Source organism: Primulina tabacum, chromosome 1 (genome assembly GCF_025594145.1).
Source record: "Primulina tabacum isolate GXHZ01 chromosome 1, ASM2559414v2, whole genome shotgun sequence".
In the NCBI taxonomy this organism is placed as follows: Eukaryota; Viridiplantae; Streptophyta; class Magnoliopsida; order Lamiales; family Gesneriaceae; genus Primulina; species Primulina tabacum.
The window spans coordinates 8,416,582-8,477,529 of NC_134550.1; the positions used below are offsets into that span (position 1 = coordinate 8,416,582).

At 34.4% G+C, this 60,948-nt stretch overlaps 7 protein-coding genes and 1 non-coding gene across 14 annotated transcripts; all 8 read right to left on the reverse strand.

Annotated features, from left to right (window-relative positions):
- Positions 1 to 10,339: 10,339 nt before the first annotated feature.
- LOC142539495 (UMP-CMP kinase-like) lies at positions 10,340 to 14,654 on the reverse strand. Of its 2 annotated transcripts, none has more exons than XM_075645016.1 (9): positions 14,407 to 14,654; positions 14,253 to 14,312; positions 13,469 to 13,523; positions 12,848 to 12,965; positions 12,611 to 12,767; positions 12,211 to 12,291; positions 12,077 to 12,121; positions 11,658 to 11,722; positions 10,340 to 10,639 (listed from the first exon to the last, which is right to left on the reverse strand). In XM_075645016.1, exons 1-9 carry the CDS (start codon positions 14,470 to 14,472, stop codon positions 10,636 to 10,638), a joined length of 651 nt encoding a protein of 216 aa, XP_075501131.1. In that variant the 5' UTR covers positions 14,473 to 14,654; the 3' UTR covers positions 10,340 to 10,635. The 2 variants fall into 2 exon arrangements, with proteins under 2 accessions (XP_075501131.1, XP_075501123.1); XM_075645008.1 differs by having other exon boundaries at positions 12,014 to 12,121.
- Positions 14,655 to 22,112: 7,458 nt separating this feature from the next.
- LOC142539508 (small ribosomal subunit protein uS10y) lies at positions 22,113 to 24,910 on the reverse strand. The gene is made up of 4 exons (XM_075645029.1): positions 24,784 to 24,910; positions 24,531 to 24,660; positions 22,798 to 22,911; positions 22,113 to 22,419 (listed from the first exon to the last, which is right to left on the reverse strand). Exons 2-4 carry the CDS (start codon positions 24,640 to 24,642, stop codon positions 22,277 to 22,279), a joined length of 369 nt encoding a protein of 122 aa, XP_075501144.1. The 5' UTR covers positions 24,643 to 24,660; positions 24,784 to 24,910; the 3' UTR covers positions 22,113 to 22,276.
- A 6,834-nt stretch (positions 24,911 to 31,744) lies between these two features.
- Positions 31,745 to 34,958, reverse strand: LOC142539515 (chloride conductance regulatory protein ICln-like). Of its 4 annotated transcripts, XR_012818935.1 has the most exons (8): positions 34,534 to 34,947; positions 34,315 to 34,438; positions 33,008 to 33,122; positions 32,833 to 32,892; positions 32,694 to 32,756; positions 32,527 to 32,618; positions 32,033 to 32,197; positions 31,745 to 31,839 (listed from the first exon to the last, which is right to left on the reverse strand). XR_012818935.1 is itself a non-coding variant. In XM_075645042.1 (7 exons), exons 1-7 carry the CDS (start codon positions 34,698 to 34,700, stop codon positions 32,126 to 32,128), a joined length of 693 nt encoding a protein of 230 aa, XP_075501157.1. In that variant the 5' UTR covers positions 34,701 to 34,947; the 3' UTR covers positions 31,926 to 32,125. The 4 variants fall into 4 exon arrangements, 3 of the variants coding, with proteins under 3 accessions (XP_075501157.1, XP_075501176.1, XP_075501168.1); XM_075645042.1 differs by lacking the exon at positions 31,745 to 31,839 and having other exon boundaries at positions 31,926 to 32,197; XM_075645053.1 differs by lacking the exon at positions 31,745 to 31,839 and having other exon boundaries at positions 32,132 to 32,269; positions 34,534 to 34,953.
- Positions 34,959 to 35,213: 255 nt separating this feature from the next.
- Positions 35,214 to 37,107, reverse strand: LOC142539532 (small ribosomal subunit protein uS15). Its single transcript, XM_075645071.1, has 5 exons — positions 36,941 to 37,107; positions 36,786 to 36,858; positions 36,543 to 36,681; positions 36,256 to 36,442; positions 35,214 to 35,419 (listed from the first exon to the last, which is right to left on the reverse strand). Exons 1-5 carry the CDS (start codon positions 36,961 to 36,963, stop codon positions 35,386 to 35,388), a joined length of 456 nt encoding a protein of 151 aa, XP_075501186.1. The 5' UTR covers positions 36,964 to 37,107; the 3' UTR covers positions 35,214 to 35,385.
- A 742-nt stretch (positions 37,108 to 37,849) lies between these two features.
- Positions 37,850 to 38,064, reverse strand: LOC142521685 (small nucleolar RNA U3). The gene has a single exon (XR_012814361.1). It is a non-coding gene; the product is annotated as a small nucleolar RNA U3 (small nucleolar RNA).
- Positions 38,065 to 44,939: 6,875 nt separating this feature from the next.
- LOC142504290 (uncharacterized) lies at positions 44,940 to 47,144 on the reverse strand. Its single transcript, XM_075617177.1, has one exon. The coding sequence runs from the start codon at positions 47,142 to 47,144 to the stop codon at positions 44,940 to 44,942; it is 2,205 nt and encodes a 734-aa protein (XP_075473292.1).
- A 3,232-nt stretch (positions 47,145 to 50,376) lies between these two features.
- LOC142539539 (AT-hook motif nuclear-localized protein 1-like) lies at positions 50,377 to 54,117 on the reverse strand. The gene is made up of 5 exons (XM_075645082.1): positions 53,282 to 54,117; positions 52,211 to 52,278; positions 51,608 to 51,739; positions 51,249 to 51,410; positions 50,377 to 50,919 (listed from the first exon to the last, which is right to left on the reverse strand). Exons 1-5 carry the CDS (start codon positions 53,637 to 53,639, stop codon positions 50,638 to 50,640), a joined length of 1,002 nt encoding a protein of 333 aa, XP_075501197.1. The 5' UTR covers positions 53,640 to 54,117; the 3' UTR covers positions 50,377 to 50,637.
- Positions 54,118 to 55,863: 1,746 nt separating this feature from the next.
- LOC142539549 (protein YLS7-like) lies at positions 55,864 to 59,187 on the reverse strand. Of its 3 annotated transcripts, none has more exons than XM_075645108.1 (4): positions 58,644 to 59,184; positions 57,768 to 58,424; positions 56,700 to 56,974; positions 55,864 to 56,199 (listed from the first exon to the last, which is right to left on the reverse strand). In XM_075645108.1, the coding sequence occupies exons 2-4, from the start codon at positions 58,252 to 58,254 to the stop codon at positions 56,191 to 56,193; spliced, it is 771 nt and encodes a 256-aa protein (XP_075501223.1). In that variant the 5' UTR covers positions 58,255 to 58,424; positions 58,644 to 59,184; the 3' UTR covers positions 55,864 to 56,190. The 3 variants fall into 3 exon arrangements, with proteins under 3 accessions (XP_075501223.1, XP_075501215.1, XP_075501207.1); XM_075645092.1 differs by having other exon boundaries at positions 55,865 to 56,187; positions 58,644 to 59,187; XM_075645100.1 differs by lacking the exon at positions 58,644 to 59,184 and having other exon boundaries at positions 55,864 to 56,187; positions 57,768 to 58,628.
- Between the last annotated feature and the right edge of the window lie 1,761 nt (positions 59,188 to 60,948).

A 60,948-nucleotide genomic window follows, 5' to 3' on the forward strand; every position in this document is an offset into this window, starting at 1 on the left:
AGCTTGGAGACTGGCAGTTGTCTCCTCGTGAAGCTTCTGAGCCCGGGCCATCTCTCCTTGGAGATGGTCATGAATATCCTGAGCCGCCCGGGCTTGCTTACCCTTCTTGGTTGCCACCGCTGCCACCTCTTCAAAGGCCGAAACTAGCATCTGGGCAGCCTGGACAAGAAGGAATCTTAAAAAAGAAAAAGGGGGGGGGGGGGGGGGGGGGGGAGGGAGAGAGAAAGGGAAAAGAGATAAAAGAATAAAGCTTACAGACAAAAGACGGTTGGACCCCTCCAAAAACCTCACACTAGAGGGAGTGCTTTTCAGGATAGCTATCTCAGCAGGGCTGAGCACCTTCTTGAAGCGCTTAACACCAACAGCGGAAGCTCCCTCGAAGAAGATGTTGGCTAGAGAAAGCTGGTCGGTTGGAGGGAGCTCTTGGCAAGGTTCTTCATTGGACTGGGGGGGGGGGAGAGGAGGAGGTGGAGCAGATCGGAAGGCGCCTTGGTCACCCTCGGGAGGGTCTTCGAGAATAACCAGCTCGGGTTCTGCAGTAGCTTTTCGTTTTCTCTGACTTATGGGAATGAGATCTTCAGATTCCTCCGAGTTCTCGTCATCACCCAGGAAGCGCCATCCTGGGAGGTTCTTCCCGGGACACCTCAGTTCTCAAGGCTGCCGCTTCTGCATCCCGTTGTTTCTTTTCTTCCGCAGCTGCCCGGCGAGCCGCCATTTCCTTCTCTCGGGCTGCCTTCTCAGCTGCACGCTTTTTAGCAAAAGCTGCTTGCATCTCAAAGTTATCTGCATAGAGGAGTGACAGGGTTATGATACATTAAATAAACAGGACAAAGAAATAAGGAAGCACAGAAGATAAAGTATGTACCGGGTTGAGAGCCCGAGACAGCCACCTCATCAATTACCCGGTCTATGGGGTCCTCAGCCCGGGAACTCAACCCGTAGGCCACTAAGTTCTCTTCTAAGATAAGGATGGAAGAGGAGTACTTGTGTCCCTCCACGAGGGTTTGACTCATGAGGAAAGGCTCCTCAAATTTGTAGGATGGAGGAAGGGAAGGTTGTTGGAGAAGGGAAGGGAGAAACCGGGTTAGACAGGGTAGAGGACCCGGGAGTTGGATGTAAAAAAATCTTCCTTTCCATCCCTTTTGAGAGGAAGTGATGTCATCAAGGAATCAGGTGTTTAGCCGGGATTTAAGGGAAAATGCATTATCCCCGAAATGGCAAGAAAAATAATAGTGAAGGATGAGGGGGGTGATGAGAAGATTATTCATTTTAAAAAGGACATAGGCCGAGGCCATAATCCTGAAAGAATTGGGATGAAGTTGATTGACAGGTACACCAAAAAATTTGGCAACATCGATATAAAAGGGATGAACGGGAAATCGAAGACCATTCCTAACCTGGTCCCGAAAGAAAGTTGTGTACCTGGGATGAGGGTTATCGGCCCTATCAGAAGGCCCAGGTATCAAGATAGAAACGGAAGAAGGAATATTGCCCAGCGCTCGGAGTTCCTCATCTGCCCCCGAGCGTAAGGCGCTTCGCATAGAGGAGAACCGGGGAGTTCCCGAGATCTCGATCGCCCGAGGACTCGAGACCTTGGCTTTACCCTTACCCTTGTTCTTCGCAAGAGCTCGGGCCCGGGAGGGGCCAAAAGATGAAGGTTTAGAAAAGAGAGGTTTGGTTGGAAGTGCCACTGGTTTTTTAGAAGGTTGGGTGATGGAGCGACGTGGGGGAGAGGGGGAAGAATCGGAACGAAGTGCGGAAGACTCAGCGCTAGGAGAGCCTCGCGCATTCGCTCCTGAGGTGGAAGAAGTGGAGTGAGACATTTTAAGAGAAGGAAACTTACGACGATATATGCGGTGGAAGATTGCTGGAAATTATTTCGCACAAATAGAGTCTCGAGAAGAGAATTCGCAAGAGCTTCGCTGCAATTTCGAATTTGAGAGTAATTTTTGGAAAACCTGTTAGTTAGTGTATATAGGCGGTGTGGGAAGATCTCAGCCGTTTATTTAAAAAACACGCGTGGACGACCACGATTTGCCTAGAAAATTGTACCAGGCATACGACGGGACACACGCAATAATTAAAAATGTCAGACTTATCGGCTCCTCGAAATACGAAACGTTCCTGACCGTTGAAAGAAAGGGCACGCGTTATCATGGCACCCCGTGGGTTACCCAAGATCTCATTATAGCCCGGGAGGTTTGAGGCCCCGGCATTTACTCTTAAACCCGGGAGGTTTGAGGCCCCGGCATCTTATCTTAAGCCCGGGAGGTTTGAGGCCCCGGCATCTTACATCATAATCCGGGAGATTTGAGGTCCCGGTTTCTTATTCTAAAAAATTCGGGGGAATATTGAGTCATAGCATTTCGGTTTGTTATCTATCAGTTATTCAGTTTCGACTAATAGCAGTTATTCGCATGTCAGCTATTCAGCTCATGATATGTATACTTATTGATAAAAGGAAATTCTTGCAACAAAGTAGAAGACAGAGAAAAACCCAATATTTTTTATCAAAGGGCGTATTACATTTGTGCCAATCTTGAGGCTACATAATCTTTCCATTCATCTATCCAATCCGTTATTTCTTGAACTTAAAGATTGGAAAATGACTCGGATAGTGATAGCGTGGTCAGTTGATGACATTCCTTCCACAGCATCGCGTGCATCAGAGCTTGGTCAGTGGCCAGGTCGGCAACGTGAGCTACTTCTAGCTCTCGCCTATACTTCCTTGCCACTGCCCTTTGTACGCGGTTGAGGGCCAAGCCATTTTGGTACGCAATACCAATATCTTGGATCTTGTACCAAGTGGACAGAACCTTTACCTCAATGTACTCTTCAATCGTCCTTTTAAGAGTCGCCACATAAGGACGTAGCTCGGCTGGTGTTTGACTATGTGCACCGATGGAGGAAACTGTGTTGCTGCAATCGCTGGACTCACTTGAACTCGACATGTTGAATTAACAATCACTTCTCGTTTTTACTATCTTATTTATAGGCAAGTGGCATTTAATGAGGGAGAAGTCGGAAGGTTTCTAGCAAGTCGGAACGTTTTCCCATTTATCCATGAGGAGAGTTAATCGCGACTATTAGTTTAAGCGCACGTGAACGATCAGGATGCGCTTCGTGAATTGTTCCGGGCAGTCGAAGGGGCGTGCACAAGCACCGAGGGCGCGAAACCATTATTACCTCGGAAGACGAAACGTTTATAAGCGGAAATTTAATGCTGATGTGTGTATTATTATGCTACCGCATCGTAGACCGGGAGGTCTTAGGCCCCGGGGTCGTATATTATGGCCCGGGATAGTCGAAGCCTTACCTTTTTATCCAAATCCCGGGAGGAGTAAGGCCCCGGTACTTCATTTTGAGCATGGCGAATTTTAGGGCCCGGTTTTTCAGTTGGTCACTTATCAGTTCTGGATATTTATTCTGATTCATTTTATGGTACATATATCATGCGGTGACAATGAAATACGGGCAATAAGAGTAACTAGATAAGCATTTTTTTTATTATTATTATTCCGGGAATTCTTTACCCGTTATATTAAAAAATTCCTCTTCTACAGAGGCTATCCACTTAATCACAAAACTCTTTACAGAGCTACCAGTGAACGCCTTCATAAAGCTAGCGGAGTCGGCAATCTTCTGCAGCGTCCTCCTCTCTTTATGAAGCAATAGTTGGAGGATGTAGTCGTCCTCAAAGAGGTTCTCCGTATCAGAAATCTGCAAGCGTTCCCGATACTTTGCAAGCTTGGCCACCAGCTCAGGAGTGATAGCCTCCTCCCACTCGTGAAGAAGCTGAAGTCCTTGCAGCTCCTCCCAGTAATGGAGGATCTTTTGGAAGACTTCATCTTCCAATTCAAATTTCTGTTTCTCAAAAGCTTCTTGCATTAACTCTGCTGCCATGTCGGGAGCTTTCGAACCACTGGAACCCGCCATTGCACTTCTTGAGAACTGAATTGATGGAATGTAGGAGAATAGGTAAGCGGGTTACTGTATATATATAGGAAGGAATCAGTCTCCACCGTCGATCCGAATCCAATCAGACGATCAGAGAGAATCTAGGAAATTGAGCAGGCAGATGAAAAGACGTGTACGGATATCGAGGAAACAGGCTCATTATTACCTCGGAATACGAACAATTTTCGACGGTATCACTGTTAACGCATGCAGCATAATGACATTCATTGGATTTCCCGAGAATAATAAACGATGAATGTTCAAAACCTGAGAGATATGGAAACCTGACACCTCATCACTTATGCAGGATATTTAGAGACCCAATGCTCTTATTCACTCTGGGATATGTTTTGGAGTAAACATGCATGACTGATCGGGATAGCGAGTCAAGCTCTAGCCCGACTATTTTTAGGATGTGTGGTGATACCCCTGTAAAGGTCCGGGTTAATGATGACTCATTTCCGGGTTAATGATGACCCGGGTTATCGGTTGAATAGCCCGGATCAGAAGCCAACTGCCCGGGTACTTTTCCTCCACCCGATCTCTCATACAGGTACCCAGGTAACCAACTACCCAGGCCACCTCGAGAATTGCACCACACTCGAGTGTGATCGATACAGACAGTCTAATCTGTCAGAACCACTTGGGTTTAGAGTGTCCGAGAAGTCATCAGAAGCTAGTATGATAAACCGACTTAGTAGGTGGTGTGATAATCGAGGTAACTACCCATTCTTCCACTATAAATAGTATGTATTAATGTCATTTAATGATTCTGAAATCTTTAAACTAAAAGCACTTACATATTTTCCCTCAAATATTGCTTGTGTTCATCTAAAAGCCTGCTGACTTAAGCATCGGAGTGGCCACGCCGGACATCCCTCCGGCGCCCATTCACGAGTTACTTTCTTGTTTGCAGATGTTGATCTAAGCCATTATCTTCACTCAAATTCCCAAACACTATAAATTATTGATTTGGTCCGTTGGAGCCCCGTACCCGGCTCACCCATTTCAACGAAATCACATCAATTAATAACTATTGTAATGATGCTAATGATAATATTAGTACACGTAGGACCGATTGCTTACCAATTTACCAAAAGTTATAACTGGTGGTAATGGTGCAACTCAAATCTTTTAAACCGCACAACAACTCAAGCAACATGGTTCGATTGCTCTACCAAGCGTGTACAATTATTGCACTCAACAATCTCTCACCCAATAATTGCACTCCTTGCAATCAATGAGAATCGAACACATGACATTGACTCTGATATCAATTGTAGGACTGAGTGCTTACCGCTTAACCAAAAACTATAGCCAGTGGTAATGATGCAACTCAAATCTTTTAAACGCACAACAGCTCAAGCACCATAGTTGGCTCGCTCTACCAAACAGGGACAATTATTGCACCCAACAATACACATAGTAATAATAATATTATTATTATTATTAAGAAACGATACTCCAACGCATAAATGATTGAGATATTCAAATAAGATCTTAAAAAATAAGTTGGGGTATCCATTTTTAAAAACATCTTATTTTGATGGCTTATAAACTGTTTTTAAACAAATTTATCAAACAAATTTCATAGCTCATTAGATATAAAACAATTTATAAGCAGTTTGAAAACGAACGTATAAACTCTGTCAAACACTCTTTGACGATGTGGTTTCAAAAGCTTAACTAAGAAAATTATTAAAAATAATAATTTTATACGTGTTTGGATGAGTTTTTTGTACTTAAAAAAACACTTAATGAAAACTAAAATTAGTGTTTTCAAAAATCCAATGAGCTTTTTAAAGAGCTTTTCAAAAACCAAAAATAAAAAAACCAACAGAGTATTCGATCATTTTTCGCCTCTCTCAACCTATATCTCTATCCTACAAGGTAAATTTTTTAAAATTATTCTCCAGTATTTTACATAATTTTTTCTTTTCACTGCAGGATTCGTTGCATTTGGCGTGGTATTGTCCATTGAATTTGAAGATTCTCTCTCACGTTCCTGTTACTATTTATTTTATTTATTTATTGAACCAATACTTTTACTATTTATATATATATATATATATATATTCAATATTTATGCATAATGTTATGATATGAATTTAATACATTATTATTAATTATTTATATTTATAGATGACACTTGTTTAGAAGTATAATAGACAAATATTTATCAACTAATGAGCTAAAAAGTAATTTAACTGATATACATCCAAACTAGGGGTGAGATTGGGTCGGGATTTGTTCCGCATCTCTCCTATCCAATTTTGGTCTCTAAGAATTTCTTTTCTCCCGATCATGTACCCTAAAATATCGGGACCCGAATATTCGAGATCCTATGATACAGCGAGATAATATCCCTAAATTTCATAATTTCATCGGGTGGGGAAATGATATTCCAATAAATATAGGAATGTGAACAATGAAGTGTTCCATTCACTCTTCTAATTTTAGACTGAAGACGAGAAAATGACTGAAAAACTTTCTTTTTATTTTGTATAATTTTATTTTAATCATATATTTGTTTATATGATTTTTTTAAATTTGTATGAATTAGTTAACTATTTAATTTAAGCCATAAAATCGTCAACCTCTTTTAAATGTGTTAGCCAATTTCTGCATGATCTTCGACCTAATATTATTTTTAAAATTACAATCTTACAATCTAATGTGTTAATAATATTTTAATATATTTTTTAAAAATATTAAAATAATAGGGTCGGGTCGGTTCGGGTCGGGTCGGGTCGAGAATCTTGTAGGGTGGATATTAGTTTTCAGATTAAAAATATTAAAATAATAGGGTCAGGTCGAGAATCATGTCGGGTGGATATTAGTTTTCAGATCCCTCTCACGACATCAATTAGGACGAGAAAAATATCGACAATTTGGCTCGGAAAAAACACGGGTCGGGGTTTTCAATTTTTTTCTAGCCTTAATCCAAACATATTTTGTAATTTATATATTATCATTTTTATCTATTTATCCAAACTTCAAATTAACACAACTTTTATTTTAAAAAACACTTTTAAAGTTTTTTTTTTCCAAAAATTTTTGAAACCACACGCACCCAAGTCTTGGAATGATACACAACCATTTTTTGGGTAAATCATACGTACAAAAAAACAAACCAACCTGATATTATAAACGGAGATGGTCGAGCCAAAGTTATACTAAAAGAATTAAGGGATAAAATCATATTTGTCATCGTAATATTATAAAATAAAATTAAAAAAGTTTATTTCAAAATTCATCCCGACATCTCCTTGTCAAATTTGAAATATTTTTCATTACATCGGTCACGTTTAAGATTTGTTTTTATTTTAATATTTAGATACATAGAAATGCGTACAATTATTTAATATCTAAACCTCTTTTAATATCTAATATTTTTCGAGACCGACATTGACTCGAACCAACCAAGATCCTGTGATTTTTTATATATGATATGATTCCCTCAACAATGTGAAACGTAATGATTTTTTGTGCTTTTATTGCTAAATAAATTAGCCATCCACCTGTTGTCGGGTTGCACATAGGTAATAGAATTAAAGGTTTTGAAGACTTGTGGTTATCTATTTAAATAAAAAAAATTAAAAGGTTTTTTTTTTTAATTATTTATTGATTTTTGAATCGATGTATAGTGTTATTTACGTAACTAATAATTAAAATTATTAATTTTAATTATTTATTTGATATAATTTATATAACAAAATGAATATATTTAAATTTATATATCATTATATAAAAAAATGTGTGTTATTTGTAGAGTTGTTACTAAAAAATGAATAGAAAAAAATATTTAAAAACATATATTGTTTTGTTTTTCAAAATTTTAAATAATAATTAAAGATTTTTCAAAAGTCACAAATTTGTGTAATTCATTAGATGAATAAAATTTGATTAAAAATTGTAATTATTTTTTAAGGCATGTTAAAAAAATATTCATATTAAAGTTTTAATTAAGATACATAAGAAAAGTAATAATAACAATTTATAAATAATCAATATGCTAAAATTTTATGATGACGCTTTTTCAAAAAATTGAAAAAGTAATATTATATTAAAAAAATTATATATTTTTAAATATTATTTTAAATATTTAAAAGTAACACAATACTTGAAATCATTCCAAAAGTTAAATAAATGATATAATTAATGGAAAAAATTAAATATAATATATATTTTCAAAAGACATCAAATTAACATTTTAATTTTTTCAAAAAATTGAAAAGACTTCATATTTAATAAAGTATTTATTTTATATTTTATTTAGAATATTTAATGGGTAGATGAATACATTAATACTGATATATATTTCCTTTTATAACATATTAATTTTGAAAAAAAAATTTCAAATATGATAAAAACTCTCCATATATAATTTTATAACTAAAAAGAGTTTTATTAAATAAAAAAGAAAAAAAATCATTTTTGTATTTACAATACAGGTCAGATCATCATACTCATTTATGTCAATGCTAGACACAAATATTTATACCGTTTGAAAATGTTGAATCCGAAACGAAGATGATCGACAATAGTCGGAAATGTCTGTCTTGACGTACGATACAACCGGTGCAACATAGACGATGACTAATAGGAGGTGTCGGAGAACTCTTCCCTGAACAAAACGAGAGCCATATCAACTTAAAATCGAAATGCAAATTTTGTGAGTGTTTGATTTCCCTAACCAGCGGTTATGGGTTAAATAATTTGCAGGCTATTGTGTTAGTATGTAAGTGTTTAGCCAATGTGTGTTAAGTTAGAACTTGGACCTAACTCAACCTCAAAAATTAGCTAAGAGAGATGATTGCTCAAGTCCATATACGTAACTCTCAAATTATTTATCCAACTGACACACCCCCTCACGCTCTGATACCATGTTAAGATGGAGCAACTTGGACCTAACTCAACCCAAAAATTAGCTCAAGGGGAGGAGGATTGTCTATCTAAGACCATATACAACTCCCATGTATTTTATCCAACCAATGTGCGACATGTCTAAGTTCTCAAAAGCTAGTTCAAGGGAAGGAAGGATTGTCCAAAATCATATATACAACGATCAGATATTTTATTCAATTAACGTGGGATAACTAACAGTGTGTATCCAAGGGTGTCAATTGTGGGTTCATCATTAAAAAAATAAAGCAGGTAATTTCAATTTTGTAGGGAATTATACGTCTCATTCTCGACTACATTAACTTGATATGTTTCGTTAAATATTTTAATTGATATAGGTGTTTGCTTTTGAATTCTCTTTGTTCCTGCACGCGTGGACACAAATACACAATGTGAAAGCGAATCAGGTGGCCTCGAAGCCTTTTGCTTTTCCAAAGTTGCCTTTGGAGGGAGAGGGGGGAATAAACTAATGTGAAAGCCGAAGCTCATTTTCACTAAAAGACAGATGTCTGTTATAATTGTATCCACGGAGTTTCTGCTATCCCGAGGACCAAAAAGAATTTCGCCGTATGGAAAAGCCACATGACCAAAAGAATTTGGGATCATCAACGCTTTACCGGAATAATCAGGCAACACAAGAGTCAAGGATTGACTATCATGATGCAAGAAAAGATGTAAGTAATAGCCGAAGAAAAATATATATTTGTGGCCAGCCAGTGATTCCAGTACATTTCGTGTTTCAAAATTGAGGATTTCTTGAATATAAATGAACGTGATGGTGAGTCGGTCCAGGTCCAACAGACTGGCTTGAACAGCTGGACGGTACGGAATATTGGCCATTTTGGGCCCATTGAGGAACGGATCCTTATCGGGAAATAATAATAATTCTACATTTCAAATATTACTTGGAAAACGACGCATCCCGATTCGACCCAATATATATATATAAATGAAATATGTTCTCGAATTGAAAATTCTGTTTGAACTTAATAGTTTATCTAGTATTGAAAAATTTCAGGAATTTTTATCTGTGAAACGAATTAATCCGACCGATATTCACAATAAAAAATAATCTTTTTAGTATAAAAAGTAATATTTTTTCATGGATGACCCAAATAAAAGCTCCGTCTACCAAAATACGACCCGTGAGACCGTTTTACTTAAGTTTTTGCGATTTAAATTAATGGTCTTCTACAATCCCTTGTTTTTCAAAATCAAAGAAATTTGTTCTGTTAAAGTATCATTAATCTCATATAAGGAGATGTGTTTACTGGGTTTTCACAGGGTGCTAAATGTTATTTGCCCGTTCTTTTCCTTGCAAAAACAGAGCAACCTTTTTCAACATGGTACCTAATAAAAATAAAATCAATAAAAAAAAAAAACACACACACACACACACACTACACAAGCACAATAACTCAACAAAATAGCAACTATTTCTAAGTGGGCATTAAGCTGCAGTCTTGAAGAGATGGCGTCTAGAAGTAGACATCTCTCTTATTGTATGGTCATGCAATCGAACAGTTCACAGAACTTCAGAGAACGTTTAGATATGTTCATACCGTCTCCAGAAGCGGGAAAATGATGCAAAATTTTTGTGTATTATGTACAAGTACTGCTCGAACCCGTATCAGGAAATGAGATAAAAGGGTAAAACATCCAGGGTTGAACAGCTAATCAGTACTTATTTTGAGTTCCCACGAATGTCCATTTGTTGGTCCACTCGATCAACAAAAACCAGGGAATATTTGGTAACATTGTGCATCATCATGGTCACCTGCCAACACAGTTCTCCAATCAGCAAAACTTTAAGATAAATGGGACTCGATCATGAAAATAAGTGCTTTTGAATTGACATATTTGACATGGACTAAAACCAGTGTTCTAAATGGCGGTCGAGGCGGCCGCCTAGGCACCGCAGCCCTCGACCGCACTGCCTATGCATGAGGCAGTGTTTTAAGCGGCCCAAGCTATACGGCGTTTTGGAGACGGGTCGAGGCTGGTGAAAGTGGCGAGCAGGCGGGCTATGCGGACGAGAAGGCGAGCAGGCGGGCGGCGAGCAGGCGGGCGAGACGGGCAGTCAAGATTTTTAAGTTATAGCAACAATTTTAAAAACCTAGTCAACAATTTTAAAAACATAGTCAAAGTCAACAAATTTTAAATATCAAAACCCTAGCACACCTCACTTTCTTTATAATTTTTGGTTTTCACTCTCAAGTCTCAACCACCACACACAGTCTGCCGCCAGCTGCACGCCGCGTAAAAGTAATTATATTACTTTGTTAGCATAATAACATTAATATGATGATGAATCTTTATTAATTGCACATTATCTAGATGATATTATATTATATGAATGTTCTTCGTGCTTAAACATTATTTAATTGCAAATTTTACATAAAAATGATGACTATTTGTTATTATATTGCATGATTATCTATAAAAAATTACTTCAAAAAACTTCAACCGCCTAAGTACCGCCTGGACATCGTCTAGGCGATGTCCAGGCGGCCGAGGCGGTCACTGACCGCCCCGCCACCGCCTCCCGCCATTTACAACCTTGACTAAAAGGCAGGTAAATTGATGCTTTCAAATCAATTGGATTTCTTGTCTATGTAGTTGGTTCCTCAACATTTTAGATTAAACAAGAGAATAAAAGATCCTGAAAATGATTTATGATTTATTTGTTGCATGAATAAAGTCGTGTCCAAGATACCACACATTTTCTTATTAGCAAGAGCAACAGATACTATCTATTGAAGTACAATGATAAAACACCGTATCATGACGCAAACCTCAAGGAAACAAAAATTGGGCGAACTCTTTCAAATATTTCATCCTCTGATCCGATGGCATCAATCTGCAAGAATTTAATCATTGTTATGTTGTATGATTAGATTCATAGTTTGTAGAGTAAATGAAAGAGAGATCAAATTCATGGAACAGAGGGAACACAAAAAATGCATGTCACATGACAGTGAAAAAAATCTACGTCAGATCATTTCTGCTATATAAGCTATTCTAGAATTTTTTTGCTTAACTATGACGAGAAAATCACTTCAGGTAAGAGGTCAGTTTCCTTAACATGCAAAATGAAAACTCACAATAATTTTATAATACATTTACTAGCTACCAATGTAATTTTTGAAACCTTGTAAAGTTTCCCTTTCTCAGAGTAGTACTTGATAACAGGAAGGCTTAGAGCAGTAAAGACCTTCAGCCGTTCCTTGACAGTGTCTATGTTATCATCAATTCGTCCCTACAGAAAAACAGGACATTTAGACTCCATTTCGTAGCACGGGCAATGACTGAATGAGAATAAAAAAAATGTGAGTACACAGGAGGTACTTGGTTACGGTTTAGCACTCGTTTCATCATTTCTTCTTCAGGACAATGAAAGAAAAGTACAATATCTGGCTCAGTGCCAATCTGCAATCATTGTTTGATACGTATTATTTCATGCAAATATCAATCCTATCATTCATAACCAGGGGATGATAAAAGATATCAGAAATGTTATAAAATTAATATCAACTGAATTCAATATAATTTCAAGAACATAACTGATCATCCATTAGAGACGTGACTACATAGGTAACATTTTCAGTCGGGTACATACACCAGTTGTATCATGTAAATCCTGGAAAACCAGCATATGTACGAGATGGGGTATTTTGGCATATTGCTAACAGAACTCCAGCTTTCAGGAAAAAAATCAGTAAATCTTATTAGAAGAAAATAAACTCACAACTCGTTCATATGCGATGCGGTTCTCTTCACTCCTGGGAAATCCATCAATAAGAAATCTATCATTTTTGCTTTCTTCAATGGCCTTTTGTAGCAGCTTTACTGTCATTTCTGAGGGAACAATTTTTCCTTCCCTGATTGTATCGAGGATCATGGAACTGCAACAGGATATAGAGATTTTCAAAATCACGATCTTATGAAGGATATATCCAGGTCAGAATATATCTGATGGCCTTACCCATTTTCACTGTCGGAAGAAATTTCCTTTCTCAATAGATCTCCAGCACTCAAGTGGGTGAACCCAAACGTTTCGACGATCTTCATACATTGAGTCCCTTTTCCGCTCCCAGGACCTCCTGAAAGCCCAACTACCCTATCAGACTCATTTCATTGTAAAATCCAGTGGTGTTAGATACTTCTCTCGAATGTGTGCACCATTCTGAATACAAACGCCCCCTCCCCCCCACCTTCCCAGTATCTATAGCTATTAATATCGCCAATAATCCTAAATGATTCGCTCATGCGAGATGAAGGAAGAGCAACAACTTTGCCCAACGAGAATTTTACAAAGTTTACTACCAACCTTATAACAATTATTGACCTCATAACGGTGTCTAGTTTAAAAAGTATATAACATCAATGAACATATCTTATTTTGCATGAGCATCATCAGGTAAAAAAGTTAATCACACACTGTATGAGTTTTCATAAAAAAGATCAACATAATTCATATCTTATGACCAAAAGTCCAGAATTAAATCTAGACACAACCTCAACTATCAGAAGCAGTAAATGATTCCTCAGCCAGCAACAAAAATAGTGATAATTCAAACAAACAGCTTAATTCAAAATAAATTACCCAAGACAAACGTTATAATGGGGTTTCTTCCTCTATCAGAAGTTCCAGCTTCTGTCTGTGTCCATCAAAGAAAATGCACAACAATATCTCAATCAGCATCTTGCTGGAAAGAAAAACTAACTGAAGACTTAATCTTCCATATGGAAACATAATCGAAACAGGTGCTGGCATTTTATTATGGTAAACATTGAAAACCTTGCGAGATGGTACACGAAAGAGAGCTAGAAGAAACAAAACAATTCATGTTTCATGAAGTAAATTTCATTGCTACACCCAAAAGGGTATTGTCAACTACTCCCAGTGAGGCATGGTAAATACTAATTCAAGAGATGAGCAATAAAAGCTAACAAATGAACATCGAAATCAATGTCCTAGCAGGTAATATTACCATTCACAATAAGAGCAAACAAAATAAACGGCAAAATCATGGTCCTTGCAGGGAAAATATTCCCATTCAAATTTAAGGTAAATCACAATCACCAATTAATAAACATCGTTGCCTCAAGACTTAACAAAAGAATGGAATAAAAAATAAGATTGCACAAGCACAACGTATAAGAAACATGAAGTCAACATTCTATTGTCCCCATTTGGCAATGAATTTAATTTCTTCAAAGCTGTAACTCGTCAAAAATGAAATTCGAAAAGCCGTTTGAAATTACAGAATCTCAATTTCACCTAAACCATTCCAAAGCTATAGAGCTAACTGTTATCGAAATAAAAAACATTCGGTCAAATCCCACTGATCGAAACAATAACAAGAAGAAAGAAACAGGCAAGATACCGTATACAGAATTTGCAAACCGAACGCCTGCCAAGCATTAAATCCATGGGCCACCTGACTCTAAGAATAGAAAAAAAAATCATCAAATCAAGATTTTTACCCCAAAACACCAATCGATAGTGGCAGTTCACGCAAAATGGAAAACGATAGCTACCTGATTGAGTAGGCGTGATTTTGATGAAGAAAGCAGCGGCGACAGAGAAATCGCGCGCCTCCACATATCCACCGGATTCTTCGGCAATGCACAAACTTGCGGCGAGAAAGAAATGAGTCTGATCAAAGAAATGGGTTTTCAAGTTCCAATGGAGAAGACGCACATGTAGGTGACCATGTGTACTTGGTCCGTATGGTGGAAAATGCAATATGGCTTGCTTACCCTTTCCTCTTTCGAAGCTCCAGCTTCTATATATGCATTAGCCAATTATTTATACTTCATATTTAGGGTGTTCAAAATTCGGATAAAATCGAAAAAATCAAAAATCGAACACCGAACTGAAATCTGAATTTTTTAATTCGGATATAAATGTTAAAACTGAAGTTTATTTGGTTCGGTTTCAGATTATATATGTCAAAACCGAAAAAACCGAAATTTCATTAAATTAATAATTTTTTATATTTTTATTTATATTATATATTTTGATATGATATTTAGTGCCATTAATATTAGTTTGAGGAGTAAGTCTCATGTGAGACCGTTTCACGGATTTTAATCTGTGAGACGGGTCAACCCTACTCATATTCACAATAAAAAGTAATACACTTAGCATAAAAAGTAATACTTTTTCATGGAAGACCCAAATAAGAGACCCGTCTCACAAATACGGCCCGTGAGACCGTCTCACATAAGTTTTTGCCTAGTCTGAGATACTTTCAATATATATATATATATATATATATATATATATTAGTTTGAGATAAACACATCAAAATGTAACATAGATACTATTTGTCGATTTCAGAAAAGGCGATGTGACGAGAATTGTGTCTTCGTGGTTCTTATTTTGGAGTATGCACTTTTTTGTCTTATTTTGTATAAACATTTTTTTATTAATTGGAAAGTTCTAAGCTACCATTCAAGAATTGGAACAGGGGACCATCAATCCAATCCAATTGATTGGCGTATAAACTAAAGCAATAATTCAAAAACTTATATGAGATATTTTACAACAATTTGATGAGAGGACTAACAAGAAGTTAGAGACCAAAGATTGCATGAGTTGTATAAACAAGTCAAAAGTCTCAGTAGTAGAGCAGTATAAGATGCTAAAAAAAGATCGAGCTTATAATAATTGTACGATAGACTAGTTAAGAAAGAGATAAAGATATTTTTAAGATAGTGAAAGTCATAGATCGGAATACTAAAAACTTCAGCCATGTCAAGTGCATCAAGCATGAAGACGGTAGAGTTTTAATTCAAGATAAGTTATCCTAGATAGGTGGAAGATTATTTAAAAACCTACTCAATAAAACAAGTACGGAAGAGTTAAATATAGGTAGACATGAGATGTAGGAAATAAGACATCTAGTGTTCCGTTGTAGAGCTAATGCTAAGGAAGTAACAAAGCAACGGAAGAGGATGAAACCGAGGAAGGCAATTGGACCATATGAGATACCAATTGAGGTGTGAGAGTGTCTATACGAAGTTGAGATATTTAATAGGATTCTAGATAATAGGAAAATGTCGAAATCTTGGAAATATAGTATTGTATTACCAATTTATAAGAATAAAATTTATATACAAGACTGCTCAAACTATAGAAAAATTAAGCTTATTAGACATAAGTTGAAGTTATGAGAGCGAATGATAGAGAGGAAACTTAGGAGCATAACTAAAATATCAACCGGCCAATTTGGTTTTATGCCAGGTAGATATACAATGGCAGATATTTTCTTGATTAGAAAAATGATTGAGAAATAAAAAGAACAACAGAAGAGCTTGCATATGATATTTATCAACTTAGAGAAAACTTATTATAGAGTGCCTAGAAAATTAATCTGGTGGATACTTGGAAAGAAACACGTGTCTCAATACTACATCAAGATCATTAAAGATATCTATGGATGTGTTATAACTAGTGTTACGTCTGTTGGAGGGATGTTATGTGAATTTTATGTGGCAGTAGGATTTCATCAAGAATCGGCTTTAAGCTCTCGCCTCTTTGTTTTGGTTATGGATGAGCTGACGAGATATAATCAGGAATATGTACCTTGATGTAAGTTGTTTGCAGATGATATGGTCCTAAATCTCAAAAAATTGGTAGTCCAATTGAGATTGATGGTCGAGAAGTGTCAGAGTGTGAAGCTTTTCTCTATTTATGATCTATATCCAAAAGACTGGGGACATTAGAAATGATATAGACCATATGATTAAAGCAGGATGGATGAAATGAAGGATGATATCAAGAGTTTTATGCGTTAGAAAGATGTCTACGAGATTGAAAGGATAATGTTATATAAGACCATTGTTTGACCAACCATGTTTTATGAATTGGAGTGTTGGGCCACTACAGGACTACATATGCGTAAAATGACGGCAACAAAGATGCGTATGTTAAAATAGATATGTGGCAAAATGCGTAATGATAGAATTAGGAATGAAATGATTATTAGCTATTTAGGTGTAGACCCACATAAAAGATAAGATTATGGAAAGACGTCAAACATCGTTTGGTCATGTGAAGAGGAGACCAAACAATAGTCCAATTGGACAAATCTTATATTAGCCTTTTTTTCATTTGGGAAATTTGTGTAAGCTTTATTTCCATGTTTGTATTTTTTATTTCTCAATATAAATAAATATCATATTCTTGAAGAAGATTGATTTGAGATATAAGATCTATAAATGTAATTGATGAATGTCGATTTACGACATAAGATTCATATTTTGTTTTGAAAAATATCAATTTAAAATAAAAGATATTTCAATAATCTGGGAGCATACTGATGAAATATTAAATATCTAATATATATCAATATTACTGAAAAATATTGATCTTATGAATGGTAATCTAGACAAATATATCTATATTTCTAAAGAATATTATATCTATTATATAAAATATGAATATATGTTTTTATTCCTGAATAATATTAGACTTTTAAATAGAGTGTATTTACACTTCATTTTATTTTAATAAATACACTCCATATAGTTCATGTTATTTTGTGTGTGATTCTAGATTTAAGTTTCTCCAATAAATTGTTTTTTTAGTAAAATCATATACGTTCATACTTTTATCATTTAATATAAATTAATATTTTAATTACATATAAAAATATATTAACATTTTTTTGTTTAGCACTATTTAGAAATAAATTCATTCACATAAATATATGAGGAATATTATTATTTTTAAAAAAATAAGTGAATCATTGATATTAAATAATAAGGAAGCACTTGCTATGAAGTTAAGCAGAAAAATCGAAACCAAAATGAAAATTTAATGAAATTTCATCATTGATGCAGATTTTTTAATGTATTTTATATTTTAAAGAGTTCTCATGTTAAAATTTGAATCTTAACAAGAATTCACATAAATCTCACTCGTTGCGAAGCATAAGGTATTAAAATTAGTAAATAAGTTTAAATACATAAAATTATTGATATAATAAATATATTTAATTATTATATAAAAAAATTTGTACGATTGAGATCATATAAATAAGGATAATAATCATGCCATCAAATTAAATTATTCACTGTTGCATTCAATATATTGATTTTAGTGGAACTGTTACTAATAAAAAGAATAGAAATGATATTAAAAATAATATATTATTTGTCTATCAAAGTTTTAAAAAATAATAAATATTTTTCGAAAACAGTAAAAAAATTATTTATTAGATGAAACTTTTTATTAAAATTTTTGTAAAAATATTTTTATTAAAATTCTAATTAAATTCAAAATCGTAAACAAAATTTTAGAGAGTATGAAAAATAAAATATATTAAAGTAACATAAAACCCAAAATTATAACTTAAATTCAATAAAATAACAACATCAATACAAAAGTTTAAGAGAGCGTTATTTAAACTCTATTTTTAAAACAAATATATTTCATATTTATTTATTTACTCTAAATTACCTAATATTCATCAAATGATTTTTTAATATTGATATAAATATACAATGTTTTTTTATATATTTGTATTTTATTAAATTTAAGAAAATATTAAAGTCAATCCAAAAAAATTTTTATGAAACCATTTCATGAGTCAATTTGTAAGACGAATATTCTACACATCCGACTCATGAAAAAATATTGTTTTATATCAAAATTATTATTTCACTCAAGATATTATTTGAGTCGCCTCACTGCTTCAATATAGATCTGTGAGATCGTCTCACATGAGACTTAGTCAAATTAATTTAGGTAAAAAAAAAAAATCTACCTTTGTGTAATTTTTCATAAATATGATGACAAACAATTTAATTAGATTATTAATTTCTAATAATTTTTAAGTATCATAACAAATTATTATAAAATAATAATGTTGTTAGTATTTTAAAAAAAATATTGTAACAAATTTTAAAATAATTTTTTTCTTTTCAAATAATTATTTTAAAATTTATTTATTTAATTTTGATGAATTAAAAAAATGTATATACTTTTATAGTTCATAATTATTATGCGTATCATTATAAATTTAAATTTCACGATTAAATTTGTTTTTATTGAGATAATAAATATTTGTTAACTATTATTTTAATTACATATATATAGATACATTAATATATTTTTGTTTAATACTATTTAAAAATCAATACATTTAAATAAATAATTATTATATTAACAATTATAATATTATTAAATATTTTTGTTTGGGAACAAAATTATTATTTTCAAAACTATATTATTCAAATGTGTGTCGGCTGAAAAATCTACGAATATGCAAGTTTAAGAAGACGAATAGGGATGAATAATATACGTAATTTAAGCGTGAAACTACAAAAAGAACAATTGCCCCGAAGGTACTTTACTTTCAAGAGTCGCCACCCATTCCTTTTGATGATACATTTCGCTTCATTTGCCTCCTCGTCACTGCGGACAATGCCCCTGATACAACACCACCAAATAGAGACATATGTTAACTAATGGTACCGTATTCGCGTCCAGGGCACGGAGTTAGAATTTTGATTCAGTGTAGGCTATGATATGCTATAAGTAATAAAACAAAAAATATATTTTAATCATAAAACATCGCAAAATAACTACCTTACAATATGTATTCGCGTAATACATATACATAATCCAAATAAAATATTATATCATCGTATTATACAATAACAGTACTAAGCTTTATGAAAATTTTATCTAATTTAATAATAAAATTTTGAAACAAACGAAAACTTTCATTATATACTTAAAAATATATTTCTCTCCCAGATAAGAATTTGTATATTATATTTTCCAATTTGAAGAATATTGAAAACGTGTGGACATGAGAAGTTGCTTTAAAATAAATGAATAAAGTATTTTTGGAAATAAATAAGGTATTTTTGGGCCCACTTACACAGCTCAGTGGGATTATGATTTTTGGGCTCAATTGTAGGCTCAATAATAAACCCAATATAAAAACCATAAGCCCACTTATTGGGCTCATTACAATGGCCCACATGTCTCACGCATTTTGTCACTTTATGTGAGCTGTGGTTGTATCTTTTAGCTGGACATTTGTAGAAGTGCACCACGCGCGCAACAGCACCATCTGGTTTTTTCATGTTTGACACGCGCTGCCAACGAGTTTAATTTTTTTATTATTTTAGCAAAGCCAACAAAGTTTAATTTGTTTTGGGAAACATGTGAAAATTCCAAACTTAGCACGAGAGCAATGAATTCACTTGTGCTAGATCTAATTGTATGTGAGATTCATGTCTGAAAATATTAACCTAATGTCTCGAAATAAATCGGAGTAGAGTGGGTCTCATGTGAGACCGTCTCACACAAGTCTTTGTCATCGGAGTATATAGATCTTGCATTTCTCTTATGTTATGATCGATTTCTCTGGGATCATGTTACCTATGTTCTTAAATTTACAATATTGAGATAGAGGTTGATGCCAATATGAGATTGATATTATTATTATTATTATTATTGAGTCGTGAATTATAATGTACATCTATTTCGTATTTTTTACATATGTCTTGAATATGAGATTGATATGACAAGTATTTAAAAAATAATAAAATATAAAAAATGCATATATCAAGTAAATGGCTATTTCAAAGAAGAAGGATGGAATGGAGAAAATAGCCGGGCATTTTAAATAATTGAAAATTAGAAACGGAAAAAGTGAAGATATGATTAGAATAAATTATAAAGAAAAGGTAAATTGCATTTCTTGTAAGCATATTCTAAAAACATATGTCACGAACTACGTTAGAGGCGGGAACTTGATGAAATTATTCACTTGACGAAAGTTTGAAACCACCGTGAAGTAGTTGCGCGTGGTTACACGCGCCGCCACGTATTTTTTTGGCTGAATGTGGACATCAAAATATACAGGAAGTGGGCTTTTAGTGAACAAAAAAACATGGTCCCAATACAATTATGGGCCAATATTAGGGCCACGATGAGAAAATGGGCTAAGGCCATAATATCAACATTAAGTTTAATAAAAAAAACAATTGACAATAGAACGTGGCGAAATTCTTTAAAATTCATTTCGTTTTGAATTAAAAAAATGTGAAATAACATTTTACAAAAAAAATATTATCTGAATTAAAAATAGTGGACATTCAATTGTTATGGAGCAGAATTTAATGCCACTTTGTTCAGTTAAAAATATTTATTGAATACGTAATCTTAGCTTTGACACATTTATCTTGATTGCTCTCACAATTATAATATCTAATATAGCACATGCATCATCAAGAAGCTAGTTCGAACATCGGAGAGATTGTTGAAGGTTAAGGCAAAGAAGAAGCTTCAGCCATTGCCGGTAAATGGCGACATGTCGTTCACGCATGCTGATATCAGTTATGCCAAGAGGGAGCTTTGAGTATAGACCAAAAACGGATTTGGAGTCGGGGCCGAAGAAGTTTGTTGAATGGTACTTGGAATATTATGAGTGTTGGTAGGGAATGAGCTGCGTTCTCGATGATTTTTTAAAGGATTGTGTTGTAGATAGTACAGATTTTACCTCACTTAGAGTGTTACATGGCTGCATCAGAATGTTATTGTTCGCGTTTTAGTTGAATGCAATTACGGACATCCATAATAACGATTTTGGTTCTACATATCTCATGTTACACCAATCGATTGAACGTTCCGGGTCCAAACGATTCGCGTTATCCGAAATAAAATCTACATAAAAAATTTGAAATTAAAGATGAAAAAAATCCGAAGGATCTTCTCTGGCCATTCTCATGAATTGTTCGTTTTTTTCCCATAAATAGAATTATTCAGATCAATCATCTTAACTAATGATCAGATTTCAGTTGGAAAGTGTTTGTAAAGTAACCAGAAAGAATAAAGGGAAAAAACAGAGATCAACTGCAACTTTAGTATCAATTACCAGTAACACTGCCAAATCGTGCAACATTGCCACAACAATCACGAACACTTGCTCTGTTTTGACGCAAATCTGATGAAATACAGTCACCACAAATTTTTCGCAAATGGTATTCATGTCCACAATTCTTACAATGTAATATGCCATGGAGCATGAATCAAGTTTTGAATTACGCGAACGACACCTAAGCTCCTAAGACGTGTTCAAAGAGAACAATACAGCCGTGTCTTCCACATTAGAGCTAAAGCTTGCACATTCCTCCAAGTTTAGCAAACTTGCAACGCGAGCAATGTGACATCCCGACAATTTATGCATCAACGTTCATCACTCAAAAGTAGAAAACTATTCAACACAATTTGGAAAATAACCACATTCCATGTCATTAATAGTTCGACATCCAAAATTTAAATAGCAAAAAAGAAACAATGCTACATATTTTAAACCACTCCCGAGTCATCTGATAGCACATATTAAAAACAGAAACTGGGAAAATACAACGATTGGGAGGTCTAAGAATCAGCAATGGTAACCTCAACCTCTACACCAGGTTCGATGGTTATTGAGGTGATCTGCTTAACAACATCTGGAGAGCTAAAAAGATCGATTAATCGCTTGTGAACCCGGAGCTCAAATCTATCCCATGTATTAGTACCTAAGCAAAAATATACGAATACACAAAGATGTCAAAACAGTACATCAGTTTCCGGAATAAATGTTGAACTAACTAAATGGCAACGCATTCAAAGAGCAAAATATCAAACAAGTGGTCTACAGCGTACAAATGCTTCAACATTTCTTGGTTGCATAGCCAGTGACGACATTACATTACACAAAAAATGAATAAATCAACTTCTGTTCCTCTGTAAAAACTGCCACACTAAAACCTTCCCACCAACTATTCTAGAAATAACATCTTGGAACTAAGCTTGGCAATATTTTCATAACAAATTATTTCAATATCATCAATACAAAAGGTAAAAACCCGCATAAAAAATTCGAAAACATTAAACTCCTGTGAAATATTTAATACCTTCACCACATGGAGACTTCCTAGTCGTGATATTAAGAACCTTGGTAGGCATTCTAACAGGTCCCTTTACCCGGAGCTTTTTGTCCTTGGCACCACGCACCAAATCAGCACAAACTGTTAACAAGACTCAAGTCAACAACACAGAAAGCAACACACCAAAAGACACGGAATTGCGAGGGTGTAATTGTTTCCAAGTCCTAGAACCGGCTAAAATCAGTAATACCTCATATCATCACATGATAAGATTCCCAGCAAGAAAACAAAATATTTTGCACTTCTGTGACAGAACCAGGTAATTACTAGCAAAAGCATTCTGTAAACAATTATCACATTTTCAGGTTGCTCAGCTGGCGTAAAACTGAATTTTTTTCTTGATTAACAAGAAGCATACACAATAACACAAACATAATAAATCATCATCATTCTAATAACAAGAGGATAGTACAACACCTAACATGAATAGGATCAACCAATGTTCTAAAACTCGGGCTAGCCTAGGCGCTAGTCGCCGCTTGACCGCACACCGAAAAGGTTCTCGGCGGCCAGCCAATGCGGCAAAGGCGCCTAGGCGCTTTTAGTGGGTCTAGGCGGTCCTAGGCGGTTCAAGGCAGGCCTAGACGGGCCTAGGTGTTTAAAGTTTTTTTGGCAAATTTTTTTTGGAAAACCGAATTAAACTAGAACATGATATAAAGAAGAATTATAAGCTCGTGCTTTTAATTTTTTGGGATTGAAAGCTCAATTAAAACCTTGATTTGTTGGCACGCTTGCCCTAACATGCCATTCTCATCTTCTTTGTCTGTTTACTTCTACACATATAAGAAAATCGAACCAGACCGTAAAAGTACTTTTTTCTTTATTTTGATTTTTTTTTTGCATCGCCTATTATTCTGATCCTCCTTAAAAAGAAGAAGTATGAGGAATGGACAAGGTGTCAATTGAATTTTAACAAAATTTGGGCTGAAATTTAGTCTAAGAACCATTACAAGTCTCGTGATACCGTGGAATCCGCCTAGCGGCGCCTAGTCCCCGCCTAGGCTCTAGGCGCTAGACTGGCGCCCGACTAATGCCTAGCGAATTTTAGAACCACGGGATCAACTGCATATATCAATAACAATTTCATTATCCCAAAATAGAACATACATCACAGTACCTCTATCATTAAAAGTTCGAGTGCATTTCTTCTGCCTTAGAATTAGAGATGATAAATCCAAGGTGAAATGCAACATAGGAGTACTTCATTTTACCATGAACTTATAAGCATTTTATTACTATCATTCACTAATTTGAAAGGTAAATATTTAGTTATATGCATTAAATTTTTTAAACTTTTAGATCACATCAAATTATCTTTTAAAACAACCTTTTGCTTTTAATAATTATGATTACAATACATTTCGACAAGGCACAACAAAGCTTAGTAAATATCATGGTACATCATCGACCAAACAAATCTTTACAATTACATGATATCTAATCTAAAGTGAAAAATATATCATTCAGAGAATGCAACTAAAGATAGCTTTCTCCAACACAATCTCCAGAAACACCAAGACGCTCACACACTACCAAACACTAACAAAATTCTTTACCGCTAATAATGAAAAACCATATGAAGTTTAACCACTACACACGTTACACGAAAAAAATAACCAATTAAAACAAATCCGTTCAAAAGAAAAAAAGTCATTACTACAACACGCTAAGTACAAAACGTTTGAGAATACACAGTATACCTTTCTCCAGATTCTTCACGTTTTTGGAAGACAGGGTGATACGGATCCTGTGAATCTGCTCCAGAGGCTCTTCCAGCCCAGGCTTCGTCGGTTTCATAGCTGCGTACGCCATGTTTTCGCCTGTGAATACCTGTGCAGATACAGAGACGAGAAAAAGACGTATCAATTTACATTATTACAAAACGAAACCACAAAATCAACTCGATGACGGAATAAATCAAAAGTACTGCAACAATTGCAGCTCGGACATCACCTGATGAGGAAAATCGAAAATCGAGACGGCGGCTAAGTTGAGAAATTCGTGGAGTTTTAGCAGGTAAAATTTTAGTTCATTTATAAAAGCTAGGGTTTAGGCGAATTTTTAATGGACCAAGCGGTAATGGGCCTAGTCCATTCACCTTGGAGTAGATGTGTGTTAATTGTAGAGGGTTGGGCCAAGCCCAATTTTACTGTCATATTGAAACCGACACATTGGCATTCCAATTATTTGGACATTGTTGTGAAAAAGTAAAAATTTATGGTAAAAAGTAAAAATCTCAAACTCTCAAAATTTACCAAACTACACACTTTATAATATTTTTCTCTCTACTCAATTGTGATTTTCTTCACAAATGAGAGATCTATTTATAGGAAATCTTTACAAATAATCCAAAAATAAAATACATCATTACCTACATCATCACACACTAATTTTCAATATTTACAACTCTTATTTTCAACATTCAAATATTCAATACACACATTTTAAATATATTTTTCAACACTCCCCCTTGTGATGATGATCATAATGATTGTCTTCATTACGTGTTTTTATACTGCCTCGTTAAAAACCTTACTTGGAAAAACCCATTGGGATAAAAACCATAGTAAGGGAAAAAGAGTGCAGTCACGTAAACTCTCCCTGATGTTGACATGAACAATTCTTCACAAATTTCGTAGATTGCGCATCCCAATATTATATATGTGCTTTCTGAATATTGACGTAGGAAGTGCCTTTGTGAAGAGATCTGATGAGTTTTCACTTGATTGAATGTGACGAACATCAATACATCTATTTTTCTCAAGCTCCTTGGTGAATGCGAAGAACTTAGGAGGAATATGTTTAGTTCTGTCGCTTTTTATGTATCCTTCTTTCATTTGAGCAACACATGCAGCATTATCTTCATATAGTATCACAGGCTTCTCATCAGATGATAATCCGCATGAAATTTGGATATGTTGGGTCATTGATTTTAACCACACACATTCACGACTTGCTTCATGTAGTGCAATAATCTCGGCATGATTTGATAAAGTTGTTACGAGCGTTTGTTTCTGAGAACACCAAGATATTGCAGTGCCTCCACGAGTAAATACATATCCAGTTTGGGAACGTGCCTTGTGTGGATCAGATAAGTATCCAGCATCAGCATAACCAATTATACTTGGATTAGCATCTTTTGAATACAAAAGTCCCAAGTCTGTCGTTCCTCGTAGATAACGGAATATATGTTTAATTCCGTTCCAGTGTCTCTTTGTTGGATATGTGCTAAATCTTGCCAACAGATTCACGGCAAAAGATATATCAGGCCTTGTACAATTTGTAAGGTACATAAGGGCACCGATGGCACTTAGATATGGTACTTCTGGACCAAGAATATCTTCATCATCTTCACATGGACGGAATGAATCATTTTCTATGTTTAATGATCTAACAACCATTTGAGTACTTAAAGGATTTGCTTTATCCATATTAAAACGTTTAAGGATCTTTTCTGTATAATTTGTCTGGTGAACAAACATTCCACATTCTTTTTGTTCAATTTGTAAACCCAGACAATACTTGGTTTTTCCAAGATCCTTCATTTCAAATTCTTCCTTCAAGTATGACACAACTTCTTGAATTTCTTTATTCGTTCCAATGATGTTTAAATCATCAACATATACAGCAATAATTACGCATCCGGATGTTGTTTTCTTAATGAAAACACAAGGGCATATTGAATTATTTACATATCCCTTTTTCATCAAGTGATCACTTAGTCGATTATACCACATTCGACCTGATTGCTTTAACCCATATAATGATCTTTGTAATTTCACAGAATAACATTCCCTGGGTTTTGAACTTTGTGCTTCAGGCATCTTAAATCCTTCAGGGATTTTCATATATATATTACTATCAAGTGATCCATATAAGTAAGCTGTAACAACATCCATAAGACGCATTTCTAAATTTTCAGATACCGCCAAGCTAATCAAATACCGAAACGTAATTGCATCCATCACAGGAGAATACGTTTCTTCATAATCAATTCCAGGCCTTTGATAAAAACCTTGTGCAACAAGTCGAGCTTTATATCTTACTATTTCATTTTTCTCATTTCGCTTTCGAATAAAAACCCATTTGTATCCAACAGGTTTTACACCTTCAGGTGTAAGGACTATAGGTCCAAAAACATTACGTTTATTTAGCGAATTTAATTCAACCTGGATGGCATCTTTCCATTTTATCCAATCCTGCCGATTTTTACATTCACCAAAAGATTTTGGTTCATGATCTTCGTTATCATTTATGATGTCGATTGCCACATTATAAGAAAATATATCATCAATTTCATCTATATCTTTTCGGTTCCATATTTTTCCAGTATTAATATAATTGATAGAGATTTCATGATTCTCGTCAGTTTGTGGTTCTGACAGAACATTTTCATCATCATGTGTTTCTTCAGGAACACCATTTTCTATTTTGTGATCATCATGTGTTTCTTCAGAAACGTCATTCTTTATTTTGTGATCATCGTGTTTCTCTATGAATTTTCTTTTTCGAGGATTTTTATCCTTGGAACCGACTGGCCTTCCACGCTTCAGGCGTTTAATGACATCATGAGTATCTTCCATTTGTTTCTTTGGAATTTCAATTCGAGCAGGGGCATTTGCAGCATGTATATATGATTTAGTTACCCCTTTTGTGTCAGCAAATGCATCTGGTATTTGATTTGCTATTCTTTGCAAGTGTACAATTTGTTGTACATCTTTTTCACATTGTTTTGTTCTTGGATCCAGATGTAACAATGATGATACATACCATGTAATTTTCTTTTCGGTATGTTTCTGTTCTCCCCCTAACATTGGGAAGATTTCCTCATTAAAATGACAATCAGCAAAACGTGCTGTGAACACGTCGCCTGTCTGAGGTTCAAGATATCGAATGATTGATGGACTATCATAACCGATATAAATTCCAACCTTTCTTTGAGGTCCCATTTTCTTTCGTTGCGATGGTGCAATAGGCACATACACCATACATCCAAAAATTCTCAGATGAGAAATGTCTGGTTCTTTACCAAATGCAAGCTGCAATGGGGAGTATTTATGATATGCACTTGGTCTGATGCGAATTAATGAAGCAGCGTGTAAAATTGCATGTCCCCATATAGAAATAGGGAGCTTTGTTTTCATAATCATTGGTCTAGCAATCATTTGCAAACGTTTAATCAATGATTCAGCCAATCCATTCTGTGTATGTACATGAGCAACAGGATGCTCAACAATGATTCCCATAGACATACAATAATCATTGAAAGTTTGGGAAGTAAATTCACCAGCATTATCAAGTCTAATTTTCTTGATTGTATAATCGGGAAATTGATTCCTCAATTTTATTATTTGAGCAAGTAATCTTGCAAATGCAACATTTCGAGTTGATAATAAACATACATGTGACCATCTGCTGGAGGCATCAATCAATACCATAAAGTATCTGAATGGTCCACATGGTGGATGGATTGGTCCACAAATATCACCCTGAATACGTTCAAGAAACATTGGTGATTCAGTTTGGATTTTGACTGGTGATGGTCTTATAATAAGTTTTTCAAGAGAACATGCTTTACATTGAAACTTATTATTCTGAAAGATCTTCTGGTCTTTCAGTGGATGACCATGTGTATTTTTTATAATTCTTCGCATCATTGTTGAACCAGGATGTCCCAATCGATCATGCCAATTGGTTAATATCGAAGAATTATCAACTACCATGTTTGATTCAATGAGACTTATATGTGTATAATGCAATCCAGTAGGGAGCATTGGTAGTTTTTCAATCACATATTTCTTTCCTGATTTATATGTGATAAGACACATATATTTCTCATTCCTTTCATTCATTGTTTGAGTATCATACCCATGGGAATATATATCATTAAAACTCAACAAATTTCTTTTCGATTGTGGTGAATATAAAGCATCATTGATCAAAAATTTTGTACCATTAGGTAACAAAAATTGTGCTTTACCACATCCTTTAATCAAGTCTACAGGACCTGATATTGTATTCACCGTTGTTTTTGTTGGTTTTAGTTCCAAGAAATATCTTTTATCTCGGAGGATAGTGTGCGTTGTACCACTATCGGGTATGCAAACTTCAGCTTTGCTCATAGCATTTTCCATATTTGAACTTCAAAAAAATATGCAATGAAATAAATTACTTGCAATATATATTTAAATATAACACAAAGCATAATTATACAATAAAACATTATTCTATGAATACATGAAAAATAGATTATTGTAGATTTATATTCAACCATTATATTGTTCATTTTCAGAGAAATCGTTGAGAAAATCTGCAGCATCAATATTGTTTATTTCTATCCCACCAACATATTGATCATTTCCAGAGAAATCATTCATAAAATCACCAGCATCAAAATGAGTTGAATCACTCAAACGGTCACTGCGTTCAGTGAAGTTGGTCTCCTTTTCTTTCCCCTTTAATGATTCTTTATAAAGTTTACAAAGGTGCTCAGGGGCTCGACAAACTTTGGACCAATGTCCTGGAGTACCACATCTGTAACAAGAACTTTCATATCTTTTTGAGTGCTTCTCATTAACACTTGTATTCTCATGATGCCTTTTCTGTGGATGGTTTGGGACGTTCTTTTGAGATGAGTTATAAAAATAACTATCTCGATTATTTTCAAAACCACGGCCTTGACCACGACCACAGCCAATTCAACGTCCACGTCCACGTCCACGTCCACGTCCACGACCTCGACCTCGACCTCGACCTCGACCAAAACCTTGTCTTTGAATTTGATTTTGGTTTTCATGTTTAAATTCATTTTTACTTACAGCATTTACTTCTGGAAATGCTGTTGATCCAGTGGGTCGGGACTGATGATTTCTCATTAATAGCTCGTTGTTTTTTTCCGCCACAAGAAGACAGGCGATGAGTTCAGAATATCTCGCGAATCCACGTACTCTATATTGTTGCTGTAGAGTAATATTTGATGCATGAAACGTGGAAAATGTTTTTTCAAGCATCTCAGATTCTGTGACCTCATGTCCACAAAATTTTAATTGCGAGATTATTCTATACATCGTCGAATTGTAATCACTGACTTTTTTAAAGTCTTGGAATCTCAATGTATTCCATTCATCCCGGGCGGTCGGAAGTATAACTTCTCTTATATGTTCGAATCTTTCTTTTAATCCCTTCCACAAAGCCATGGGATTTTTTTCAGTCAGATATTCACATTTCAATCCATCGTCGAGATGTCGACGCAAAAATATCATGGCTCTTGCCTTTTCTTGTGACGTGCATATGCCATTTTCTTTAATGGTCTCGCTTAGACCCAATGACTCAAGATGCATTTCTACATCTAGAGTCCATGGCATATAATTCTTTCCCGTGATGTCGAGCGCAACAAATTCGAGCTTTGTTAAATTTGACATGGTGGTACTAAAAAAATTACGATGCATTTTATTAGTTAATAATTATTGCAATACAAAGTAACGGATAAACAACAAGTACAAGTATTTGTAAAAATAAAGAAAACGCACGAGGAGGATATTCTCCGATAAATACAAGACTCGTGAGTATGATAACCAAAATAATTAAAAATAACTTTGAGAAAGTCATCTTCTTTTTTCTTCGAAAAATTTGATGAAGAATAATTTTTAGAGAAGAAGAGAAAGTTGGAGTGATTGAATGTGTTTGTGAGATGATATTTATAGGGTAAAAACTAGCCGTTTTGTTACCGTTTATGACCGTTGGTGTACAAAAAAATAAATGTATGTATTTGTATAATTTTATGGTAATAATATGGTGAATATAATATTAATCATGTTTAAATAATTATGTATATCATATCACATTATTATAATGAGGTGTCGTTAGTTATTTTGTTTAAAAACCTTATAGACTTTTATACTTGTCGTATCCCTTACCGGGAGTGTGGGATGTCGTCTTAACATCCTCCCAGGATTTATAACAAGTTTTTGAAAAATTTATTTTTATTATTTCTAATAATAACATTATATTATATATTAAATATATACACAATAAATAAATAACAGTAAAATAAATATTATTACTTTTGTTACCTTTTTCTTCTGTTTGGAGCTTGGAAAAGGATGGAGGACTTTTAGAGCTTCGTGCTGATAACGTGTTGTGAAAAAGTAAAAATTTATGATAAAAAGTAAAAATCTCAAACTCTCAAAATTTACCAAACTACACACTTTATAATATTTTTCTCTCTACTCAATTGTGATTTTCTTCACAAATGAGAGATTTATTTATAGGAAATCTTTACAAATAATCCAAAAATAAAATACATCATTACCTACATCATCACACACTAATTTTCAATATTTACAACTCTTATTTTCAACATTCAAATATTCAACATTCAAATATTCAATACACACATTTTAAATATATTTTTCAACAGACATATTATTTTTCTTATTTTAATTATTCCAGCAAATATTTTGTTTTGAAAATAGATAACAGCAATTTAAGCATACTGCTACAGGTTAAGTGTAATTAATATTTTTTAAAATTATTAAAATTTAATAAGTTGGGGTATCAGTGGAAGCAAGTTATAGAGGGTTACAAAGATCAGAGCAAGATTAGTAGAGGTTTTTCATTAAGAATATTAAATTTGAAAATATACTTAAATATATATATATATATATATATATATTTTACTAAACAATATAATATATAAGCGATGTAAAAACAAATGAAATTATAAATTGAATTTAGTAATTTAAATAATTAACATTGCTAAATCGTGTGTTTTAAAATTTAAAGTTGCATTTTTGAAGTTTTTGTTGCCAAGTGTGGGAAAAGAATTGAACGAGATAATATGCATAGCATTTGAAGCCCCTATCAAGCCAAGTTCATCTAAACATTAAACCACATCTTGTAAAGGGCATAATCGTTAGCAGAAAGTGGTTTATAGAAATAGTTGTCCAAGATATCGACAACTTCAACGTTGGATTAGCTTCGAAAAACTGAAATAATGCAAATGGTTTTCTCAAAATCTAAATTATAAAATAGTAGATCTTTTATGAGACGGTCTCACGAATCTTTATCTATGAGACGAGTCAACCCTACCAATATTCACAACAAAAAGTAATACTCTTAGCATAAAAAGTAATATTTTTTCATGGATGACTCAAATAAGAGATCCGTCTCACAAAATACGACCGGTGAGACCGTCTCACACAAGTTTTTTGCCATTATAAAAATAGTAATACGCCATTGTTTCTGTTAACAATGTTAAGACACTGAAAAAAAGATCTAACATGAAAGGTAGAGATCAATGATGGCCATTTTTATCACTTCGTTCCGACTCCTCTGCATCCTCAAACCGCTGATCATCTATCTGAAGCTGCACGAAATAGGTTACATTGAATTATACATCAATGTGCCACACAGGCAACGGTTCTCGAAGAACACACATCTACAAGATGAGTATGAATTGCACAAGTTCTCGACAATTGTGTGAGATTACGAAAGAAATCATCCACATTTAGTTTCTATGAGGTGAGCAGACAGTAATTTAATTTGGCGGTGTAATTATGCCAAATAACAAAAAAAATTACATGCTATCCCCTATATCCTTTTACTTTTTATAGAGATAACTATGAAAGAGAAAATTAGTAATGCAAAATCTAAAACTATTTTCGATGCTGCTGCATCAACTCAACACACACATACCTGAACGACAGAATGGGATAAGTCGTTATTTCCATTAGCTCCGATTGTGTGCATTGAATTTTGGGAGACAGTGAATTCAGAATCCTCATCGTCTGCAGTCATTAAGCAAGAAAGGGTTAAAAGCACAAAAAGATTGATTGAACAAGGGCATTTAAATATATGGGTACCTGAACCCTCATTTTCCAACTGATCATCACCGAAATTCCAGTTGTGTCCTTTGCCGTCGTCATCTGAAAGCACAAAAAAAATTAGCAAAATTTCAAAAGATAATATTTTCTTAACATCGTTCAAGAGACGATAAATCACCTTCAATGGGGTCAGGATTAAGCTCAGCACATTCACAAAATATTGCGAACAGTGTATCCACTGTTTAATATGTTGACAGAAGATTATTATCCACCGGATAGAAAAATGTGTGCACAACATCAAAAAGGATTGCATACTTGTCCTTAAAAAAAGAAAAAAGATTGGCCAAACATACCTTGGTTAGGATCCGAAGGCACGAGTCTCATCTCGGTAATCTTCGATAAATCTAAATTATTGTTACCATCGGAATCTGAATCATCCATTTCATCATCCTCCGCTCCACTCTCAATCTTCACAAGTCATAGCAAATTATAATGCATCATAATGAGTGAATTGAGTATTAGAGCTTAAATGTATAAGCATGCAGAGGAACAAAAACATGGCTTCAATTCCACTTCAACGCTGGTGATTTATTCAGGTGAGAAAAAATGGAATATGATTCGGAATAATATGCAGTACAAGACCGTAGCCTATTGATTAAAAGAAACATACATAGCTTTAACTGGTGATGGTTTTGTGCATAAAACACAATACCTGGTACAATTTTATCATGGAAAAATTTTCATGTGTAATCCACAGGAGATTACAAGCTTAAGAACTACTTTCAAGGATGCATTCACACAGAAAATTACCAACAAGAATTATACAAATAGCACATCTGTACATTATACTAAAGTAGGATGCCGTAAAACTACTTATGTTTGGTCTAATGTTACAGAAATAACATCTACTATAGTGTTTACATTCACTCTTGATTCAACCAGTTTATTTGAATTTTGCATACTAAATAAAATTACTTTTATTCTAGATGACTATAAATTTAGTCAGTTTTCAAACATGATAAGCACCCAATTCAATATCCATGTGTTGTATCGTAGCATTCTCTCAACCAAAGTTAGGCTATTCAAACACTCAAATCCTTTATTTCAAGTTCACGAGTACAGAATCACATGGTGACACCCGAAACCAAAACTTACCCACACCCGGAACTGAAGACTTGATACAATCCAACTTGCATGCACAAACTCTCACTTACCGACTTTGATGCTTCTCTTTATAACTGAAAAAAGATCATGCTCTTGGAAACGAGGAAAAAATAATTGGAGTTTGAACTATAGAGGTTTTATGATATTTACAGCTCTAATGGATAGCAATGTATCTTCTATGCTGATATCATACGGCCAATTCAATTTGCAAAGTTAAAGTATAAATATCCGAGAACAAGAGTGAGAGGGAGGGGGGAACTGAAGACAAAAATGTTAATTTAGACCGTCAATGACCCACTAAACCAATGACACAAGGCCGCGAGTGCAGATAGAAGTCCCTCTCTTTCAAAAATATATGCACTGGTAAGCAAGTTTAATCCATAAACATTCACTGCTCCTAAAAACAGAAACGTAATAGAGACAATAAATTCTTGAACAGAAACATATGAATAAAAAATCAACAAATGGCGAGCTGGATTGGTGAAAGCATGTTCACCTGAGCATAAATACAAGGAGAAGGGTAAGTCTCTGGGTCTCTCGATACCGCATGAAGAGACACCGACACGATATCCACAGCGTAACCTTTAGCCCTGTCCGTGTCACTCAACCAAACAACTCGCCTTCGCCCAAGCAACGAAAAACAATCACACAAACAGCAACTAAAATTGCCGAATCACCCATAAAAAAGGGAATTAAACACACAAATAAAACATACTTAGTGGAGATGTAGAGAGTGCCGGGGAATTCAGGAGGTCGGTTGCCGAGAACGATAGAGACTCCCGGCTGCATGTGCATCAGTTCCTCACCATTGTCTTCGTCAAAAAATGGTTGACCGGCGTCTCCGCCGGTTCTTTCAGTCACAAAACGGAGCCCGGCAGCCATCTAATTTCCGGTGCCTGCTTCTCTTAGCTGATTTCGGAGTGGGTGCGAGTAATTAGGGTTTATTCGGGGTTTTGCCGATGACGAAATATATTTATTTCTTTTTATCAGGCAGAACTCGTTGTTTTTGGTCAAATAAATCATACTGACAACCTCGTTTGAGAACATCGGACACCTAATCGGTTTTACAATCAAAACATGTGTGCTGACGGAAATAATTCAAGGGCAAATTTATCTAACATTAGTTTCGATTAACATGTTCTTTAGGGATTTTTTTATTGATTTAGTTTTTGTCCAAATCAATTCAATTGGTATATTTTTGAAACATCAATTGGTTTCACTCTGTAAGGATTGTAAACAGGCTGCTGATCGCACACCATCAGTTGAGAGATGGAAACATTTGAAAGAGCTACTTAATAAGTTCTTTAAGTTAAATAGTAAATACTCGGCGCACTGACTCGTACTTATCCAACGGCTAAGATTTCGCACCGAATCACCAAACTTCAACACAACAAGAAAAACGAAAGACTCAAATTTGACATTCATTTTGAAGTGAACAAAATATCATTGTCAAACAAAATGACTCGACCCATAAGAACACATTCTGCCAATTGCCCTAGTATATCGTCTGGCTGCAGTTGTAACCATATTGAATTTTCATCCAAGCTACCCCAGGCGATGAACTGATTTATGCGACAAGTGTGCTCGCTGTGGTTGACTCGCTGCATCATATAGTTTCATTAATAATTTGCATCAAATTATAGAACACTACACAGTGAAAAGACCAAGTAGTAAACGCAAATTGTTGAGAAGAACAAGAAAACACGAGTACTCAACAACCATCTTAGGCACGGCTACACCGGTAACCTCTGGAACTAATACTACTTCAAAATAGCAATGGCAAAGTTGGAAAACATACTTGCACACAAATAGAACGGAACAAATCTCTAGTCCATCACTGGTTTCTTTTCAACATGCAACGGTGGTGACACAAAGCTTGCTAATATTTACAAGTAACAACCAAATATATGATCTCTATTACATAATGAATTAATGAATACTTTCAAATTCACTTCTCTAACGTTTTAACAGCATTATAATTATTCACTCGCTTAGATTAACTAGCTCTCCACGCAAAACACCTTCCTGTATTAGAAAAAACAGCTTAATAATGCTAGTAAGCCATAGTCACAACACAAGCCTTGCATAAAAAATTAATATAAGGTGCCAACACATCGCTCATATCATTTAAATCAGCCAACAATATGCAGAAAACAAAATGTCAACTACAAAAAAATTCCTCGAATGAGGGACAGCCACGACACCAAGTTGAAAACACATTAAAATATAACACAATCTGCTCAAAATTTCACAATAATCTTGAAATTAACCAACAAACTCCAATAACATGGAAGAGCAAAGAAGTGATAGATTCAAAGATTATTCTTTTAACATAATAATAACCTCCAATTACTTTAGAGTTACGCGAACAATACACAATTATTTCTAGTAAACTGCATTGAAAAGCAAAACATGGATAAGGATATGCGCATATTACTATTTCCAGACGGGCGGTAGCTTCTTGGTCTTCTTGTAGTATCGAGCAAGGCGATGAATCCTGCTCTCCACCAAAATCAACCTGAATTTGGAGTCCTTATCTTTCCTGTTCCTCTCCAAATGCTTCCTGATCGCCACTGCCTTCTTTATCAAGTGGTACAGATCCTCTGGAATCTCCGGAGCAAGACCTAAACATTATCCATTAACCAACCCCATCAGCAAATCAACCACAGTTTTATTCAGAAGATGATAAATTCTGCAGGCAAACGTTCAGAAACGAAATAATACCGTGGGCCTTGAGAATACGAAGGATCTTGCTACCAGTGACGCTCTTCACCTGAGCAATACCATTAGAATCACGAAGAATCACACCGATCTGAGAAGGCGTCATTCCTTTCTTTGCAAACTTACAGATGTTATCTTCAACCTTTAAACCGATAAAACAAACACATCCAGTTAATTCACAAAATAAACTCTCTTGTATAGCGCACGAATGCGAAATTACAATTAAACTTTTTTTGACAAACTCACGTCTTGAGAGGAGATTTTGAGCCAGCTTGGAGGAGTTCTCTTATATGGAAGAGCTGACGCGGAGATACCCTTGCTGAAATCCGATAAAAAGGCAAAAATAGCAGATTAGTATTTGTGGATCGAGATTAAAAGAGAGAATACGGGGAAAGGAATACCCGCGGCTGTGCATACGACCCATTGTGGCGGAGGAGACGGCGGCGACGCTGCAATGCGTTCACTAAATAAAGTTCAGTCGCCTCTGGAACACAGAACGCCCCAATCGCAAATGCTTTAGGGTTTTATCATGAGGCGAAACGAGACCGCCTTATGCGGCCCAATATTATCTGGGCTTACAGTCTTATTTTTCTATTATATAATGGGCCACCAAAAAGGCCTGGTCCAAATATAACCTATCCTAAAATCGATAATTCGGAATTAAACCGCTTGCATACGGTTTCGGTTCTGACCGCGCTTTCTGATTCTTTGAATAGTAATATTTTTTATATAAAAATATAATATTTTTATTATATTAAATATAAGATTTTTATCACAAAATTTACATGTAATACGACAGTAATAAATATTTCTTTTGGAGGTTTGTTTTGTTTTGAATGCGTTTATTTCGATATTAAAGTTAAATATGATGATTTTGAATACAGTTTATTTATTTTTATTAGCTTCATTAACCAAACAAATTGCGTTGTTCACTAGAAATATTGTTATTTTTTAAAAAAAGGTTCTCATTCATCTTTTGAATATTGATGTTTGATTAGATTTTATGATCCTAATTCTTAAATCACCACACAAATTTTTTTTAAAAAATAAGTACCATGCGTTCGAATCATTTATAATTCACATGCATGAATAAAAAACAGAGGTTTCCAAAGAAATTAGGTTCCTTCATCACAATTAATGACAAAGGCATAATATCGAACATCATGTATGCATACTTGAATCTCGTCCAAACACCCACTGGCATAATATCGAACACCATTTATGCATACTTGAATCTCGTCCAAACGCCCACTTTTGCCAGCAGAGAAAACCTCATAAACCAGAAAATGAAAAAGAGAAAAAAAGAGGCTAGACTGTCAGACAACCGCAAGACCAAACTCGACCCGCAATCAGGGTCGAGAACGATCCTCTACTGATCCAGTGGAACCAAGGAACCACGGAATTGTTAATCACGCTCTGATCGTGCAGTCATTACTCATCCACCAGACTTGGTTTCCTGCCTCCTTAGAACTCAAGGACACAGAGGTACGAGCCTATAGAACAGATCCTGTTCAAGTAAGGTCGTGAACTACAGGTGTGGCTTCCAGATATATAACAAGCTTATCTGCTTTATGATTGACCGATGTGGGATTAATTTTGATCGCATAAGATTGGTCGCGTCATTTAGCGGTGTGCTTAGCAAAATTTCAATCAAATGGTTTATATTCGTTTTTGTTATTGAGTTTAACAGGCCACTTTGATTGTAAATATCTACCAAATGTAAAATTAATTTGTGTTGAGATAGAATAATTGTTTTTGTTGGATAGAACGATTGAACTATGACGTTTGAACTCCTATACAGTTAACTTGAGTTGTACTATTATCATTAGCTATATCTTTTCGTAAAGCGACAAACGTTCGGTCTTACAATTAATATCAAAGTCAATATCATGAATTTGATTCTCATTCATTGCAATGAGTGCAATTATTTGGAGATAGATTGTTAAGGTATAATATTTTTCTATGTTGAGTAGATCGATCGAACTATAATGCTTGTACTGCTATGCAGTTTAAAAAATTTAAGTTGCACAGTTACCACCAACTATTAACTTTTGATAAAACAACAAACGTTCCCCCGTACAACTTTGCTTTAAATTTACAACCTATATTTAGTTTCAAGTTAATTTAAAATAATTACATGAAATTAATAAAATTAGATAAATTTGTTTTGATAAGTTATATTATATCGAAATCAAATCCTTCTATAAGACGTTCTGTATTATGATATATTGGTTATGGGTTTACAAATTTTTAATTTAATTAAATATACATAAATTTCAAAATTATATATAAAAATGTGATTATTTATCTAGTTATTATTTCAAAAACATGCCAATTGATTTAAAAAAAAATTATTTTAAAAACAAAGTCATGAAGAAAGTTTTCCAGCAACAAACATAAAATTTGACAATTCGAAGTTTTGTCATGATGACTTACAGAATGGTTTTTTAGATTAAACAAAAACTTGTTGATTTATTTGGATATAAAAATTCTATGGTCATTTTTGCACGTTTATGATCGTTTGACGGCGATGAAATCCGAGTCCTTGTGGTTTATTCAACAGGAATTTGTCATCAATTATATTAGAAGAAACCTCATTTTTCGTTAAACAAGATATTGGATTTGAGATTTATGAATAGAGAAAATAAACATTTAGAAAATTTATCTTTACGATGGATTTGATCTGACTCGACTTCAAATTAAACATTACTTCGTGTTATAAGATCAAAATCCATGAATAAATTACCTGAATTGAATTTCTAAAATGTACATATTCTCGTTGCCAAAATACTATCCAAAAAATAAAGAACAACCAAACATCAGTTTACAGTGTCAATAAAATTGATTTTTTTTTTCGATTTTAGTCATTTTTCCATCCGTGGACGCACCAATATTCGGTGTCATGTCATCATTTTTCAACACTCTGATAAAAATAGACTAAGACTATGAATTGATTGATAACATGACAAAAAATGAAAATGAAAAACGTACAAATTACTTGATCAAATATATAATTTTCTCCGTCATCAAAAGTGAAAAAATATAGTAGAGGCATATGCACATTGTATGTGTATGTTTGTTAATCATCTTTTTTCTTCTATCATATTTTCTCCAAAATCAATTTTTTTTTTTTTTTGGTTTTGATTATGACACTATATAATACAACACCCTTCAGTCCCGTTTTCAGTTAGAGCAATTATTAATGGAGGATTACTTTAACCCATGCAATTAACGAAGATTACTCTTATTAATCTATATTCGTGGCAGCAAATTTGATTTTGTATCAAAATTTAAACAATAATCGTTGTATAAACACAATATTTGGTTATTGTTCATTTTCTCGACAGCAGTATAATTTAAAATATTTAGGTTATACTGTAACAACAAACTATAAATTTTGGTATAATATTATACCAGCAAACTATCGATCACACATATATATAATTAGGGGCAAATGACAGTGTTAAGAAACCTTAGGAAAATCCAAAAAAATAAAATAAAAATACATAACCTCACGTGTATAATTAGTGATCTTTTAAACTTAGAACTTTGCCCGATTTTTAAAAATACACGAGTTTTAAAGATTCGAATAATAGGAATTTTATGTTTTTTGTTTAATATTTCATGTGAACGATAAATGCAATTTGTCAATATAATTAAACTTGGCATGCACTGAAAAATATACATGTATCTTTAAAACACTTTAAATTAATAAAATATTAACAACAAGACCGGATAAAAAATTCGTAGCAGGGGGGCAAAAGTAGGACGGTAAAAAAGGGTCGGCTTGCGTTTCGGTGGATCGAGATTTTATCAATCCAATCCACTTATTTTATGAATGAGACGAGTCGATTCAAAAATCTTAATCCGTTTTGACATTGCTAGGCAAAAGATTGCGTGATGATGAAATTAATTTATTTTTTAAAAAATATTATTTTTAATTGTCTAAAAAAATTGGAAGATGGATTACTTTCCTTGCAAGAATTTTACCCTTAATCTAACTTTTTTGTTTTTACCCTAAATAACAAATTCTTTACAGGAGGTGGTGAGAATAATTATGAAGGAGCACCGAAAGGTGGAGATTCTCAAAGAAATGAGTATTTTGTTTTAGTATAATAATAACGATAAATCACTATTATTATTATTATTATTATTATTATTATTATTTGAAAAGAATATGAAAAAAGAGAGCCATATAGCAACACCGTACAATGGAAAAGGCTTTTCTTGTCGAGTTTGGTAAGAAGTCACGTATTGGCAATCCATGCCGACAGACAGCATCCATATTGCTCCCCACTGTAATTTTTTAAGTAGGTCTCTTGTAATACGATCTCACGAATCTTTATATATGAGACGAGTCAATCTTACCGATATTCACAATAAAAAGTAATACTCTTAGTATAAAAAGTAATACTTTTTCATGGATGACCCAAATAAAAGATCCGTCTCACAAAATACGACCCGTGAGACCGTCTCACACAAGTTTTTGTCTAATTTTTATATATACTCTTTTTTATTTTTCACCCTGAAAATACATGTAAATAAATAAATTGATCTTATTCTAAAAAAAAATCTTAATTTAAGTATCAATATCTTACTATTTAATTAATAATCTACCTCATTTAATAATCTGTTCCTAATTAATTTGGTAAAACTTATAATAAAATCACATTAATACTCATAATCTTTCTTTTTAAATCTTCGATCTTATTTTTATCTATATTTTAAAACTCAATCATATATTTATTTATATTATTAAAATTTTTTAGATAATCCATTATTAGTAAAAAAAAATATATGTAAAAATCATTAACATAAAAATAACAAAATTTATCAGTACTCGATAAATAATTCAATTATATAAGCACACGTCGCGTGCATAAGAATACTAATATTCATTTAAATATCTAAGTCTTACGTTAATGAAATCTATTTTGTGGAGTGGTTATATCCATGATTGTTCAACAGTATATGATCAAATAATTATAGTACAATGCATAACAAATAATATCGTCAGATAACCAATTACAACTAATTATAACCAACCATTACCCTACATAAATCAAATTCGAACACAAAATTTCTTTTAAAAAAGAGAATTTTGGGGTCAATTTCGAGGCGAATGAATCAATCCTTGGCCATTTGAATCTATTTTGTTTTAGTCAAATATATTATATATTGAATTTTAGAATATCATATTCTAATCACAGTACACAAAGGTATAGTTTGTACACGGGATAAAAGAGTGATTGATAAGTAATCTTCTTTATCCCACATTTGATATCTTTTTAGAAAGTCCATGATATTATCACGGACATGTGATAAATAATTTTATACAAAGATAAAATATCAATTTTATGAGATGTGATAATTTTTATTTAATGATAAAAAAACACCACAAATGACTTAATTATCATCAATTTATTAAAATCTTAAACCATATATATGATCAAATTCTAAATTAGTATCAGTAGATGATAATTATATAAATGATTTTTATAAATCTCTCCTAGTAGGTAGACATTAAAATCAAATAAATATTTTTATATATTATATAATATGATAATTATATAAATGAACTCGAGATAATTAAATCAATGATTTTTAAAAATCTCAATAAAGTTATTAGTATCACTCGATTAACTTAAAAATTGATATTTAACTTGACTCACAAAATCAAGAGCTCAGTTGTCATATTATATAATATATATAATTAGGTCAAAGTAAATAAATCATGCAAGTACGGTCGGCGCATGAACAAATAAAAAATATGAACTCAAGCAACAACTTTGAAATTATAAAATTTATTATGATAAAGTTAATTTTGTCATCACAATCTAATATATAAATTTATTCATTCTTATTAAAATCACACCAAACATTAAATATAATATCTTACATCTTATTTCTCCTTAACTTATCCTTATATTATATATCACATGTTTATCCTATCATGTATACCAAACTATACCAAAAATGATTATTCGACGGAGTATAATGTTATAATAATCAAATTTCATCTCACCGAATTTTTCTACAATTTTTTTAGCAAAAATATAAGAGAAAAATGAGGGAAAGATATTCAAAATTTAATAATCAATGGTAAAAACAAACAAAGAACAAGCATTGATGAAATTGTATAGAGACCTCTACAAAGAAAGTGGTGAAGTTTTAGTAAAGGAATGATTGAGTAACCAAAAGAAGGAAGACCAACTTTAGAAAAACTATAATTGAGGAATGGGGTATGCTTACTATTTCATCAAAGAGAACATATGATATGTTACCAAACATTATGTGTTTCCCTATCGGAATTTTGCGGTTTCGAACATCAAAACTCGAGGGAAGAAAATACGATTTACATCGAAATTCAGATATAAAATAAAATTTTTCCAAAATAATGTAAAAAAAATTAATTCTACCACAACTAAAATTCTTTGAGGCCATTTTGGCCATCATCTCCTCAAAATTTTGCGACCATACTTTGTACCATAAAGTTTCTTTGATGCATAATAATTCATATCTTTATTTGATTGGAACTTTTTACTTGACTGGTGCAACGGTGCTCTCTATAAATCGAGTGTCCATTATGCATGTTGCATGTGAACGTTACCAAAGCTTTCCATATTCTTTGTCTGATTTTTCTTGCAAACTCAGAAAATGACCCCAAAAATATATAATAAAAAGTTACTGAAAAAGAGATCGGGTAAAAGGTAATAAAAATAAACTAGGTGAAAAAAATATAAAAATAAAGATCATGAATGATGAAAGCAACTACTCCAACTACCACGTCTCGACCCGGCGGACAACAGAAATGATTTTCGTATCGCGAGTGTTATTTGAAGCTCGAATACTTCATATTTTTCTTGTCAAGTTAGTTTTTGCTTATCAAATACGAATTTAACCTGGTATAAGAAGTAATTCATAGTTGGAATGGATTGTATATCATATATATATATCCTCAATGGAGAGGAATATGCAATAATTACTTGGTGAAAGCACAGTCAACGGTTAGTGTAACGACTTTGCAGAGAATGTAAATCGGTTGTCTAAGTTAGTTGGGGTGTCAATTTTTAATGAAAGAATTAATTCATGATTCAGACAACTTCCTTTGATTTAAGAGAGCGATTTAACAATCATGTCAAAGATAAAATTACAGCTTATTTACCAATTAACAAAAAAGCAAGTACAACGGTGACAATTATGCATCACAATATGTTTTGTGGATGGCATGATGGTCTTGTCCATCGGAGACCGCAATAACTGATTCTTTGCCCCTTTGTGGAAATAGAAATGAAAGATGAAATCACGATGATTTTAGTTGTTGTTCTTGTTATCGATCAATTTACTATTATATTCACTAACTTGGTTGGTAGGTTGGTTGGTTTGTTTTTCTTTTTTTCTGTTTATTGTTTTATTTACCGGAATGTTTGTGTAACATGCGATATATGAGCAATGTACGACACCATGTCATCATTCCGAAGAAAAACGACTAAATTAAAACAGGAAAAAAAACTTTAGTAATTTTGATATCAACTTAAAAATTTCATAATCATGACCATAATTATAAACTAGAACAAATAATCTTATTAAGTAATACATGTTAATAGGCAATCATAAAATTACTTAATCAAAAAAGTTAATTATTTTCGTAGAGTGTTAAGTGACAATAGACGCATGCTTTTTTCGGGGTATCTCGGGAGACATGGAGACCATGGGAGATAGAAACCGTGAATGATAACTCACAACCAAAGCAACTTGATGGACTTGCATTTTCTCTTGGTGGGGCAACGCCAACAATCCGCAGGCTCTATCTTCATGCAGATGAGAGTTCATAGTGTTTCTTAAGAACTAAATTTCATCTTGTTCCTTCTGATGTTGACACCAGAATACTAGACAGATTTTTTGCTCCTCATCCACCAAAATTCACGAAAAGAAAAAGGGAATTATGATTCTTCAAACTTGAGCCTTCGATGGTGGACCCAAGATTTTGAGACGAGGAGAGAAGTCCAAGATTTTGGATTGCCATAACTTGAAATATTTCAAAAAAATATGAAGATCTTATGATTTTCATTTCAAAAAAAAATTATGGGATCATGAATCTTGAAATATTAAAACAAGCCATTAATAAGAAAATTCTTGTTCCAATACTGTTTCGAATTGAATACACAACTATCAACAAGAATGAGTTGACCTTCCCAAGAAATTTCAGCATTTTTTTTCTCCATAATGGATTCTTCCAATGTTGTCGTATGAAGTCTAAATTGAAATAGAAAAATGAACTTACATAAACAGGTACATCAATAATGTAATGAATCCTGCATGAACAAGAATACTGCAAGAGTTAAAAGACTAAAAAAGAAAAAAACTATATTGATGATGTTTCTGCAAGAGCGTCATTGATCATTTCCTCCTCCCCACCGCCGAAAAGCTCAGTATCCTTTCTTCTGAGCCGGGAAAATCCCGTCTCTCGAGTCTTGAATTAGCGGCAACAAAAACAAACTTCTGAGCCCTCTGCAAGCCTAATCTTGCTTCCTCTCTCTCACAAAACAATCTTTCAAATGAAAAATCGCCTTTAATCCCAGACGACGTTGCGTGAAGAAAAAGAAGCCTCACAGCGACTTTACTTAAAGATTCGAACTCTTTTAAGCAAGTTTCCCAAACAAGTCTACTACTTGAAGGATTAGCAATCTTCATCTTCCCGGTTGCACGATCTGGCTGCTTCACCTGGACCGCCTGAGCGTATAGGGGATCTAGCCCTTCTGCCCTCCATTTCATAAGTTCCATTAATGCAATATGAATTTCCTCCCTTGGAACGAGTCGTGTTATAAGCTCGTCCACATCCTTTTCTTGTTCTGGTGTCAAGAACTTGAAACAGGGAAGGTACTTTCCGCTTGAATTCCTCGCCAAGTATAATGGATCGAGAATGAATGCAGCAGACCATGCAGGGTGATATGTTCTCTTGAATCGCCTTTCGAGTATCTTCTCCACAGGTTCTTTGGGAAAGTTATGTTTGGTGCACCAGTACATCACTTTTTCCCTTAGTTCCTCCCAAAGAGGGAGACATTGCCCAAGTAATGGCCTCTCGGACTCGATTTCTTCGCTCATTCCCACGATCAACTTCACTAGTGCACGAGCTGCCTCCACATCGTGCCAGAACCCAACGTCCCGAATAATATCAGCAACTTCCCTAGCCGTAAAATCCTCTAAATATACAACTCTAAATGAATCTTCCAACACCACTAGATGTAGAATTCGTGAACAGCTCAATATATCTTTCAACATAAAAATGAAAAGACTAAAGTTCTTTCCAATGTCATATCTAGAAGAAGGAACTCTAATGAACCAAGGAAACTCATACCGTTGAAGCCTAAACTTGTGCAAACTACTTCTAACCTGCGGCATGGAATTAACCAAATTCGCAACTTTCAAACAAGATTCGGTTACATTCCTAAATAATGGAAGTTCTCTATGCAAGTCCTTGATCAAACTGAAGAATCCCTGGAGGAGACAAGATACATTCACCATCCAATGATTCTGGAGTTCTAAATTTGCCAATGCTTTTGCTTTATACTTATCTGAAACGATCCCCGCACATTTATTTGTATTATTACCACAGATTCCTCGTACCGTTTCCCACAAAATTTCCTCAGCGTATTGTGGAGGCACGGTGCTACCATTCGAACACACGGTCTTGTGAAACACTCGAGTTCCGTTAGGAAGATTCACCATAAAGTTAACCAAACAATTTTCACCATTGTCACGAGATTTAGTACTCTTCCATCCATGAGATGCAAGCTGAAAGAATGGTGCATCCCTGATTCTAGCTTCCGACTCCCTTCTCGCAACCTCAAACTTTGAATCGAGTCTCGCAAATAAGAATTCCCTTCGTGACACAGAAGGCAATCCCAATTGGTTAAGAAAATCCTTAAACTTGGGATGTTCGAGGCTCGAAAACGAAATCGACCCCGATAACTCATAGAACCAATCTGCTAAAATATCGAACGACGTCTCGACTTGCTCGTTGCTCAATGCCGGACATGGCGATGCTTTCGGGCTTCTGAGCCTTTTCACACTATCTTCCAACAATGCCAATGGTCCCAAATCTTCCTTCCTACAGGAAAAAACTGGCTGCTTCGGGCACGAATCTGGCATACAAGCAAATCCCGTTTTAAGCCCCGACCCAGATGAATCGACCATACTAATAGGATACACATCCTGTAAAACACCTTGCTGATGCTGCGAGCCTCTCTTTCGATGATTCTGCTGCGAAGAAGGCGAAGCCAAAGGCGGTAACTGCGAAATGGGCTTCAACATCAAGTTAAAATTGGGACAGGTTCCACTTTTCAAATGCTCCGAGGCAGTCCTCGATGGGTTCGACGAAGAAAACGCAGCATCACAAAGAGTGCATTTCAATTTCACCGCATTGGGCGAGTTGGTCTCGGGATTCTTGATCAAGATAGGCTCGAGATGAGCCCAATACCAAGCCCCTTTCCCTTTGACCGCCTTTGTACGGACAGTCAACAATCCTTCATATCTCTTGCTCACCGCCATCGCCGCCACATCTTCCCCCGACGCTGCCATCGAGTTCAAATTATCACTAGACATAGCCGCAAGATTTTTTCGTTGGAGTCAGAAATCCGAAATCCGGTGGCGGGTACTTGATTTATCAGTAAAAAGGAAAACAAGACCTGTATTTTTTTCTTTATAGTGGGTTAGTAGTAGTTCAAGAACTAGGTGAGATTTCGGTTCGGATAATTACAGCAAAATTCCATTCGAAACGAACCTCCCCAGGAAATTTGTTCTGAACACGACGTGGGTTTCCACCTTCCGCCGCAGCTGTCACTATCCCACCAACGGCCGGCATTTCCACAGCTGGTGGACAAATTTTAACTCGACAATATCGCGAAAAAAAACCAGAAACCCACAAATTCACAGAGGGGGAGAGAAGGGAATTGAGAGAGATTTGTAGAGAGGAGGATGAATTATGAAGGCGTTCCTCTCGTGGGTGTTGGTGAAGAAGAAAAATGGTGGGCTGCTTTATTACGTAATTTTTTATTAACTTTTTTGGTATGCTGACGTTATTTCAAAAGTATTATATTCCTGGAACCACGTGCTAAATATGGCGCGTGTGACGAATCCGCAACTAAAGGTTGCGAATTTGTCAACAGGCTGGGACATGGAGTGGGCCCCAATTGCAAATTAGCCAATCGAATTGACTGATTAGTCAACATTACAATTGGTTTGGTGACATGGAAACCAGTCCACGTCTATGATTTTTTATTTATTTATGACAATTGGTATTAGACTCGCATGTTTGAACGATTCATTCCATCGTCCCTAACCAAAACATTTAATCCAAAAGTGATAAAAGAGGAGCATGTAATTTTTGTTATATTCTCGTAACTTGTATCACCCGGAAAAATATGTAATTTTTCTTACAATTTTTAGATAAAACTAACCATGATCAACGACGCTAAGATAAATTGGTGAGCTCGGATTAGAAATTTATCGAGTTGAGAAATTGTCTTTCCTTATAGGCAGTGATGACCAAGTGAGATGAATCATGTCTGTATAGCCTGAACACTTGAGAACAAGACACGTTAAAGGGGCATCAAAAAGATTTATGACGTAGTCGTTCTGACAATCAAGTCAGTCAAGTGAATACGCCAAAAATATAGAGTGCAATATAAGTGAAACTACAATGAGTGTCATTGATAATGACTAGTTTACTCCCATGATTTTACTTATGTTGGGGGTATTTATATGGTGCTGAGATCATGGGTCATCCCGAGATACTCGCTTAGTGGCCAAGACGTGAGAATGTGGTCCCTATTCTGAATTCCGAACAATATGTGAACGAGAGGTGAGAACGGATCCTTGGATTTTCGATTGATAGGGATGACAACTTTCTCATGGGGAAAACCCGAAACGTGGATGGGGATCTCCAATTTTTTTGGGTTCGGGTTCGGGGATTTCTTTATTTCTCCGATTAATTCGGGTGGGTATGAGATTACTATCCCAATCCCCGAACCCGCCCTGAAAATAATATCAATAATAAAATAATAGTATTATTAGTATCAATAATATAATAATAATTTTATTTTTTAAAATATTAATAATATTATTATTATTAATATTGATATTAATATTATCACTAATAATAATAGATAATAATAAGTTTTGGTTTGAGAAAATCTCTGAATCCGTCATCGTCTTGTCATATTAATATTTTTGAAATGAGGATGAGGCGTGGACGAGAAGTTGATCTCCAAGTTTCGGGTTTGGGGATTCCCCGAACCCGAAAAAAACGGGGACCAGACGGGTATGAGGTTGGAGATAGAATTCAGAGTTGAAGATGGGGATGACAAACCCGCCCCGCCCAATTGCCATCCCTATCGATGGACAAGATCCACGATCATTTTGACTTAGTCCTCTTACGTTGCTCGAGCTTGTGTTAACGCGCAACAATTTAATAAGCTACCCGGGCTAGTGCAAGCCCGGGATGACAGGGACATAGTACTATTTCCTCATCCGGACTGGTTTTTCGAGTGACTATGTGACCGAGATAGTGCTCGTGATCTCGGGTGAGCGTGAACATTGTCGGTGCTAACTTCCACCGGGTTTTTTTTTTTAAAATAATTTAATTTTTAAAATTAATTTCAAAAATAATTTTTTTAAAAAAAGTTTGCAAAACTACCACAATTCGCGTTTACGAAGCGCGGACGCTCGATTCTAATGATAAACCGGGCTATTACCGAGATATCAATCATGGAAGAAAACGGTCTTCTTTCCCGACTTATCAAAAGACAAATTCCAATGTAGTCATAATTTATAGACATTCGGAGGAGATACATACAAGATCAATGATGGAAATCTGCGATCTTAAATAAAAAAGAGCGCTCTATCTAGCCCTGATAAAAGTGCACCAAGGAAATGTAACTCTTCCTCCGATTCTAGTCGAAAAGAAAAAGGCTTTAGGAACAAAAGTGCTTTTCATCTTAAAGGGAAGCAATAGAAGGTCCATATTTCTTTCCATTCAAATTTGATTATGCCTTCAAACAAGAAAACAAAACTTGATTATACCTTTAAAAAAAATCGTTTATTGCTTTTATTATTTTAAAAAAAGACAAAAACTTGTGTGAGACGGTCTCATAAGTCGTATTTTGTGATACATATCTTATTTGAGTCATCTATGAAAAAGTATTATTTTTTATGGTAAGAATATTACTTTTTATTGTGAATATCGGTAGGGTTGACCCGCCTCACAAATAAAGATTCTTGATATCGTCTCACCAGATACCTATTCTTTAAAAAATTGATCACGCCTTTAAAGATTTGAAATGGTTTCGAATCTATAATAATTAATACATTTATAACTTGTTCTTCTACCAATGCTTTTTTCCATTATGGTGCCATGACCGTATGTGTTTTAGTATTTTCTTTTACTTTTATCACAAGCCATACAATTATTTCATTTATAGTAACATTGCTTCAACTAATTATTTAAATTTTTCCAACAAATTCTATTTCGATAGAATTATATAACAAAAATATTTATTTCATAATTTTGAACGATTAGTTGAAGTTTAAATCTAAAATTTCCATTTTTTCGACTTTTGATTTCTAGTTTTTAAAGTGTGCTTTATATATAATAATTATTTAACAATAATCTTTATTCGTATTAAATATTTTTTTAATATATTTATTCATGAAAAATTATTAGAACAAAATAATCATATGGGCTTCTTTCAACCACAACTAAAATAAACAAGCAGAATTTGTCAAAAATAATATTAATAAACCATCAGAAGATTTCAATTTCATCAACTGAACTAAATAAAAGTAACAAATCCCAGTTCATGCATATAAAATACAAGTTTACACAACAGAAGAAAAACTCACAAGAAATGTAAGGATACCAGAAGTCACTCCTACCCTACAGTCGCCTAAACAAGAAACAGAAGAACTTCTAATCGTGTTCGACTTTGCTCTGTAACGACGAGGAGTCCTCGCTTTGTAAAAGGGTCAGAAGAAGTGAGCCTAAGGCTTTCTAAACCTAAGATAATGATAGGCACATGGCATATGATCAGCAAGTTATTCACTGGCTTTGCTCTCCCGAATCTTCACCTGTTAGTGAACAATTGTTGTCAATGTCCGTAATCTTGGAACCTGGAATGGAGTTCAAAGAAGCCAAGTCGTAGTTCCCATGGAAGGAAATGGAACTGGTCGGATTCGGCTTCGGCCTATTATAGGCTACTTCATATCTTTCTTCAGAGATAGGGTTACTGGGGGAGGGTCCGAACGTTATTGTGTTCTCGTATCTTGGTTTCTTGGGCTTCTGCTCTTGCTGGTGCCCGGGAAGAAAACTGCCAATCACAACCTGTTGCATTCAGAAAGTTTAAAAAATGATTCAAGCCTAAAAAATCCACAGGAACAGAATGTTTTCACGATCAGAAAGTTAAAAAAATGATTCAAGACTAAAAAATCCACAGGAACAGAATGTTTTCACGAATACTTCCTATGTGAATAGCGACATACGTTGGTGCATGAGGAAGTTGTAATATCCCGCCTATCATTGGACTACAAATCGATGATTTCAAATCCATTTCACTCATATGTGACATATTAGACTACCAATGCTCATTCTTACCATCTATTAGGCAAAAACCCACAAAAATTACATTTGAAAAGAATTCTCAAAAGTCAAACCTGAACAGAGCCTGCAGCCACTAGCATGCCAGCTAGACCTCCCCCTAGAACACGACCATCCGGTCCGGCCAGAGAGATGCTCATTCCACCAGATCTACTTTTTGTCAATCCATCATCATTCAGAATAAACGATCCCGTCAACGAAAGAATCTCGAAATTCCCCTGTAGCACGAAGATCCATGTTATTTAAAATAAAGCCATCGTGTCCTGTATAAGATTCTTGGTAGTGATGGATGAAATAATCACGCAGCCAAAAATTTCAAGTTAAGTGGGTAAAAGTAAACCACAAAAAACTAAGAATGGGTGGCGAAATCATATTTCTTTACATGAATGAAAGATCAATTACACAAGGCCACTACCTCATAGGTCAAAGTACCGCCAGAAGAATTACGTTGCCGCAGTGTAACATTTGAGATGGCGCCATTTGCAGCAAGAATGCAAATGGCTCTAGATCCTTGCTGAGAGAAGGATAGTATCTTCATACTAACATCCTGAAACAGGTAAAAGTAAAAAAAATTAATCAAAAGTAAAATAGGCCGTGAGACCCCAAATGCAACGAGTGGGATTGCAGTCCATTTAAGAATCCAATATGGCTCATTTTAGACTCTTCGAAACACATGTACAAGGGCACAAGTAACTTTCTACAAGTTAATTTATTTAAGTTGGATGATTCGTAGTCCGAATGTAGTTTTTCCAAATACCATAGTCAATAATTTGGAATTGTAAATATACTCGGAGGAAACCTAGTACAAGATTAAAGCATGCCATTATGAAGTTGGAACATATGCATGGAAAATAATACCACTACCTAGTTGCTATATTATGACATCATTTACTGCTCCAAAAATTTAAGAACTTCTATAGGATTTAATGACTAAAATAAAGAAACTTTCTAAAATCAATCAGAATTAAAAGGAAACATGTACTAGAAAGAGGAACAGCTTTCTTGGGATAACAAGCACCTCGCCTGCATTAACAGTGATTACATGGGGTGTAAAACTTCCACCTCCAGAATGGCCCGTCGTCCCCCCTACAACATAATAAAAAATTACAGGTATTAAATCATTGATCATTCAAAGATAAAACATCTTAGCAAGTAACTACTGCAAGTTAATATTCCTGTATCTTTGAGGACAAATAATATTCACATACTATGGCCACTTGGATAGCAGAAGTTACAAGATTGAAAATCACTAAGACTATTTTCACAAGTTCCACACCAACTGCAAAAACAAAATACAAGATCTCCACCAATCGTGCAATAATAATTTAAGTCCAATTTTTTTTCCCCTCGCCCTTTGGATCTTGCATCCATTTACAACGTGATGGTGCCAAATCTACTATCAATCACCGAAAAAACAATGCAAAAAAACAACTTTCTGAGAGAGGTGCTTTAATATCAACCAGGTTAATCCTGTGTTTCCCAGAAGCCCGATTCCACCTGTATCATGGACCAGATCCACATAATTTTCTACCATTTTCTTGATTCTTACAGCACCATTCATGCACAATTGCACACAACAATTATACAGAAAAAGGACAGATGCTTGTTATGTGACATCAGCTAAAAAGAAGTCGTTAATAAACGAAATTGTTTCTCAACAATTATCAGCATATAAATTTCCACATTTTAAACGTGACACTTGTTTTACGTTTTATAGGTATAAACTTGACCCCATAACACAGAACAAAATAGAAAAGAGCAGCACTATGACAAAAGAAGATAAGTAGATTTAATTTCTCAACACTTGTAGCCAACAGATTTATCAGTGGTTTCCAAATTTTATGCATATATATTTTTTCTCCCACGAGATTTTCATTTTTCACCCCCTTCGAATATTACTAAATCGTCCACCTTCTCTCTATCTCCTCTCGCCCAAAATCTTGGGTCCACCTTTGACGTTCAACAAAAATAATAACAGCAGATCTCACACAAGTTAGCAACACACACACACTCACACACACAAAACAAACAAATTTCATACGTTTCTTTACAAACCAACAAATATAATATCAATATCGAAAATGGGTACCCGGGCTTTCGAATTTCGACTTCTTTTTCTTCTTGAAAGAGTCAACTCTTCCGCCCAAACTCTGATTCCACGCGGAATAATCTCCAGTAAGTGGAATCGAAGCCGATATAGGCATAGGTGACAGTGCCACAATAGAACCATCTGGCGCATACTTTCTTGGCCTTCCCCTCTTCTTCTTCATCACCTCCCCGGCCGCCGGTGCTGCCACACTTGCTGGCGGAGCTTCCGACGCCAGCGGAGCAGTGGATCCCCCAAATTGGCTCGAACTTTCCACCATAGGTTCGACCCTGAAGCTCTTAGGAGCTTCGTCACCTCTCACTGCAACTCCAGAGCCCATTAATCCTTCTTTCTCCTCCATTAATACACTAAACTATATCAGACACCTACAAAATCCTTAAATTCCAGAAGATTCTGGGAACTAACCTCACTAAATATGACAAAGATCGTGTCTGTTTCACCTCAAACACGCAGGACTAACTGAGAAAACCACCTTTCCACAAAATTTACCCCAAAGTAGAAATTTTAAGAACAACACAAGGTAAAACTTGAATTACCCAGAAAATCTTACAAAAACCCAGTTCAGGAACTCGGAAATCTTGTAATCCAAGATTCAGACTCAAAAATTCCAAGATCATTCCAGTACACAGGAGAAGCTCCGCTGCAGTAAAATGCGGGCTAAAATTTTAATTTTTTAAAATTTCTGCCATTTCAGAGCAAGATCAGAACTGTATCCGTGAAATTGGGAAAAAAATAAAAATTTTGGTTGGTATCCGAAATTTTTTTTAGATGTAAAAATTAGGGTTTTGCAAGAAAAAGCCAATAATAATAATGAAAAATAAGCAAAGTTGGAGAATATTAGGAATTTAAATAATTATGAATCAATTAAATAATATAAAAATTAATTAGGTGAGTGACAATATTTAAATTCAAAATTCAAATTATTAATCGTGGTTAACAAAATGGTTTCAAATCCGTCTCGGAAATTTCGTAAATGGGATTTAAAAATTTGCAAAGGTAATGGTTTTTAAATATAAAAGATTATAAAATTTCTGTAAATTTTTTTTAATTTGGAAAAAGGCAATTTAATTATTTAAAGCTGTAAAGCAATTCTGGCTTGTATTTCAATATTTTCAACCCTTGACCAGTTCTTAATCTTTTCTTCTTTTTTTTTTAAAAAAAAAAAATTTGTGAGAGTACTACTTTGTCTCTTAGGTCAATAAAAAGATGACATATTTGAAAAGATTCATCTTGCAATGATCGATTCATTTGAGGGAAAACAATCTCAAATTTCCACCCAAACCTTCTAACTTTTGAGCTTTTTTAAAAATATTTAGACAGCTTTTAAAAAAATATATTTTTAAATATGATTGATATCGTTTACTTGGATGAATGTGTTTGCATACGATAAAAAAATTACGTGATTTTGAAAATATTTGAGTTTAAAATAATGATAATAATTTTGTGTTTGACATAGAATATGAGATTAGTAATTAAACAAAGAATATATTTAATTTGACTGATTAAATTTGACATCAAACAGTTGTTAATAATTAATATAAATAAATAAATAAAATATGAAAGATAATATTAATTTTTTATTTTCACAATATAAATAATTAATTGTTTGATTGAGATATGAAATAAATAATCAATACATCAATTTACAACCAAATATTGGATATGATTGAATTATCTTTTAATATATATAATACAAGAGTCATGATATAATTTTGGATTTGCTTTAAAACATCATATATCTTTATCAAAATAACTACATGGTTTTGCTCTCAAGAAGATGTCTGAGTTGTACAGCAGATAAGCTATTAACAAATTATCACGATTTCGATTCTTCTTATCAATATCTTTTCGGAGAAATATGTCGCATAAGATTTGTCCAATGTGATTTATCTGACCAGCGTGATTTACAATTTGTCAACTATTTGCTTTAACTCGAAGGGTTACTCAGCATATATAACTAGTAGCGACTGTGAATTCTTCATAAAAAAAAAAAAAAACTAACTACATGATGTTACTATATTACGATGATAGCTTTTTTTTTTATATTTTACTTTTTCTACCACCATTTCAATTTAAAAAATCAATAACTTTATTTAAAATTTTAAAAATATTTCATTCTTTATTTTTTTTACTATACACACGAAATCCGCTAGCTAAAATAATCCAAACTCAATGAAGTAAAACCAAACACAATCTCAAGTACGGTCGATAATAACTACTTTGTTGAATTTTTTTTCATAATTCCAAAATTGCACCAACACATTTAGCTATGATAAAATAAATGTATGTAAATTAAATCTTAGAGTCGAACCCTTTCGAAAAGTGACGGTCTTTTTCCTCAAATTTTTTTAAATCATATTCCAATTTATTTTTTGCATATAATTTATATATTTTATCGATTGAATTGTAATTCATTTGTATTTTTATTTATTATAACAAAGTATGTTAAAATTCTAATATTTATGATAAAAATCATCTTACTACATATTTAATTAGTAGAATATTTCAAAAAAAAAAAAATATGTGGTGTTGGTTTCAATTAAACTTTGATACTACTCTATTTGAAAATGAAGCCGACACCCTCAGATTCTCCCAACAAGTGTGATAGAGTGGATTCGATCTCACGATAAAGCAAAACCCAGCCCCTTCAAAAAATATCAAATGACCCCCCTCATACAATACCAATGCAGCCACCAAATATCCAATGCAAGGTAAATCAAACCGACTTTCTTGAAAGCGCATCATTTCCAGATGTTCATCCTTACCGTAGCTTGTCTACCAATGTGTTCATGCTTGCTCCTGTGGTCTTGGTGCATGTTTTCCGCCTTCTCTCACCCCGCCGTTTTTCGCCTCCTTGCTGGTCAAGTATGACTTTTGTAATACATCACCTATCAAAGCAACTTCAGATCGAGATGGATAAATTTCAAGTTGTAGAGCATTGTTTGTGACGCTCATGCAAATAGATAACATTAATGAAGAGACTTTTGTTTCTAGATTAATTTACATTACTTAAATAAAAGAATTCTATAACTAGCAATAGCTTATATGTCAGCCAATGCAATTTGTAATCAAAGTGGCACAAATAGGGTTTGATGGAGGTCGTTTATTCTTCTCCACAGCAGTTATATGCCCAAGTTTTTTTTATAGCAGCTGGTTTTCAAGGTGTACAGTTACTCCAAAACACAATTGACTATTTGAGTGATTAATAGAGAGGGAACCACAAGAATGAATTTATTTTAAAAAAAAACCATCAAGGGTTAACATACAACAGCAAATTTTTTTTTTTTGAAGTTTCCTCCATGCAGAACCATTAATTGCTAAACAGCAGTGAACAAAAATAATGGAAGGAAAGGGAGCAGAGAAGTAGTAGACAAAAGTAAAAGGAGAAATTTATTCTAACCTGCCACAAGATGCACAGCATAGATTCCATTTGATTTCTTGCAACTGAGTCACCGATAAAAGCTAGCGTTTTTCCTCTCATTAACTCCAAGAACGTTTTTGGGTCAAACCTAGGGAGGTCACACTCGGAAGGTTTCCATCTCCAATTCTCATATTCCTTATCTGGCCTCCCATTTCCCTGACAATTCTGCATCTGAGTAATCACGGGACATGAGTTATTTGTGTACAAGGGTCCAATAGGATCATAGATCCATGTGCCATGGTAAAGATCACAACCTGACATGATTAAGATAAACTCACAATGTCAAGAACATGAACTCAGATGTCATATAATCTACACAACAATGGTAGTCGATTTTAACTTCAGCCCGTGGTATAGCATTATCATAGGAGAATATAATACAAAAAAATAACATAGCCGACACCGACCCATCCTGTAATTGTGCACTTGTCAACTAAAAATTCATTAATAAGGTAATTAAAACTGACATCAAGAGTACTGATATCATTCAAATTGACACATTCTTAAAACCAGAGTTTGAGTACAGTAGTTGGAATGAAAAGTTGATTACATTCATGTCAAGTCGATGGTACATTAGGCTGCAATCAATCAGTAACACAAAAAAAAAAAAGCCGAAGAAAACACCATTGGCTTATGTACGACCAAGAAAAACCTACCTTCAATGATTGGCAGAATGACTACGAAGTAAGAGTCAATGAATGAATATTTAAATATTTACAATGACTACTTCATTGCTAATAGAATCCATCATCATATTCATTGGGTGTGTCAAAGAATCAAGGAACTAAATTTCTTTGAGGCAAGTGCCATATTTGTTAGCCACGCACAAATGAAAACATCAGAAAGACAATCCACAAAACCAACAGGGAATATAATTCTCCCCAAGCTAATCAAATCTGCAGTTGTTGGACAGACAAACTTTATGTCCATCTTAGCAATAATGTATATGCTAGCAGGTTAAAAGTGCTAACAGATGAGAAGTGACGATAAATATCACAAAGGGGGGACAAAACAATTATATAAACGACTGGTTTTTAGCAGCAGTACCTGAAGAAGGTGGATTTGTAATTCCATCCTCTTCTTGTCTAACCTCAGAATATGGATGCATGTTCTTCGAATTGTTAGATTCTACCTGTATTGAACTTGACAAGTTATTCTTAGCTAGAGATCCGGGAGTCAATTTTTCAGGCACAGGTCTGCCCTCATCATCTCCTACTTTTCCTACAGGATCACTATACCCGAAAAGAGAAACACCTCCATTTCCGTGGCCAGTCAAAACTGATGAACTCGAACAATCTGTATCTTCTTCTGAAGAACCATCGCTGTAATTATAAGTAGAAACTGAACCACCAGTGGAATCCGAATGAACCTCTATGGATCTATCAACAAAGTAGAAATATCCACGAATTGTTGACCCAATCGGTTGTTGGACCAAGACGGTGGAGGCAAGAACCAAGAACACAGAAAGACCCCCCACTAAACCAATAATAGACAAAAAGTTCCTCGGATAGGCGGGTCTAGTCACTTCTGTCATGGAATTCTATAGAAAACTACACAAATCAGAATTTAAGACAGAACCAGATTATTATTCCTCTGAATCACCACCAATCAATTGCTTTCACATACAGACATCGTACACAAAGTAATCAATCAGTAAAATCGGTAGGCCATTATCCCCCATAACTCCTCCATTTCGACCAAAACCTGCAAAGCAACAACAACAACATAAACAAAAAGCACTGAACAGAAAAAAAAAATCGCGGCAAATTACAAATGCCATCAACAATCACTCGCTCAGAAAACAACCAAGATTTTGTTAGAATCACATGAGAACATGACCCGAAATCCACATCATTCCATTTTAAAAACTGGTGAATGGCAACAAAGTACACAGCCCACATAAAAAAAAGAAGACAAACTTACCTGCAAAAATAAGCTCCATTCTCCACAAAAATCAAATTGCAACCTGAAATCCCTGTACATTACATGCAATTGATGGGGATATATAACGCCTAGAACGAAATTGATGTACTTTCCAATGCCGATGGATCTGAAGGGAACACAACAGCAATTATATATATTTATTGATGATCAACGCGAACCTTTTCCCACCACCCGTAATGGGTTTTCCCCCCCTATAATTATAGGACACTATATTCACCCTCGAGTCAAAATCGAAACATCTGGATCCCATTTGTCGATTATAATTTATATATATATATATAACAAGCTTGGATTCGACGGTGGAGTGAGCAGTCACAGAATCGGACAAGACATAAATGTTAAATTAGTTCCTAATCTATCTATTCATCAAATTATCAAAACCTGAAATTTGATGAAACTAATGAAAGAAATTAGATAAATATTTCCTGAAATGGAAAGAAAACATGATGTATCGGATTTCATTGTTTTCCAAGAAGTGATGAAACAATAAAAACCAAAATACAACGTAATTTACAAATATGCAAATTTTAAAAACAATTTTAGCTGTTAAATAAGAGCTGTCAAACTCGCCGGTGGCACACCATAAAATTGCATATAAATCATAATAGTTAATCTAGATTTTATAACATAATAAGAAACTATTGATGAGATATTGAAAAATAATAACAAACGTGACAAAAACTACCGTGAGACGGTTTCACGGGTCAGTTTTGTGAAACAGATATACTATATGAGTCATCTATGAAAAGTATTACTTTTTATGTCAAATATATTAATTTTTATTGTAAATATGGATATGATTAATCCTTCTCACAAATAAAGATCTTGAGACCGTTTTATGACACACAGTTTCAATTTTGGACATATAATAATTCATCTCCAAAAAATAATAAAGATAGCGATTTTGTTCTTCGTGAATTTTACTTTAATATTTTAAGATACACTTGGATAGAAAGATTTTCGAATCCTAGATTTAATTAATTTCTCGAATAATTTTCTCAAATTCAAAATTTCCCATCTTCAATCCAAATACGACATCATATTACATTTGTCAGCAAAAATGAGAAAATAATATAAACAAGACTCTCAATCCTATGTTTCTCCCTTAGTTGCTCGAATATTTTGTCAAATACAAAATAAAAATGATTTACAGAAAGTGAAATTAAAATGGAAAAAATGATCATAAAAATAACAAGTGCACATCTGCTTGACCAATACAAACCCCTCTCATCCAAATCCTCAGTAAAAGAATTTTTTCTTCAGGACAATTTTTTGTGCTGGATACACAAAGAGCATCTGATATCATATTTTCCAAGATATCGACTCAAGGATGCATATGCTCCTCCATGTTCCCTCTCAAGACAAGCCCGGCTATTCGGAAGAATCACATGCCTTAGTTATCGTGAGTCGAAACACAAGCCGGCCTGTTATTTAGAAAACGTGATCGATGTTTGATGTCTCAGGGAACATGCTCAGACAAATCTGCTTACAAAGCCCTATTTGAGATTACTGCAGTCATTCAAATTCAATACAAGTGAATAAGAAAATATGGGAACATCGGTATGAAGAAATAGAGAGTGAGCGGAAAGCTCAAGTCGTAGTATTGTAAAACTGAATAAAGAATACAAAGAGAATATGTTTATATACCTAGGGTAAACACAAAAAGAATAAATGACTAATCTACCCTTGAGAGCTAACAATAATATATTATATTCTAACATCCCCCCTCAAACTCACGATGCTACAGCTAAAAGCATGGAGAGTTTGTCAAACAAAAAACGGAAGCGCGAAGCGGAATGTGCCTTGGTAAACATATCAGCTATCTGCAGAGAAGAAGGAACGAAAGGTAACGTGATGGTGCCAAGCTGGAGATGATGACGAGTGACGTGACAATCGATCTCAATGTGCTTTGTCCTCTCATGAAAAACTGAATTGCGTGCAATCTGAATTGCACTCTGATTATCACAATATAACGGAGTAGGATGACAAAGAAGAATACCGAAATCCGCAAGCAACCAACGTAACCAAACAATCTCGCAAGTAGTTGAAGCCATAGCACGATACTCGGCTTCGGTAGAAGATCTAGAGATAACAGCTTGTTTCTTACTTTTCCAAGAGATAAGAGAATCTCCAAGAAAAATACAGAAGCCAGTGGTTGACTTACGATCCGTGGGATCGCCAGCCCAATCAGCATCAGAGTATGCACGCAGCTCTAAGGAGGAAGTAGAGGGAAACAAAAGACTCTGAAACTGAGTTCCCCGAAGATACCTGAGAATGCGAAGAA

What these genes read in the sequence shown, in the direction of transcription:
- LOC142539495 (XM_075645008.1), bottom strand. Translation starts at nt 14,472, where the DNA reads ATGTGGAGGCGCGCGATTTCTCTGTCGCCGCTGCTTTCTTCATCAAAA. An exon ending in TCTTCCGACAGTGAAAATGG is followed by an intron (nt 12,768 to 12,847) that starts GTAAGGCCATCA and finishes ATCCTGTTGCAG; the next exon opens with TTCCATGATCCTCGATACAA. An exon ending in GCATCGCATATGAACGAGTT is followed by an intron (nt 12,292 to 12,610) that starts GTGAGTTTATTT and finishes CAATGATTGCAG; the next exon opens with ATTGGCACTGAGCCAGATAT.
- LOC142539508 (XM_075645029.1), bottom strand. Translation starts at nt 24,642, where the DNA reads ATGGCGTACGCAGCTATGAAACCGACGAAGCCTGGGCTGGAAGAGCCT. An exon ending in CGTGAAGAATCTGGAGAAAG is followed by an intron (nt 22,912 to 24,530) that starts GTATACTGTGTA and finishes TCTTGTTAACAG; the next exon opens with TTTGTGCTGATTTGGTGCGT. An exon ending in GAAGTCTCCATGTGGTGAAG is followed by an intron (nt 22,420 to 22,797) that starts GTATTAAATATT and finishes ATTTTTGCTTAG; the next exon opens with GTACTAATACATGGGATAGA.
- LOC142539515 (XM_075645042.1), bottom strand. Translation starts at nt 34,700, where the DNA reads ATGGCTGCCGGGCTCCGTTTTGTGACTGAAAGAACCGGCGGAGACGCC. An exon ending in TAATCCTGACCCCATTGAAG is followed by an intron (nt 32,757 to 32,832) that starts GTGATTTATCGT and finishes TTGTGCTTTCAG; the next exon opens with ATGACGACGGCAAAGGACAC. An exon ending in TATCCCATTCTGTCGTTCAG is followed by an intron (nt 32,198 to 32,526) that starts GTATGTGTGTGT and finishes TATTTCGTGCAG; the next exon opens with CTTCAGATAGATGATCAGCG.
- LOC142539532 (XM_075645071.1), bottom strand. Translation starts at nt 36,963, where the DNA reads ATGGGTCGTATGCACAGCCGCGG. An exon ending in GGTCGTATGCACAGCCGCGG is followed by an intron (nt 36,859 to 36,940) that starts GTATTCCTTTCC and finishes ATCGGATTTCAG; the next exon opens with CAAGGGTATCTCCGCGTCAG. An exon ending in TCGTATTCTCAAGGCCCACG is followed by an intron (nt 36,443 to 36,542) that starts GTATTATTTCGT and finishes GATAATGTTTAG; the next exon opens with GTCTTGCTCCGGAGATTCCA.
- LOC142504290 (XM_075617177.1), bottom strand. Translation starts at nt 47,144, where the DNA reads ATGTCTAGTGATAATTTGAACTCGATGGCAGCGTCGGGGGAAGATGTG.
- LOC142539539 (XM_075645082.1), bottom strand. Translation starts at nt 53,639, where the DNA reads ATGGAGGAGAAAGAAGGATTAATGGGCTCTGGAGTTGCAGTGAGAGGT. An exon ending in GTCGAAATTCGAAAGCCCGG is followed by an intron (nt 52,279 to 53,281) that starts GTACCCATTTTC and finishes ATTATGTTGTAG; the next exon opens with GGGGGACGACGGGCCATTCT. An exon ending in GCGGTACTTTGACCTATGAG is followed by an intron (nt 51,411 to 51,607) that starts GTAGTGGCCTTG and finishes TTCGTGCTACAG; the next exon opens with GGGAATTTCGAGATTCTTTC.
- LOC142539549 (XM_075645100.1), bottom strand. Translation starts at nt 58,254, where the DNA reads ATGACAGAAGTGACTAGACCCGCCTATCCGAGGAACTTTTTGTCTATT. An exon ending in TACAAATCCACCTTCTTCAG is followed by an intron (nt 56,975 to 57,767) that starts GTACTGCTGCTA and finishes TAATCATGTCAG; the next exon opens with GTTGTGATCTTTACCATGGC. An exon ending in TGCTGTGCATCTTGTGGCAG is followed by an intron (nt 56,188 to 56,699) that starts GTTAGAATAAAT and finishes TTGCTTTGATAG; the next exon opens with GTGATGTATTACAAAAGTCA.